General features: G+C 44.5%; 1 protein-coding gene across 3 annotated transcripts; it reads left to right on the forward strand.

Moving 5' to 3' along the window:
• Positions 1-14,649: 14,649 nt before the first annotated feature.
• Positions 14,650-59,675, forward strand: Sfxn1 (sideroflexin 1). 3 transcript variants are annotated; one of them, XM_015995753.3, is made up of 11 exons: positions 14,650-14,805; positions 28,989-29,163; positions 38,162-38,332; positions 40,458-40,556; positions 41,664-41,739; positions 42,285-42,370; positions 43,220-43,347; positions 45,570-45,619; positions 56,376-56,425; positions 56,893-56,940; positions 57,615-59,675. In XM_015995753.3, exons 2-11 carry the CDS (start codon positions 29,000-29,002, stop codon positions 57,709-57,711), a joined length of 969 nt encoding a protein of 322 aa, XP_015851239.1. In that variant the 5' UTR covers positions 14,650-14,805; positions 28,989-28,999; the 3' UTR covers positions 57,712-59,675. The 3 variants fall into 3 exon arrangements, with proteins under 3 accessions (XP_015851239.1, XP_076429463.1, XP_076429462.1); XM_076573347.1 differs by lacking the exon at positions 14,650-14,805 and adding an exon at positions 21,758-21,863; XM_076573348.1 differs by lacking the exons at positions 56,376-56,425; positions 56,893-56,940; positions 57,615-59,675 and adding an exon at positions 48,564-50,529.
• The last annotated feature ends 1,592 nt before the right edge of the window (positions 59,676-61,267 follow it).

Raw genomic sequence — 61,267 nt, forward strand, 5'->3', positions numbered from 1 at the left:
AGCCCTAGCCCTGCCTGTGGTAATGATACATAAGTTCTCCATCTCCCATCCAAATCCCTTAGTTTTGAGAGCTGAAGAATCTTGTTTAGCCTAACCTGGCTTTGGGGGGGGGGGGTTAGGAGCATAGTCATTAATAAGAGATGCCACCATTGCAAATGTCAGCATGTAGTCTACAAATATCTTGGAGTGTCTGTTACTGACCAGCTGCTAGTCCATGTGCTAAGACCACAGCCACATGAAAGCAAACATCTCTACAACCATGGAGTTTGCACTTCAGTGTTAAATGATAGCTACCTTTTGCACACACAGTACAGTGTGGTTCATTTTTCCTTCTTGTTTAAAAAAGCAAAGAATGAGCTTAGTTTAAAAAAAAAGAAAGAAAGAGAAGGAAGACCTAAGCCAAAGTAAAATAAATGTTAATTCACAAAAATTATTTACACTGTGTTCAGAAACTATTTCAGTCACCACAGAGAGCTTTGTGTAACCACTTATGGACAATATGGTGTCTAACAGGAGTCTTTGCAAACATATTGCTGAGCAGGACTGTTCAGGCTGGAAATGACTGCTCTGTGGAGAAACTAAAGCTACAAGACTTTCCACTGGGCCCAAAAGATACATGACAGTCCCCAGAGGGACCCTTCAGTTCAGGAAGCAATTCCTGCACCAAGGCCTTTCCCACGGTTCCTTGGGAAGTTGTGGAACCTCAGGAGGCGGAGTTCTGTTGCAGGAAGTAGGTCATTGGGGTGGGCCTTGAGGTCTTGAAAACCACTTCTGCATCAGGTCTGCTCACTGCTTCCTGGTCCCTGAGAAACAAGCAAGCAGCTGTGTCGTGTTCTCACTGACATGCAGTAGCAGACGGCAGTCCTTCCCTCCGGGATGAACTATGTCCCCTCACACCATTGGCCAAAATAAACCTCTTATTCATCAAGGTGCTTCTCCCTGGGAATCTGATTACCATGACGAGAAAGTAATCTATGCATAGACTCGCAGTGGAAGGGCAGGCCTGGGCCTGAAGACTGAGTTCATTAACAACTGCTGTGAGAAACCAGGACTCTTCTTTCTGGCTTCCTGTATCTATACCTGCACATGCTATTTACCACACAAGACCATAAGGAGCAGATGAAATCTCTGGAACACCAAGGAAGTAGGGACGGATCTGGAAATATCACTTTCCTCACCCTGTCCTAGCAAAGGTTGCCTTTCAGTTGCGCATTTGTTGGGTTTGGGCGGCTGCCCACTCTTTGCTGAATACATTCTCTTGGTATAATAAAGCAGCCTGCTTACCCTTGCTTTGGGGTAGACTCGTGACCTGAGTTAGGGTAACCAGGTGCTTCCTCCATGAGAAGAACAGGAAAGACAGAAAAGTTTGATTGAACGAGAAGTCATGTGTCCCATCAATGTCATCTTGACCAGACTGCTTCTGCTCTGAGACTCTGCATGTGACTTTTGCTTACAGACACTCTGCACACTGTCCATTTCCAAGTCACCCTCTCCACCTGGTGTGACCATCCATTGAAGTCCCTTGTGCTTAGCATAGCCATGGTGAATTTCTGTGGCTCGTACCCAGAAAGTGCTCTCAGATCAGAAGGAGGAGGAGGAAGGGCATATGCCATGCTTTACTTTTATTTAAATGAACTTTGGCCATTGTTTTCATTTGCCTAGGCAGCAAAGAGAAAAATTGAGTACAATGAGTCCCAGGATTCTCCCGACAGATCAGCCTAAGTAATTTACATCTTCCCACTCTCATTTATAAACTTCCATTCTTGACAACAAACATATGCAATAGATTAAACAATCAAGCAGTGTATCGACTACCTGTGTTTGGCCCCTGTACACAGCTATTGTTGTGGAAAGAAAGTTCTCATTAATGGAGGTCTGTGGTGGCTGGTGGTGATGAGTCCACCACAATGTGAGTGTGCTTCGTATTGCAGAAGCAACGCTTCAAGAGGTTAACATGGTAAATTTTGTGTTATTTTACCACAATAAGAAAAAAAAGGGATATCAGAACTGAACCAGCAACCGTGGTCTCTGGAGTGACTCCCTATAAGGTGTTGTTGCTGCAGCCCCCAGGGCGTTCCTGCTAGTCTGTAAGGCCTGGTGGACCCGAACGCCTTCTGGCCTGTGGACTCCTCATCACCTGCACAAGGAAGCCCTCTTGTGGCCTGAGTCATCTGGTGTAGGCTCATTTTTGCCAAAGAACATCAACTAGAAAACTGGCTGCTACAAGATGTGGCAGAAGCTACCAAGCAAAGAGCATCCTTAATTTACTCTTTACAACAATAACAGCTGCCATGTGCTGCACACCCCTTCCAGGTTCTGTTCACACCAATGTCTGGCACCTCATTCCACGTCACTCACCCTGTCTGTTCAGCTCCTCCACACTTAAGATTTCTTGGGTTTCACACTTACCATTTTGTCTGGGTTTCTCTTTCCCTGGGTGACATGTATACACCACAGCCCAGGGACAAGTCAAAACCACCAACCTGCAAGGTCCTGGGTTTTGGCCATGACATAATATTCCACAAGAATCCTGTATGGGTGGGAAGACTGGGAGACAAAAGGGGAATGTGTCTGTCTGCACAAAGTCACAGAATGAAGTCACTGGTTAAGTCCTGTCTAGTCCTTTAAGACTCTGTGGGCCAGTCTCCACGATGTTAGTCCATCTTCCATTGCTACAATGAATATCTAAGATCAGGTTTTTTCAAACAGAACAGAGATCTAATTATCTCACTGTCCCGGAGATTCAGGACATGGGGTGCTTGTCTACTTGGCTCTAGGGAGGGGACTTCTGGCTCTGTCATAATGGGACAGGTCTGAAGGTGGGAGTGTGTGCAAAAAAAAAAAAAAGGTCATGTGATGAGACAGAAAGTGAGTCGAGGCCCAGGCTTGCTCATTTTCACGGCTCATTTTTTTCAGGAACTAACTGGACCTCCCTAAGAGCCATATTAATCCTTCCCTGGGGTGATGCCCTAGGACCTGCTGACCTCCCACGAGGCTTCATCTCCTAGAGGTTCTACTGTCTTAGCATGGCACACTGGAGGTTTAAACCTTTGGGGACACAAGAAAGCCATCTCTACAGCAATCCTTAACTATAGCAGAGTAACTATTCTCTCAAGCACTAGAGAGTCAAAGCTAACTCCTCAAAACACACAGATTCAGACAAGAAGTCAACATTACTTTTTTAATTAGAATTTTTTGACTACTTGCAAGTGTGAAAAATAAATTCATAAACTGAAACAAAACAGTCTTCATATCAGCACATATTATTCTTAAAGCCAGATTGAGCATATAATTAATGTATAAGATTCAATGGTGGGGCAAGAGGTCATTAAGTTAACTTACAAATTATAGAATTAATTAGTTGTATGAAACTATATCAAAGCAAAGCCAATTCCCAAAAGATGAAGGTTTCTGAATCAAAGCCAGTGTAAAAATGTTTTTTTTATCCCAGTGTGATAAATGTCATTATTACTGCTCATATTTGTTAAAATGGAGCACATAAAAAAAAAAAAAAAAAAAAAACTAAAATTGCAGCAGTGGGAAGAAGATACCGTTCCGTTAGTGCCCTCTATGGACCAACTCTGATTTGAGTTTCATATTGGCCTATTTCAAACATGAAGACACCACTTTTCATCAACCTGCCTGAGATCACTAATAAGAGGCAAGAATGATTAAAGAAACTGTTTCTCTATAATCCTTCATTAATCTACACACACACACACACACACACACACACACACACACACACACACACACACTGTCTCCAGGTAAATCTGGATATTTATAACTTGTGACTGTAATTGCTATGAATTTTTTTTTCCTGAGACAAGGTTTCTCTGTGCAGCCCTGGCTGTCCTGGAACTCACTCTGTAGACCAAGCTGACCTCAGAGTCACAGAGATCAGCCCGCTTCTGCCTCCCGAGTGCTGGAATTAAAGGCCTGCACCACCACACTCGGTACAATGAATTCCTTAAAAGGAAATACGAGAAAACACAGACTACAAACACCTTTTGATTAGAAAGAAGATTCAAAGCTTCCCACACCTGTAACAGAATCTGTAGCCAAAGCAGCAAACAGGCTCAAAATCACACTTTAAAGCTCTGGCTTATGCAGGACAACATTGATGTTGCCGCCTCTGCCACAGGCATGGTGGAATTACAGCAGATGCTGAACATACTCACTCCAAGCCTCTCCTGGCTTCCTCCTCTGTTCTTTAGGGGATAGAGTTTCAAAGCACATTTCCCAGATTCCTTTGCAGTAGAGCTACAGCTGAGTGACTAGTTCTAGCTTGTCTTATCCATCACTAACTGGCATATGACCCTGAGCAGTACAATGTGAAGTTATTAGCAGAGGCAGGCTCGCCTGGTCACCTGCGTAGCTGCCACACCAGCTGTGTGGTACTCGGTGATAAACTGCTGCACTGTGTCCATTAGGGTCAGCCTTGATACCACTGCCTGTTTCTCTCAACTGTGCATACGTGATTCTTAATCATTATGCAGGTGTGCAAAATACTTAGATCCTTTAGCAAACTCCGTGGTATCGAGCCTGAGAGAAGAGTCTGCTGTTGCAATGAAAACTGCAGGATGGCATTGCTGGAGCACACTGAACAAAACTAATGGATCCGTGCGTCCAAAATAAATGGCAGATGACTAGGACCCTTCCGTATGGCCCTTCACATTCTAGCCTCTGCAGCATGGTAACACAAGGTGGGGCTTCCAGCAGTCACAATGCAGGTCCCTGTCCACACCTCTTCTCCCAATTCATCCTTTGACCCTCAGTTAATCTGTCCCCTATTCCCAGAATCCTCCCCAGTACATACCCAGGATGGACTAGTTCCTTCCTCTAGGCCTGTCTTCTGCTGAGATCACTTGCTTCTAGCCTTTTGATCTCTTCCTCCTTCAGTCTGAATATCTTGATTTGGGGACTGTGTCTAACTCACCCCAATGTTACCAACACCCTAAACTCAGTCTCACCTAAGATAAACATCTGAGAACATCATGATTGGCGTGGGACACTAGGAAACTGGAAGTCTGGGGTTTGAGGTACAGGCCAGGCTGCATTCCAGCTACAAGCAAACCTATTTTCATCTTTTTTTTTTTTTTTTTTTTTTTTTTTTTGGTTTTTCGAAACAGGGTTTCTCTGTGTAGCTTTGCGCCTTTCCTGGAACTCGCTTTGGAGACTGGGCTGGCCTCGAACTCACAGAAATCCACCTGCCTCTGCCTCCCGAGTGCTGGGATTAAAGGCGTGTGCCACCATCACCCGGCTTCATCATTTTTTTTTATTACTCTTTCAAAATAAGGTTTATCAGGATGCATATTTTATACAGCAAAGCTCTATGCGCATGGCATGAATTACTGCCCAGAGTCACAAGCCTGGTGTGTGACAACTTTGGGCTATCTCGCCATAATAATAACTTAGTTGCCAACATTCAAAACATTAGAAAACTTTGCATTGTAAATCCTGATTTATGGATTCTGTAGGAGCAAATCAGAAAAGATGACCACACAAATCCCTTATTCCCTTGGTAACACCGTGTACACCCAGTCCTCGGGTGGTGGGAGTGCCATCTTCACTTGGCCCAGAACCATGTCCTCTGTGGACTGTGCACACCCAGTCCTCGGGTGGTGGGAGTGCCATCTTCACTTGGCCCAGAACCATGTCCTCTGTGGCTCTTATTATCATGACCCTGCTCAGCCTCTGAGCCTTGACCTCCCATCTGTGATATTGATTAACTTTGTGTGTGTTAGTTAGTATGGGATCTAGCTGTGCTGCTAAGGACACTTAACACAGTGAGGCAGACCTGTTTACTTTCACTACATGTAGACTAACCTTCTAAGAAAGTTAAATTGTTTTAATATAATGCATATAAAAATTCCTTATAAACAACATTTTTGCTTATTATTGATCTAACTTCATTTAAATCTTTCTTACAAGATTTACCTTTTTTGCCAAGTTCTTTTATTTTTTTAGATTTATTTATTTATTTATTATTTTATGTATATGAGTACTCTATCTGAAAGTATGACTTAATGCCAGAAGAGAGCATTAGATCCCATTATAGATGGTTGTGAGCCACCATGTGGTTGCTGGGAATTGAACTCTGGAAGAGCAGCCAGTGCTCTTAACAGCTGAGCTATCTTTCCAGTGCATAAGATTTACTCGTATGAGATATATATAGATATAAATATAGAGATAGATAGATAGATAGATAGATAGATAGATAGATAGATAGATGATATAGATAGCTATCAGATAAATTATGGGTATAATTTATAAACATAAACATCATATATTTCTTTAAAAAAGCATCTCAAAACCATAAAAATCAAGTAACATTTCTATTGAGTTTTATCATGTTGCGTCTGTCAGATTCTTGATTATATAGAGCATATTGTAGTATTATTAAGTCTGATAACCAATGGACATAGAGACTCTAAATCTAATAATTTTGTTAGATTTTTATGAAAAATACTGTTTCTATCTCAATAATTTCATAGTATATATGCATAACTGTGGTGGTATTGTGTTCCCCAAAATATTGTGCACCCTAATAAACTTATGTGGGGTCAGAGACAGATACAAAGACTAGAAAGTGGTGGTACTCACACCTTTAATCCTAGCATTCCAGAGGCAGAAATCCCTCTGGATCTCTGTGAGTTCAAGGTCACATTGGAAACAGCCAGGCATGGTTACACACGCCTTTAATCCCAAGAAGTGAGCCTTTAATCCCAGGGAGTTTTGGCAAAAACAGAAAGATATATAAGGCGTGAAGACCAGAAACTAGAAGCTTTTAGCTGGTTAAAGTTTCAGGCTTTCGAGCAGCAGCAGTTCAGCTGAGACCCATTCTGGATGAGGACTCAGAGGCTTCCAGTCTGAGGAAACAGGATCAGCTGAGGAACTGTCAAGGTGAGGTATCTGTGGTTCGTTCTGCTTCTCTGACCTTCCAGCATTCACTCCAATAACTGGCCTCAGGTTTGATTTTATTAATAAGACTCTTTAAGATTCCTGCTACATATAACAATTTATATCTTAAAATATCTAACCTCATAACAACATTTATAACAAAATGCATAATCTATTAGCACTGGATTAACACAAGTGACAACTTTATCATTCCTAGAGCAAAAATAGCCCATCCTACCATCGACAAAATGCACAAATATTTCCTGTGGAGAAAAGCCCAGAAGCAGTGTAAAGCCACTTCTACAAATAGACCAGTTCTTCAGCTTTTTTACCTTGGTGAGGGTCATGTTATAATTAGAGGAAATTGCTCATCACAGTACATGCCCAGCTCATGGTGGGCATCCAGTTACTGCCAGTCTCCTATCTGTAAGGCTCTGCTGAATTGCGGGACCTAGAACCTTTAGGCGTCTCCATCACTTGAGGGAAAACAACCAATCAATGACGCAAACACAGAATCAGATGGAATTCTCTACAGCTCTTCACATGAGGACAGGCTCCTTCCCCCCAAGGTCACCTGTACAGTTCCTGTCGCCTCTCCCTTTTTACCTGCTGACATTTGCTACCTTCTAATATGCAGATAGCCCTGCCTGCCAACTCATTGAAAAAACAATACACTCAGACATAGGTTTTTGGAAATGGTAATGAAGTGGAAAACAAAACACACCCAACCTCCTGCTACCTCAACAAGTTCAAGGCTGGATGTGAACATATTTATTATATGATTGTTTTAGGGCAAATCAGTCATCCTGTCTTTCTTCAAACTGACCAGTCATCATCAAACAGGGTTCGCTCTCTCTCTCTCTCTCTCTCTCTCTCTCTCTCCCTGTCCCCTGCCCCCCCACCTCTCTCCCTCTCTCCTTCCCTTCATCCATCATGTGGCACCTCATTTATTTCCGTGTCTATAATCTGTCTTCACTTCCAAGCCTAAGAGCTGCTTGAAGACACAGGGGCTTAAACCTGCTCTATCCAAGGCAGATTCTCCAGCACTCAGAAGAAACATCTTGGGAAATGGTGAAAAATAATGTTGAACTCTAACTGTAAGAAAAGAAAGAAGAGCATAAAACATAGGTGTGTGCCTAACATCCAATTTCACAAGCATATGTTTAATCCAACGGATGTCCTGTTTGACAATAGGGATATAAAACTGAAAAAAGAAACTAAACCTCTTGTTTTAAGGAGATTTTACAGATTTCAACTATAGTTTACCAGTAGAGCACTTGCCTACCATGTTCTGTTAATCTCAGTACTTTAAAGTCTTTAACACAAAAACTTTGACTAATCCTTACTCCCTCGAGCTGGGTGCCCTGCTGATCTTCAAGGTCCATGACTTTGGTAATCTTCACACTAGGCCCTGAAGTCAGATACACACTTTAACTCACCCCTGGGCTATAAACACCAAGGCATGGAGAGGCTCTGGCACCAATGTGTCTGGATCTCATTGATATCAAAGCAGAGGTGGACTCAGGGCCAAGATGGTCTGTCTGCAAGGCACTTTAGTTACTTAGTCACTAAATAATTAAAAAAAAAAAAAAAAAAAAAAAACACCCTGACAAAAGCACCTTAAAGGAGAAAGGGTTTATTCTGGATTAATGTTCCAGAGGGAGACAGTCCATCACGGCAAGGAAGGCATGGTAGCAAAAGCCTGACTGGTCACATTGTATCCACACTCAGGAAATAGAATAGGAAATAAAACCATGAGGCTGGTCCCCAGTAACTCACTTCCTCCAGCAAGGCGCTACCTCCTTAAATTTGCATAACCTTCCAAAACAGTGCCACCTTCTGGAGACCAAGCATTCAAACGTGAACCTATCTAAAGGAGAGATTGCACATTCCAGCCACAACAGGCACCATTCAGACTGTCTAGAGGTGATATTCAGACAGAGTGAACAGAAGTTTGAAGGGTAAAAAAGGAAATATTGGAAGGAAGTGTAATAATAATAATAATAATAAGAAGAAGAAGAAGAAGAAGAAGATTACCATTCTCAGAGCTAGGGATAAGGCTTAGCTATTAAGAATGTGTACTGTTCTTGAAGAGGACCTGAATTTGGTTCCCAGTACCTATGCTGAGCAGCTCACAACTGTGTGGTGGTATTGTGTTCCTCAACATATTGTGAACACTAATAAACTTATCTGGGGTCAGAAAACAGAACAGCCACTAGATATAGAGGCCAGAAATTGGTGGCATACAAACCTTTAATCCTAGCATTCTGAAGGCATAGATCCATCTGGATCTCTGTGAGTTCAAAGCCACACTGGAAACAGCCAGGGAGGGTGCCACATGCCTTTAATCCCAGGAAGTGATGGCAGAAAGGTATATAAGGCATGAGGACCAGGAACTAGCTGGTTAAGCTTTTAGGCTTTTAGCAGTAGTTCAGCTGAGATTCATTCCAGATGAGGACTCAGAGGCTTCTGTTAGGATCCTGCCCTCACTCTGGCACATGCACAGCTCGGGGTCTTGAAGCTTACTCTTACGTCATCATCGGAGGCTGGCAACTACATACCCGCCTTAAAAAGTCGGACGCGGATCCCCCCCCCTCTTTTTCTGTTCCTTCTCTGCTCCCAGCTCTCTGCTCTGCTGCTGCCATCTTTCTTTCTCTCCAGGCCTGGCTCTCCTCCCTTCTATCCCCTACTTCTTTCTAATAAAGCTTTGGTAGCCGTGGTGTGGCCCATGACTTTTCCGCCAGTAACCAGCGCCACCACCAGCGCCGTTTATCATAACCATCAGCTTCCAGTTTGAGGAAACAGGAAAGGCTGAGAGCTGTCAAGGTGAAGTTAGCTGTGGCCTGCTGTTCTATGTCTCTGATCTTTCAGTGTTCACCCCAATACCTGGCTCTGGGTTTGTTTTTATTAATAAGACCTTCTAACAATTCCTGTTACACAACTGCCTTTGATTCCAGCTCCAGGAAATCTGACACTTTCTTCTGACCTCTGTAAGCACTTGCATTCACATGGTGCACATAAATTTGTGCAGGCACACACACATGCATGTAAATTTTAAACTAATTAACTAATTTTTTAAGTACAGCCCTTACCTTATAGGAAATAAAAGGTAGTTCATTTTTGAGCTGAATACAAGTGACCACGGTCCAGAACCACAGACTCGATTTGCCCCAAATAACATGTTGCAATGTGGAAACTGTATCAAGATTTTCTGACAATTATAGAACAAAAGCCACAAATCACAGCATTTTTCAAACACATTGATGGAAACATCAGTTAGATGTTCACAGCAGTAGGGAAGTCTCTGCCATAGTCCTCAGCTACCATCTGAGCATTTTTAATCTTTGCATTCTGAAATGTTTTACTTGCTATGGCAAAGGAGTGGCTATTTATTGATGGGACTAAAGTTAATTGGGGTATCGCTTCTCGGCCTTTTGGCTAAGATCAAGTGTAAAGTTAATTGGGGTCTGTTCCTGCAACATGCCAACTCTGTGCAATTATAAACTTCTAACCAGCCAGCTGGCTTTGTGTGGAATCTTTAACACAGATATGGCTTCAGTTTACAGAAAGATGCTAAACTTTTTTCTGGAATTTCAGTTTATAGAAAGATACTAAAATTCTAACAGAGATTCTGGGACGTCCTACTGAAAGTGCACATGTGCTTTTCCCATACTTATCAAGTGCAAGTGTGCTGACTGGTTTTGTCAGCTTGATACACGCAACAGTCAACAGAGAGAAGGAAGCCTCAACTGAGAAAATGCCTCCATAAAACTGGGCTTTAGGAAAGCTTGTAGGGCATTTTAATTAGTGACTGATATGGGAGGGTCCCACCTATTGTGGGACCGCTCCAGTCACTGTGGGTGGGGTCATTCCTGGGCTAGTGGTTCTGTGTTCTACAAGAAAATAGGTTGAGCAAGTCATGAGGAGCAAGCCGGTAAGCAGCACTCCTCATGGCCTCTGTATCAGCTTCTGCTTCCAGGTCCCTGCCCTGCTTGAATTCCTGTCATGCTTGCCTTCAATGATGAACAGTGATACAGAAGTATAAGCCAAATTAACCCTTTCCTCGCCAAGTTGTTTTTGGTCATGGTGTTTCATCACGGCAATAGTAACCCTAACTAGAACATCAAAGTTATATGATGATATATTTCTTTTATTATCAAAAGTATCTTGGGCTATGTAATCAGAATTGAAAGTGTTCGTGAAAGGTTTCATTCATGAAAGGCACGGAGCTGATTCTCGGTGAGTGACCACGCCCTAAAACCTTGACACTGCACTCCATCCGGCAGCGTCTTTGCTCACATCACTAAACTTCATAATGCTCAGGAATGTGCTCCCACTTTTGCTGACTTCATCATTGTTTGTTCAAGCTGTGCCCTGAATGGCTTAAAGTCCATTCAAATGCAAAGTTTTCACAGTGCTCAGCAGGGCTGGAGAGCAAAACTCCCCACGCATTCTGCATTCTGTTTCAGCACCAAGCAGAGGCAGCTTAGTCAGTCCCTCAAAAGCTGTTTCAGGAGAAAACAAAACAAACAACAAAACCCACCTATTTAAAACAATGCTGAAAACACACGGGCACACCCACTTTCTCTTTTAATGCCTCCTCTCATTTCTTCCTCCTTTGCCCACCTATGTTTTCTACTTTTTCAAACTCAGTTCTATTCACCTCAGATTTTGCCAAGAATCCCCAGCCAACCAGGGCTGGAAATACAACTCAGAAGACATACATGGGGTGGGAGAGGGACAGATTTCTTGTCCCTGTAACTAGAAGCCCTGTAACAAGAAATCTGTCCTTGTCCCTGTAACCAGAAGCCAAGGGATAGACCTAGCTTCAGGATTGGCTAGGCCCAAGGTTTGACACGCCCTCCGAGCTCTCTCATCTTTCAGCTTGCTCACTTCTAACTGGCAAAAGCGGGTAGCTTGTCTCCCTTGATTCAAATGCTCTTAGCTTAGCACCCTCAGTCTATGCTCATGTGTGGCAGAGGGACTGGAGAAGATTGATGTCTCTGTCCCAGTGTTTAATACAAATTCAGGCCAGGAGTCTGTTTGACCCAATGTGAGTCATGTACCTGCAACTGAGGCAGATCTGAAAGGAGAAAGCCCCAGAAGTGATCATCTGACCAGATCAAATAGAAGGAGGGAGAGGGTCTATTCCCAGAAGAATCGGGGTCCTGAAAAGGCAAAGACCTATATGACAGGATTTGGGGGACCCCCAGTTCTTCACCTGCACACTGTTGCTTGGCAGGGATGTGATCTTTTGCTCCTGAACAGGTAAATGATCATTTTGTTGCTTACTTGGACCCACAGACTGCAGCAGAATTCGAGTGTGCAGGCCTAAACCTTGGCCTCTGCTGTCTTCCCTTCCATCTGGGCCTTTGCTATGCAAATGTGCCCAGGACTGCACATGCAAGAAAAGAAACTCAAACAGAGCAAAGTCAGTCAGTTGCTCTAGCTAAGGCCTCAGATGCAGAGATGAGCAAAGTCACTGGTCATCTAGAGGTCTATGAGTAAGCTAGCAGAAAGTAGCTTGAAGAAGCAGAAAAGCACAGCTAACCACAGACTTAGGAATAGAACACTCTGTTACTGTTGTACAGCCTGGAGTTTGGGAGTTATGGTATGTGGTTACTGTAGCAACAGAAAACTGATGGAGTTGTATCCACTATGCCTTCTGCTCTGCAGCCAGCCTGGTGGCCCCTATCTGGCTTACACAGCACTTAGTTACAGATACTGTTGCAAAGATGTCAGGTTAGAAATTCTACTGTTGCAAGTGTTACACTGGATTAATACCATTTATCTTAAATACTTACTCACAATCTCTTTTAGCCCACTAGCTCTTTGTAAGGTTCTTTTGTGCTTTGTTGGATGTCTTAGTTAGGGTTATTATTGCTATGATGAAACATGTTGACCAAAGCAACTTGGGGAGGAGAGTGTTTATTTGGCTTACACTTCCATATTACTATTCATCATCAAAGGAAGTCAGGACAGGAACTCAAACAAGGCAGGAACCTGGAGGCAGGAGCTGATGCAGAGGAGGAGTGCAGCTTATTGGCTTACTCCTCACGGCAAGCTCATCTTGCTTTCTTAGAGAACACAGGACCACCAGGCCAGGGTGATACCACCCACAATGGGTGGGGGTGGGGCCCTCCCACATCAATCCCTAATTAAGAACGTGTCCCACAGGCTTGTCTACAGCCTGATCTTATAGAGTATTTTCTCAATTCCTTCCTCTTTGATGCCTGTAGCTTGTGTCAACATAAAACTGGTCAGGACACTGGGTCCTCCTTTTCCTTCTGAATCCTTTTTTAGGCCATCTTCCAATCAGATTAAGAATAGACAGGACCTCTGAGAATAATGAACACCATTCAAAAATGTCTGTAAAATATTGCTCAGAGTTTTATTTTCCATGTTTGGTTTATGAATTTACCTGCAATTGAGTTAGTTTCATGTTGTCCAAGGCAGGAATTTCATTGATCACAGTATGTTGAGTAAATACCTAACCTTGCCCTCCTGCCTTGTGATACAGTATATTCAGGAACCACATCTTATGGTGGGGGCTTAGTGGGCAGAATTCACATAAGCCAGTCCTAAGTAGGAAGGGACATGTTTATGAGTATAGTACAATGGGCCAATGCATTAACAGACAAACTGTCTTCTTGACTTAGACCAGGTTTTCACGTGGGAACTGTCTTGGTTTCTTTTTCCGTTGCTGTGATTAACATTCTGACAAAAGCAACCCAGGGGAGAAAGGATTTATTTTAGGACACAGTTCAAAAGCACAGTCCATCATGCTGGGGAAGTCAAGGTGATAAGGGCTTGAAGCAATGGGTCAGTAGGCTTCAAAGCAGCAGCTCTTTCATACTCACAGGTAGCTAATTTGATCGGTGGACTTGATCACATCATCCCCCTCCCTGGTGCGCTTGGTCACATCATCCCTCTTCACACTCAGAAGGAACACTGCTTTTCAGTGTTATTAGGGGCTTCTTGGACCAGCGCACCCTAGAAGCTCCTGATAGGAGTGTGATCCCTTTCCCATCTCTCCACGGTGACCTTCTTTCCACTGGGTCTGGCATGTCTGTTTGGCTGAATGGAGGAGCTCCTTGTTGATCCTGGTACGAACACTTCCCCCCTTCTTTACCATTGCTCTGAGCCAAACTTTGTAACTATAGGACAATCTACTTCTTCAAAGTGTTTTGGCTCTTTCAGGCTCTTTATTTTCTCATATACATTTTACAGTCACCTTGCTGGGTGAGGGGGGGGGGGCGGTTTCTACGAATGTAATTCGTCATTTGCCAGATTGTGCTGGCCTTCAAAGTGCGTCCAGGATTCAGTCCATTCCTCCACCTAATCCAAGCTGGTCTGCCACCAACATTTCCTCCTGGCTAAGCTCAGCAGCCTCCGGAAAAAGGCCTCTGGTCTGCACTTCCCCTATGGTCGGGTCTCAGTCCAGCAGCCAATGACTCTTTTGAAGATTTAAATGAGGTGGTGGCACTTGTATCATCTAAGTTTCCTTATAGTTGTGCCAAACGTGACATTTTAAGAAACACTAGCCCAAATGAATGAAGGAGCGGGTTTCTGGATGATGAAAGCTCGTCTCTTAAGGGAAACAAAACTGAACTACAGTGGTATTGACCTGGGCTGCCCACCGCGGCGAGGATGAACTTGGGCGTTCCTAGTGGGGCCAGAAGCAGAAGCGCGGGCACGAGGGGCGTGCACAGAGCGCGGAGCTCAGCAGCAGGAGCAGCGAGTGACGCCGAGGCAGAGGCAGGAGCCTCTGGGCGGGGCCGCGCGTCGTGAGCGCGCCTCAGGGCCGCGCTCCTGGGGGCGGCGCGCGGGACCGTGGCGCTTCCGGCAGCGGGAGGCGGCGCCGAGCGGGACCGAGCGGTTCGGGTAGCGGCCGGGGAGGCGGTGAGTGGCGGGGGGCTGCGGGGCGCGCGGGCTGGCTCGATCTCGGGTTCTGCGGGGGATGCAGCGGGGTGTGCTGCGCGCGCTGGGGAATACCTGGGGCGGGTGCCTACTCCCGGGGACCTCGTGGGTCCTCAGCTCCCGCCCGTGGCTAGGGAAGACCCCGCGTGGAGCTGGTCTCGCTTCCCCTCAATGGGAGGGCACATTACGCATCCTGCCACGCGTCCCTAGCCACCGCGTGACGAAACTTGCTGGGTGCAGGCGGCCAAGATGGCTGCCGGGGGACGGTCTCCACGAGGATGGGCGTGCGCGCAATTGCCAGGTGACCTGGTGGCTCCTAGAAGCTGGGACCCGGAGGTCGGCGAGGAGAGACCACCTGGTGGCCACCCTCCAATTCATAGTCTCTTCAGGGGACCGAAGTGCCCCAGGTAGATCCGTGGGACCTGCTTGCACCCTCAGCTCCCACATCGTGTTACAGAGCATCACAGGTCCAACAGCCCCAGAATGACAATGACCACACTAAGGTCTGTGCCTGATGGATTAGATCTCTGACTTTTGTGTTCGTCCAATGCTTCCAAGTCTTTGGTATTCTCTCCATAATCCAGATTTGAAAATTGAGGCTCAGAAGTTGAGTAACTTGTCTAAAGTGTCACAGCTGGCCAGGGAGGAAGCAAGGCAATCCGAGTGTATATATACATTGTTTCCACCAGTATGCTCTCAGTGAAGATTTGTTGAGCGATCTCATGGAAAAACCTAGCTCCGCTGGACTTCAGAGTTTGGGCACTTACCCAGGACTCCTTACAGTTTTCTCACACTCCTGATCCCTCCTCTGCTGCACCTACTGTGAATACTTCTAAGGAGTGGGTCTCAACCTGTGGGTCGCACATGAAACTGCATATCAGCTATTTACATTATGATTCGTAACAGTAGCAAAATTAGTTATGAAGTAGCAACAAAATAATTTTATGGTGGGGAGGGGGGTCACCGTAACATGAGGAACTGTATTAAAGGGTCACATCAGTAGGAAGGTTGAAAACTTCTGCCTAGATTTTTCTCCCTGTCCATTTTCCAGGCAGAGGTGGGAGGAGGGGGCAGGCACACAGGTAAACAAGGGGATTTTGTGACTCTTAAACTGTTGGACTCCGGCTTGCTGGGTGGATAGGAAGTCCCGGGACCTCAGGCACCCCTTTCTCCCCTTCAGGACTACAGTTGCCCCATTCGCAGAAATGACGGTGTTTGGGAAGAGTTTGTCAGTTCCCACCCAGCTCTGATAAGGAATTGCTTCATCTGTGTATTCAAGGGTTAGGTGTGGGGTGCAGCCAAAGGTCTGCAAAATGCACAGAGTAGATTTAGTTTTCTGTAAAAGTTTGGTGAAAACTCCCAGAATATGCAACAAAAGCTATTTGCTAAGAGGGAACATCCCCTTGCCCCTCCTAATTTCCTGCAAAGAAAGCTGTGAAGACAGGCAGGCCATAATGACTGTGTGTGTGTGTGTGTGTGTGTGTGTGTGTGTGTGTGTGTGTGTGTGTGTGTGTGTGTGTGTGTGTACATGTGTGTGTACTGCATGTGTATAAGTGCTCTCAGATGCCAGAAGAGAGCATTAGATCCCCTGGAATTGGAGTTGCCCACCTTTGCAAGCTGCCAGATGTGGATGATAGGAACCAAACCCAGGTCCTCTGAAAGAGTAGCAAGTGTTCTTGATGGCTTGGCCATCTCTTCAGCCCCCTCCTTGATACTGTTGCTTTCTGATGCCTGAGAATGAAACAAAGTATCTATCACTGCAGAAATGGTAGCGTTAGCAAGGTGCCTTTGGCTGTGGGTAAGGCCAATATATGGTTTGGAGTTCAAGGTAAGAAGTCTATACTAGTCTCTTTTGTTCCTTTTTTTCTTTTTTCTTTTTTAGCTATTCATTAGAAAGTAAAAATTTATTCTTAAGAATCTTATCAATGTGTGAAGTTTATATATCACTTATTGAGTGTGTATGGGTGTGTGCCCAGATACTTCATCTGTACAAAGTTCAAGCTTATTATTAGTTGATACTATTAATTTGTAACATCATTTCGTAGACTTTGGTATATATAGTCTGTAAGTTGACTCTTCCCCCATAGGGCTGAGGACCAAATCAAGGGCCTTGTGCTTGTTGAGCACTGAGTCAATTCACTCCCAACCCCAAACTGATTCTTTTTGAGTGGGAAATCATTTGACTGAATATGTCCAAAATATTCTGTTAATGGTTGGGTAGTGTTTTATCATTTTTGCAGGGTGCGACCATCTCAGGTAGAAATCAGTAGATTTTTTTTTTTTTTTTAATTAGATATGGTTTCACCCTCTTCTGGGTGACTCCTTAAACAGCTCAGGCTCAGAGTTGATCTTGAGGCCTGGAACATGGACAAGGCTGTCTTGTCACCAGAGTGCTAGAAGACAGAGCTGCATGGGGGGTCGGGCAGAGTGTCAGGGCCCACATCTGCATTCAGCACCATCCTTGGAAGCGAGGGGTTTCCAGCACAAACCCATTACAACTGGACATGCTCTTATTTAAAAATTATTATTATTTGTGTGTGTGTGTGTGGCTGCATGAGATTATATGCAAATTGCAGGCAGTTATGAGCCACCTGATGTGAGTGGGTGTTGAGAATTGAACCTTAGGTCCTCTGGAAGAACAATGAGTGCTCTTAACCATTGAGGCATCTCACCATGCTCTTCAAACTAGTAAATCTTTTCACAAAATATAACTTTCTTATCTGTGGTTTAATCTCTAGAATGACCATGACCATAAGAAAGGACCACTGGGGGCAGGTGACTGGCTAAAAGACAACAGAAATTAGTAAGTAGTTGGCATTGACTTAGCGTGATTGAGTGTCCATTGCAGACACATTACCTCTTAAATCCAAAACTGTGGTAAGGACGGAACTGCCCAGGCTGTCACCTTGAACGTGGGAAGATACCTCAGGAGGCCGTGAGGATTTAGCAGTCCGATGCTGCATGGAAAGCCCAGTGTCTGAACCTGAGGAACCCCCAGAGCGTGGACCACATGGTTCTATTAGACTATTTCACACCTGCCCAGCCCCAAAGAAGCCAAGTGAACAGTAAACCCCGCCTCCATCTCCAGTGCTGGGAACAGAGCCAGAGCAAGTGCTCAGCGGCTGAGCTGTGTCCCCAGCCCTAGACCTTTGCTTAACTTCTCCAAAGAACAGCAGTTTTAACCAACAGCCTGCTTTCCAGTTTAATAATGTGATTACCATTGTTAATCTTTAGCCAGGGGTAAAGGTTTGTCCCCGATTCTCCCAGGAAGTTCATTCCCTATTCATTTTCTATGACATTTCAGAGAACTCTTTTTTAAAACATGTTTTGGCGTGTATCTAAAAGTTTGAAATTTGGTTTCTTTTGATGCAAGTTTCTTTTGCTTAGACACTTGTGAGAATCTTTGGGGAGCTAGAGCAGCCATGCTCCATTCTCCCCCAGCCTCCACCAGGGAGGACAGCAGTTGGGCTCCCCAGCATGGCTCGCTCAGTGATCCCTCCCTACCTTTGGTGCTTTCCATCTGTGAAGTCAGTAGAGCCCTCTACTTGGTGGATCCTACCAACCCTGTGAACGAGACTGGCTGTCCAGTTTCTCCATCAGAAAAATTAGATTTAGGGTGAAAAGTAATTCCCATTTTGTGGGGTTATAGAATTTATACTCCAATGCAGGTCGTGTTCTCTTGGTCCAGTTCCCATTCTGTAAGTTGTCAGGGTTGATTCGATTCTCAAGGTAGATCACAAACTGTCCTCCCTAGGCAGGAAACAGGCTGGAAAAGCAGGCCAGTAACAACAGGTACGAGATAGAGTATCACTGAAATATTTAGACTGCTCTAGCTCAGGCCTAAAGGTCTTCCTTAACTCTTGGTCATTTGGTTTTTATTTATTTATTTATTACCCAACCATGTTTCCCAACTTGCCTGGTCTTAAGATATTCCCAGTGTACCTCTGAGAAACTAGGTTTACCTCAGCTCTGCCCTGTCACATTCTCTGAGATGATGCAGTCCCTGGTCACAGGTCGCTAAGGGAGCAGAGATCCTGGCAGCAGGTAAGTTAGGTTCACATTTGGATTGCTGAGTTAGTGATCTGCTTTCCTGTGCCTGTACAGGAGGTAATGGCTCCAAGGCTTAGATGGGGGCGGGGGGTTGCTTTAGAGTACAGCTTTAGAGTAAGTGACTATTAGCAAATATTAGTACTTACTGGCAGGCAGAAACCCACACTTATAACAATTTTGAAAGTGTTGAATAGCATGTATGAGTTCTCCAAGTAGTTGGCAGAGCTGAGATTTGAACTCAGATTTCTTATGCCCACAAGCAGAAGTTTCTGTCTTCAGCCTTGCAGCAGTTCTCATACGCCCTCCACCCTCCTCCTCCATATCCAGGACTCGGGTTACACAACAGCTGGCAGAGACTGGGCTGTGTGGCACAGAGCAGAGTTTCGAGTCAAGTAAGTGGCCCACTGGTTGACAGTGCCCTGACTTAATAAACTTCCGGCGGCGGAGGCATGGGGGTGATGCATGAAGGGAGTGCTCCAGGGAAGTGCTCCAGGGAAGTGCTCCAGGGCCCAGGTATCAAGGGCTGCTCCTCGCCCTTGCCCAGGGCTATGCTGCCAGTGTGGTGCCAGGCAGGATGCTTAATTGCTTATGAAGACTGGGACATGTCCTGTAAACATAGGAATCTGGTCCCCCTGTTACCCAGTGAAGCTAAGAACAGGAGAGACAGTGAGAGAGGCAAATGAGCTTTACTGGCAGCAAGCTGGTGAGTTGGAAGGTGGAGGATTTACACACAGAGTCCTTCCTGCCAGAGCTGCAGATACAAAAATTACTTGGCATTTCTAAGGGGTCTAATTCTAGAGTCAGGTGAGTGCCCAAATGATCACTAATTCTTGCAGTGACCAGCTCTCTTAAAGTGGTGTCTGTAATTGTCCACTAGTCCTCAGGGAGCCAAGATGCTTTGTGGGACGCAGAGGGAGAGGGTCCCATAACATCTACAGAAAGGTTATGGTCAGGTTGGATGAGGAATGTTGTTCTTCGATATTTTCTCATTGTCAAACAAGAATAACTTTATTGGTTAATTATAATTCTTTGGCTACAGTAGCCAGACAGAAATGATGAAAAACAGGTTTCTGAGTGCCAGGAGCAAGTTAACTCATTGTTTCAGTTTCCTCTGGCTGATGCTGGGAGTGAGCTGACCCAGCCATCGACCTCTCTGGACAATGTACAGGATATAGAGTCTTCTTTGTGCTTCTCATTCTGGTGTGCGTGAGACCTAGCTGCTGGGAATTTTAAAGCAGGTTGAACCCATTGACATGAGGAATGTTTTTTGAGCAGTGTGTGTGGATTCAACACCAGTCAACACAATCTCAGTCTCAGACAGGGTTTGCTGGGCTAGTGGTCCGACAGCTCCTCTCCAGCAGGCTTGGATGAGGCCTGGGTTAGGAACTTGCTGTGTGAAGGGTCTCTGCATGAACATTTGAAGAGATTAATGTGGGATATGTTCCATTATAATGTGTTTGCTTTTCAACTTGATGTTGTGCATTTTAAGATCTTTGGAAAGGAGCCTAAGCCAGTGAAAAGCCTTAGTGGGCATTGGCTGCATTTGTTAATTGTGTTTGTTAATGAATGTCTACAAAGACTAGAGAAATGTGTTCTGATGAGGCTCCATGAACCTTGGCTAAGGATTAAACATTAGCACAAAGAGAGTTCCTGTCCCCTTTGAAAGCTGTTTCAAGGTCTGGCACAGGGACTCAACAGGTACCTAGTGTTTAGCCTGAGTTAGACCCCAGGATCTCCACCTTCAGGAGAACCAATTCCTGCAAGTTGTCCTCTGACCTATGTACCATGACTCCCATGTGCATGTGTGTGCGTGTGCATTTACACACACACACACACACACACACACACATATTCATGCAAAATGGATAAAACAAGACAAAATAACAACTAAAAACGTTGCCTCTATGGTTAAGAGCACTTATTGTGGGTGTCCCCCTGCACACACTAGAGCATCTGAGTATCTGAGTGAGGCAAGAAGGAAGTCCGGTTCAGTACGACTCAGTGACTCAGTAGCTGGTGTTGGTTCAAATTTTGAGAGCCTGACACCTGGTAGTTTATTTTAGGCATATTTAAGCAGAGTACAACCTTGGAAGACAGTTTTCTGGTGATAAGTAACTCAGTTCCATGTGCACAATAAAGCTTAAGACATGACTACATCTAAATTCTTTGTAAAGTACCATTCCATTAAGATGAGTGCTACAGATTGACTATATTTGACATCTTAAGGGTCTGGGGAAGGATTTGGGGTGGTCTTGGTCGTACAGATAGTGCAGAGGTTACCAGGCTATACGCCCCCTCCACTGTCAGCCTTCTGGGCCGAAAACCGGTTATGTCTCTTCCTTTGAAAGACAACAGTGTATGTTTAACATTGCTGCTTCCCTTCTGCTTATCTGTGAGCACAGAACCTCTGTGCCTCCTACAGCTTACTGCTCTTGCAGAAGACTCGGGTTCAATTTCCCAGCACCCACATGGCAGCTCACAACTATCTGTAATTCCAGTTCCAAAAGCAGCATAATGCTATAATTATTAATGGTCCTAGTAGCTGACATCCTAAATTGTCCATGAGACTGTCTGAGAGTGAATGACTAGTAAAAGCTAATGGTTTTTCATGAGCAAATGGCTTGAAATCACTTTGTTTCTTAGTAAACTACAGAAAAAAGTTTTAAATCTCACTTTTTGTCTCTTATAAAAACAGGCGTTTTTAAAAGCCAAGGTGCTAAATCTAAGGATTAAAATCACTCATAGAAAAGATCCTTGAGTAAAAATTAATACCTTGGTTAACCAGTAGAGGCAAGCATCAGTGGAATAGACTCAAGTCAAAATTAACCCCCAATTGACCAAAACTCCAGAAGTTACAGTTCAGCCTTTGAAATGCGCAGTGAGAACTCTCGCCCGATGTCTGGCTTCTGCTGCAGGCTGCTTGGTTGCATCACTGGTTCTCTATCCCAGGATTTCTTCAGACCGTGAACCATGGGAGATCTGCCAGTGTGGTATGTGAACCCTAGCACTTTGTGTTCATGTCTTCAGTCCTCGGATCAGTCAATAATGCTGTGGACGCCTCCTCTGCCTGCTGTGTTGAGTACCACAGGCCTGGAGTGTGGTCCTCTCCCTGATCTTCCTGTATCCTTGCTAGTTGTCTAGAGGGATTCATTTTAGCAGTCTGGAGAACTGTCAGAGCCTCAGGTAGAGGTGGCAAAGAAAATGTACTCCCGTGTGGTGTCTCTGTCTCTCTGGGCACCTTTTACTTGCCTCCAATGTATCAAAGCTGAGATGTTCTTGAACATTCTCTGGTATTGTATACAATCTGTTCTTTTGAGGTATAGAATTTTTCACTATCTGCCTCTGTCCACAGTTTGGAAAGTATGTACCCCTCCAACATCTTGACCTATCTGTAGTTACATGGGCCATCCATGTTCTCCCCAGTATCAGCATGAGGCTAAGCAACAACTTCGCCACTACAGGCAGGCAGCGGCCTCTCCCAGTTGACTCATCTCTTGGAGACTCAGTACCACTGATCGTCAGGAACCTTTTATTTCCTGGCTCAAGTATAATTCTCTAAAAAGTGGTTTGCACTTGGCCCAGTCTCAACCTTCAGCACAAGTCTATGACCACAGCCTTTGGACGGCTGCTCTCTACATGTTAACCAAATGTTCAAGAATCCAAGGCCATCCTGTTACCTCATCCACCCCACCCCATATCCTGCTCCCCACAACAACCTCACTTCTTCTCCAAAAATGTGGCTGTGGTATTCCCAGTCAGGCTGACCAATCAGTATCAAGCATGCAAGGTGGATACCTCTGCAGCTCACCTTGGCATGTCCCTCAGGCCACTAACTCAGCATGTGCCACCATCCAGCTGGCAGTTATTCATGCTGCTGTGGTTTGACCCAATGGGCAGGAGGAAGAAGGTATGGCCACAATTGTTGTTCAAATCTTAGATGGTCTTATAATAACAATTAAAAAAAAAAAAAAAAAAAAAAAAAAAAAAAAACCCAGAGCCAGATACCAGGGTGAAAGCTGAAAGATCAGAGAAGCAGAACAGCCAGCCACTAGTTCTTACCTCTATAAAATCCTCAGCCTAGAGAGAGTGAGTTCCTGTTTCCTCACACCTTATATACCTTTCTCTGCCCTGCCATATTACTTCCTGGGATTAAAGGCGTGTGTGCTTCCCAAGCAAAGGCATGAGATCTCAAGTGCTGGGGATTAAAGGTGTGTGCCACCACTGCCTGACCTCTTTGTCTAATCTAGTGGTTGGCTCTGACCTCTGATCCTCAGGCAAGTTTATTAGGGTACACAATATATCACCACATTTCCCCTTTTTTGTCTAAAATAATAAAATAAGGTTATAACTAATATAAGAAAAACTATATACAATAAGTATATACGATATATACAGTCAAGAATTACATTAACAATGTCCAGTCCATTAACATTTGACAGATTCAGAGAAAATACTCTATCATTTATCTTATTTTGGTGAGTCCAAAATGTTGTACCTAATTCATTTTCTATCCTAATTTATATTACCAACTGAAAATTATCTTTTGATGTCTTTTAAACTTATACACTTTACACATCTTTAGTGAGTTTCTTTCCTGAATTTGTTAACAAGGAAAACTGTAACTATCTAATCTTCACACAATCCCACACAGCAGCCCCCTTCCTTGGCCCACTCTTGACCCTGAGTGAAGCTAGCCCAGGCATCGTCTCAGCTGCTTCCTCCTCCCCTCCTCCACCTGACACACACATTGCTCCTGGGTACCAAGTTCAAGAGCAGCTCCAGTTCCTGCCTGTGGCTGACCCAGGCGATCTTGGGAGTCAGGGTGGGAGTGGGATAGGAGGAGAGGCAAGAAGTCTAGTTATAAAAACCAACCAATCCCTGGAGAAAATGAAAGTGGAGAAAGTGTAAGCTATGCTTGGAGGTGGAAATTCATACTTAGAGAGGGGTTTGAATAGTTGATCATAGTAAATAATTAAATTTTATGTGCCTTGATATCAGCCTTGTCTGTCAGGATGCTGATGTGGCATTGCTGATTAGTCTGGTGGCCTTTCTTTTTCTGGGAGTGGGAAGAACGGGTTACTGCTTTGTGCCAGTAGAGAGCTCCTTGGACTCATAGTGAGGGAATGGAGCCCTGTCTGTTCCCTTTGCCACACTAGCAAACCACACATTTAGTACAACTTTCATTATTCTCTTAGTGTGCTGGAGGTCAGAAGCCTGACTGAGGCAGCCTTCCACCCGGAGGCACTGGGAAGAGTCCCTCTGCCTTTCCAGCCTCCCACAACTCCAAATGGTGTTGTGTTCATGTATCGACTCCTACTGTAACTCTGGACCTCCTCAGATAATCCTAGTCAGCTCTTCTCCTCCCGATTGGGGCTGAAACCCTCGGCAAAGCCCCAGAACCATGGTTATAACATTTTGTCAGGTCCTGGAGACCAGCTGTCCAGATCTTAGGAGGCCATTCTTCTGCCCACGAGGACAAGGCCAACCATGGGCTTTGTGGTTTCTGAGGTTTGGCAGTTTAACCTGGAGTATGAAAGTCACTGTGCAGGCAAAGCTGCCCTGCTTCCTCTGTTCCTCTGTGGGTTGGGAGTGGCCTCTTAGAATCTCTTCTTATTGGTAAGATGTTCGTACTTCATGGAAAGGGCCCAGCTGTTATGGGAAATGGCTTACTCCAGCACTGGCCTCAGGGGACAGCACACGCTCTTAAGCATTCACAGTTATCCCTGTGTTTAATAGAAACAAACAAAAAAACTTTGTCTCTTAGAGGGGACACTTGGTGCGGCCTCTGCAGTCTTGTGGCTCCATTGGACTGTACTCTGTGAGGTTATGATGCTGGACTTCTAGTGCAGTGGACAAGTTCTTATTTAAAGGGGAAAGGGGACCTCGAAGACACCAGTCTAATGCTCTATAGACATTAACTGATTTTGTCCTTTCAAAAAGCTAAAGAGACTGGTGAGAAAAAGTGATGTTGCTGGCTGGTGTCCTGGGGTCCCCTCTCCCCTTCAGCCATTTCACTGGTCAGAGTATTTCCTTTCCTGGAGTCTCATTTTCCCTGTCTGTGTGGTGAACTCATTTGTAAGATCCTGTGTGGTTCTTTGGCAATACTCCTACAAAGTAGCCATTCTGTTAAGTGGTTTGTGTTGGTGACAATTTAGTCAAAATGTTGCTCGTTCTTAACACATTGGAGGGCATAGTTTGTTGATAAGAGCCGCACTTCTGTGAAAGCTACATTTAAATTTTTGTGTATTTGTATTAAGCATAAAGGAGAAAGAATGCTCCAGAGAACAATTAGGTATCCTGTGTCCCCTGGGGAACATCACAGTCCACTCCAGCCTGGGGGATCCCACAGTGAGGGCAGGTAGGAAGCATCATCTGTACAGTCCGGTGTAGAGCATGGGCGGTGCCTGCCCTTCAAGCTGGAGGTTGGTGCCCAGAGTCCCTGAGGAGTCACATGTCCAGCCAGCCTTGGCCAGACCTCCAGTGTGAGCCTCCCTGGAAGGCCTGTGTGTCTTTGAAAGCTCTCCACATGATGTACCCTGTGGTTTAGAGCCTCTGTCTTTGCCGCTGCCTTTGTGGGATAAACTGAGCAGGGAGCCTTTGATGTGACGCGCCATCCTTGCTTTTGAGGGTCTCTGGACTTGGTGAGCCGCCCCTTCCCTCTTCAGCTTCTCATCTCTTACAGTAGTTATCGACTTTTTATTATGATTGTTTTGTTGTTGTTATTATTATTATTATTTGCCTAAGCAGTAGAGGTCCCTTAATAACCATCATCCCCAAACACAGACACTGAAGGCAGGTCAGATGGCCTTGTGATGCAGACAGGCTTCTGGGCCCAGGACCCATGTTCCTGACTCCCCTCCATTACAAAGCTTGCTGAGATGCCTTGGCTGATCTCTGCAGGCAAGCCTGGAAGCTTCCCTACATAAAACTGGAGTCTTTACTGTTTGTGGGTTATATAAACAATCCATGTTTCCACACACTGACACAGCCTTTGATGCCCATGTTAGCAATCCATGATCAACTACGGTCCAAAAATATTGAATAGAATATTTCAAAAGCAATAAAATAATTTGAGAGAGAACCCATTCACACAGCTTTTATTATCATGCATATTGCTCCATTGTCAGGTAGTGTTAACTTTTTGTTGTGCCTAATTTAATAATTAACTTTATTCTAAGTATATACATATAGAAAAAACATTATATATAGGGGTCTACACTATCTGTGGTTTCAGATATCCACTGTGGGGACTTCACCCCCTCAGATAAGGGGAGTGACTGTGTACTATATGTGTATGTCCCTGGATTTAACATGCACAATAGTATATTTGTTCTAATTTACACTTTGGGCCTGTCAGGCAAAGGCCAGCAGGGACAGAGCTGCTGTCCAATGGCGATGTACTTCCTGGCTCACTGTGGTAAGGTCACTACCAGGGGAGTCGTGTGGGGTCTAGCCAGGCAGGAAAATGACAGCTACCATAGCATTATGGAGACCAGTGGAGTTTAATGCTGCAGCATTATGATGGGCACAAACCATGACTGGGGAAAGAAGTTTGCACTGGGAAGTGGACTCAAATCCCTGTTTCCTTGGAAACCACAATGTTGAGAGGGACTCAGGATGCTGAGTCCAGAATGTCCCTAATATGAAGCCCTGTGCCTGGCCTGGGAACTCAGTGACTGTCAGCTAGGAAGTGGGGTCACCCAGACACTGTTGACACTTCGTAGCTAAGAGGAAAGAGGTTTCCTGTTGGCTCTGCACCTCCTTGTTTTGGGGTCTGCTGTCCCAGCCCATTTTATCAATAGCTAGATTTTATCCTCTCTCTTCCACCACCCACCCGCTTCAGACTTGGGTGCCTGACTGACATGTTCAGTTTTGATCCAGTGGTCAGGGATATGTTATTTGGGGGTTTTGATAGACGACAAATTACAGGGTGGCCTAGCATTTGCATCTGATGTTGTAAATGGTCCTAAGAATTTGTGTAACAAATAGTACAGAAAGCTACCATTAGAACTGATGTTAGAAATGGAAGAAAAAGAAACAGGCGTGTGAAAATTAATATTATGAAGCCTCTGTAATAACCGGATCCTTTGACCCCCCAACACCAGAGATTTCATCCAAGAAAATCAACAGATAGAGGGAAGAGAGCTCCAGACAAAGGCATGGTGTTATGTGTAATGTTGAGAAATAAACCAGAACAGCTCCAAAGGGTTACTATGGGTCCACAGTGAAGATCTGATGCTGCTAGAGGGTCTTCATGAAGCAAATGTAAATGAACATCCAGGAACAGGGTGGAAAGATTGTAAGAGACAAGATTGTAAGTGGATAGGGGTGGGAGTGGACCTGCTGAACGTGCCAATCAGCTGCTAAAGGAGGAATCAGTTTCCTTCAGGGTGAACCATCTGATAGGTTGCCCATGCCCAAGTGGTTAGCACTACACTCATGTACATACGGGTAACACTAATTGGACTCAGTATGTTTGTATATAACATATTATATATACATATAATTGTAGAATAGGTCATAAACTTGAGAGGGGGATGAAGAGGAGGACATGGGAGAGACTGAGGAGGAATGGATATATTCATGTATGAAATTCTAAAATAAAATTTAAAAGCTAGCCTATCAAATTATTTTTATACTTGAAAAGCTTTTCAGAAAATGGATTTCTGAAGACAGTAATAATTATTACAGAGAGACTGGGTTGTGGAAATTTTATTTCTTTGTTATTTGCATAATAAGCTTGTGGTTTTCAGCATACCATAAGCAAGTAGTAAAACATTACAGTGCCGTTCTGAAGTAAGCAATATGACTCAGAAATGAGTGAACAAATTCTAGAAAAAGTAATGATCGTGAACCAGAAGGGAAGGTGCCGTTTTTGCTCTGTGAGACTGTAAGGTGTGTTGCTTGTCTCCACGTTTCCGGTAAATTGAAGATGTTTTTTTAATCAGGCTGAAAGAATCTGCCTTCTTTTTCAGTTTTATAATCACTAACATTAGTTATCATTGTTTTTAGTTTTATGATATTCTGCATTGTCAGTTACTCTCAGTAGCAATGACATTTGTTAGACCAGAACACAGTAATGTTGGCATTCACTGCTTCACTCAAAGGCACGTGCTAATGGAGGCCGACACTGACATCAGGTGGCTTCCTCAGTCACTCTCCATCATATTTTTTGAGACAGTGTCCCTTACTGAACCTGGGCCTAACAGGTTTGGCTAGACTGACTGGCAGTGAGCTCTAGGGATCTGAACTTGGGCCCTCGTGTGTGGCAGGCAGTTTAGTGACTGAGCCAGCCCTCCAGCCCTTGTGACTTTAAAACTTTGTGTTTCTTTCTATCTTTCTTGTTTTTTTTTTTTTTTTTTTTTTTTTTTTTTTTTTTTTTTTTTTTTTTGAGACAGGGTTTCTCTGTGTAGCTTTGCGCCTTTTTCCTAGAACTCACTTGGTAGCCCAGGCTGGCCTCGAACTCACAGAGATCCGCCTGGCTCTGCCTCCCGAGTGCTGGGATTAAAAGCGTGCGCCACCACCGCCCGGCATGTTTCTTTCTATCTTATCTAGAATAACTTCGGCTTTTCCTGCAGAAAGGGGGTAATGAAATACTATGTACTTAAGATTAGAGAGATGTAGCAAGTTCTTAAAATTTGGTTGAGCTGCATTGAGGTTTATGAACAGCTTGCTTTGGTTTAAAGGGGGTTCCAGCTTGCAGCTTGGGGGCTGCATGCACCCCACAATAGCTATGAATGTGACTGAACACATAGTCAAAACTTACTTCAATATTATGAAGCATTTTTGTGTGGCTTTTAAAAATTAATTATTGTATGTGTGCTGTGTGTGTGTGTGTGTGTGTGTGTGTGTGTGTGTGTGTGTGTGTGTGTGTGTGTGTGCTGTGTGGGGGGCTGGTAAGCACAGCGATGTCACACCTGTGAAAGTCAGGACAGCGTGGTGGAGTCGATTCTCCTACCTTTGATGTCGGTCCCAGGGGTGGAGCGCAGGTAACCGTGCTAGTGTGTCAAAGCTTTACCCATGGAGCCATCTTTACACACAGGTTAAGTGTGACTACCAGACACCTTGCTTGTAGTAACAGTGTCACCTCGCTTGCCCACTCCTTCCCTTTTCAGGATCTGGGACGATGTCTGGGGAAGTGCCACCCAACATTAACATCAAGGAGCCTCGATGGGACCAGAGCACTTTTGTCGGCCGAGCCAATCACTTCTTCACTGTCACGGACCCCAGGAACATCCTCCTAACAAACGAACAACTAGAGAATGCAAGAAAGGTGGTGCATGACTACAGGTGAGGTTGATGCTGTTTCTGGCCTACCGGGTAGTAGATCGCCACGTTAATTGTTTTTAAAGTGCTTCCTGATTGGACGGTATTGTAAACTACTACATACCAAAATAAATGAATAAATAAAAAGATCATGTAGATCCCCAGAGCTGACCCTGACCACAGAATAGCCAGTGTTCATTGTGTCTTGATGACCTGTCTGTGAGCTCTCCTTCCCCAGCATCCTAGACCTTTTCTTTGACATAATTGTCCCAAGCATCTTTCTGTCATTGGATAGAAACAGCATCGTTCAAGAAACAGGCCCCTCTTTCTACATAGTCCTGGTTGTACTAGAATTCACAGTGTAGACCAGGCTGGACTTGAACTCACAAAAATCTACCTGCTTATGCCTCCCAAATACTGGGATTGAAGGCATGCGCCATCATGCCAGTGGAGACCCTGGTGTTGTTGTTGTTGTTGTTTTAATACACTCAAGAAGGCTGGTGAGATGGCTCACAGTTAAGAGCACTTGCTGCTCTTGCAGAAGATCCAGGTTTGATTTCCAGCTCCCTTGGGGCTTACAACAGCCTGTAACTCCAGTTCCAGCAGAACCAATGCTCTCTTTTGGCCTATGTGAGCACCAGGCACCCACATGGTATACATACATACATGCAGGCAAAATAATCACACATATGAAATAAACCTTTAAAAAATTAAAAAAAAAAAAAAAACAAAAACAATAAGGGGCTGGAGAGATGGCTCAGTTATTAAGAGCATGTACTGCTTGCTCTTCCAGAGGACCCAAGTTCGATTCCCAGAAACCACCAGCAGGTGTCTGTAACTAGCTCCAGGCCAGAACCTCTGCACATACTCACACATTATTAAAAATAATAAAAAATATTTTTAATAAAAAAAAAAAGAAACAGGCCCCTGATAACTACGGGTAGGGCCATTGCTGCTGAGACACACCCCCAGTGAGGGAGACTTTCTAGGTGAGTACTCAGATGGAAAGGATTCTGATGAAGTTCAGGCATGTACATGTGAGGTGCACTCCATCAATTGAGAGGGTCACACATAAGATAAGAGGATGCCACCTATGCAGGGACAATTGGTCTTCCACATTCACCAATTCTCTGGCCTTGCTTTTAACCAGTTCTGGTAGAAACCACTAGAAAAATATCTTCTGCCAGCATTGGACATGAACAGACTTCTTTTTCTTATTATTACTCCATCAACAGTGCAGTCTAACTGTACAGGGCATTTCTCATTCATGATGTGTAGCAGGTAATCTAGAGATGGTATCAACACATGAGAAAGAATCCAGACATGGTACTACCTGCCTAAGTCTCAGCTACTCATGAGGCTGAGGCAGGGGACTCACTCAGCCAGTGCTTGACAAGCCTGAGCAACATTGTGAGACCCCCATCTCAAAAAATAAAAAAGGAATGTATGGGATTAAATACAAATAAACAAATATCAGGCATCCTATAGAAAATACTCTAATTTCAGAATCTGTGTGCTTGGAGACAGCTAATTCAGCAGTAGATGTATTCTATTTTAAATAAATAAATAAGTAAAAATAAATAAATAACTGGATAAGAAATGCTGTAGGGGCTGGAGAGCAGCTTACAGTTAAGAGCTGCTTACTCTTACAGAGGACCCAGGTTCAGCTCTCAGTACCCACGTGGTGGCTCACAACAGCCTGTAACTCCAGTTTCAGGGGACCTGATGCCTTCTTCTGACCTCCATGGGTCCAGGCATGCATATGGTGCACTTACACACATGCACTTATACACATGAAATTTTTTGAAAAAATAAATACTTGAGGCTTTGTACACTTCAAAGAGTCTCAGTCGCATAATAACTTTACTACTTTTTTATAACCCTTTTAATGTAAAATCCCTGTGATCTGGGGGACATACAGACCATGGACAGTAATTTGCTGATTTCTGCTCTAGGGAAAAGCCAATCAGATACAGGGAATTCCACCGTCAGGTGCTCTACCCCTAAACAAAGCAGGAATAACACGCCTCAGGTGTTTACTGCTGGCTGGGAGGTTAGGAGGGACCAGTGCCAGTCTACAAAGGAAGACTTCACTTAAGCGTGTTTTCAGGACTTCAGGAAAATCAGTGTTCTTTGTGAATTTGGAACAAAAGACAGAGGGCAGGTTGACCACTTGAAGATGACATAATGAAGAGACGAAGAAACTTAAAATGCTGTAGAGAACTTAAAATCTTCACTGGAAGCAATGTTTGGGAACTAACAACAGACAGAGCAGAGAATAAACCATATGGGCTCCTCAAGGACCATAATGAGAGGTCAGCAAACTCTAAAAGGGCCAAAAGGTATTGAGAAGGTCTCTGTGGGCTGTTCTAAAACTGTAACAACTGCTCTTAGCGTGCAGGTCAGGCTCTGGACTGCCCTTGCCATTCCCGAAAGAGTAAGGGGGGGAAAGATTATGTCTCCGTTACTTTAGCAGTTTCCTTGGTGGTGTTCTGACCGAAACACCTGATGTGAATAACTTAAGGGAGGAGCCATTCTATCCACCGTTGCCATGGTTATTGCAGAGAAGGAGGGAGGTCAGCACCCTCGGCTTTTTCCTGCTGTATTCCATCTGAGTCCCCAGCCCAAGGACGGTGGCACCCACAGTCAGGATGTACACACATGCATGCACACACAGACACGTACACACAGTTAATCTCCTCTGGAAGTGCCTTCAAAGACATACCACGAGGTGTGTTTTTCTCATGTCCTGGGGGATTCTAAATCCGGTCACATCAACAGTGACTATATAAGGGGGCTATGGACTAGAGGGTGAAGAAATAATTAGTTGCTACTTGCTTCAGGAAAACTCAAGAGAACACCAATCTATGTAACAGAGAAAGACTTTCTGCACTCAGAACCTGTCCACAAGCTAAAGAGACATGCCCTTTCCAGAGGAGAGAGCCGTACGTGGCCATTTTTTAAACCTTTTATGTTGTCTATAAACAAACTTTTTTATGTATATGGGCATTTTGTTTGCGTGTGTGTGTGTGTGTGTGTGTGTGTGTGTGTGTGTGTGTGTGTGTGCCACTTGGGTGCCTGGTGCCTGGAGAGACCAGAAGAGGGAACTGTATTCCTGAGACTGGAATTACAGATGGTTATGAACTACCACGTGGTGCTGGGAATCGAACTAGGGTCCTCTGGAAGAGCAGCCAGTGCTCTTAACCACTGAGCCATCTCTCCAGCCCTAAACAAACTTTTTTTCCCCTTAAAGTAACATTTTTTTCTTGGTGTGTATTCATAGTACTGGGCTTCAGAAAGACATTTTCATGTAAAAGTTGGAACATTTTCCTATAAACTCCTGCCTGGGTGTTTCTCACCCCTCCCCCTCCCCCTCCTGTTAGTCCCTTTTGCCCCCTGAATTGGCCTCCATGAACACAATAAGAAAGTTATCTGTCATCTGCACACCCACTGGTGGACGAGTCAGCATGTAGTGCCCAGCAGAGGGCTGCAGCCAGGCAGTTTATTCCAGACTACCATCATTAGCAAAGAATCAGGTCCACACTCCTTGAGAACTCTCCTTGAGTAGGCAAGAGATGAAATTTAAAAACTAAAATAAAAAAGAAGCAGAAATTCTGTATAGAAATCAGACAAGGGACAATTTAGGGTAAGTGGATCAGAACAATCCAGTGTTGACTGTAGGTCTCGTGAATGCCAGACAGCATTCATCAGCCAGCCGGAGCTGCACCAGAAAGGGGCTGTTAGAAGCGACAGGAACTTGATCCGAAATGTGGTCCTAACGTGGCGCTGAAAGCCCCGACAAGCCACACCAGAATTTCTAAATCCCTTCTCTTTATTCCCAAAGAAGAACCAGGTAGAGTTACACAGTAAAAGCAATGATACCGCAGTAGGAACTTCATGAATTGTATGTGTTTAATTAAACAATTAAGTCCAACAGCAGATGGGCCGAGCAATGTTTATGAAGATAGCAGACGTTCATGTGCTGAGAAGGCTTAACCCTGACAGCAGTCCATGTGCTTAGTACTCTAACCCTGACAGCAGTCCATGTGCTTAGTACTCTAACCCTGACAGCAGTCCATGTGCTTAGTACTCTAACCCTGACATCAACCTGTGTTTAGTACTCTAACCCTGACAGCAGTCTGCTGCAAGTCATGACAGGGAACTCATCTCAAGCCATCTCAAGTGAGGCAGGGAAGAGTTACTCTTTCTTGGGGAAGTTAGTTTTTATAGGCAAAACTCATAAAATTTCTTAGAGGGGAGGGGGTTAGTACGGGTCCATCCTTGATTGGTCCAGTTTTTCCCGGGCCTGGACTTTATCTTATTCTAGCTTATCTGTTTGCCCTGTCAGGAGTTTTACAACTCCTCTCTGGGGTCTGGTCATGTTATCTCCGGAGAGGGGCATCTCGTGGTTAATTGATTACCATCAGACATCCTGACTCTGTTCTTTTGTTCCTGGGGCTGGCACCATCATTTTTGGGGACTTGAAACTGGCCTGGGTCTATCTATATTGAGATGTCTTTGTCTAAGGCCCCCTTTTTGAGACAATAGAGTGAGGGTCTTTTTTTTTTTTTTTTTTTTTTTTGAGACAGGGTTTCTCTTGTGTAGCTTTGCGCCTTTCCTGGAACTCACTTGGTAGCCCAGGCTGGCCTCGAACTCATAGAGATCCGCCTGCCTCTGCCTCCCAAGTGCTGGGATTAAAGGCGTGTGCCACCAACGCCCAGCGAGTGAGGGTCTTGCTGTGCCTAGATTGCATCCCCAAAGCCACCACTGGAGACTTTAGGTACAGAATGCAAAAGTAAGGTGTATTCTAAGTTTACAAGCCTCCAGGGAGGCTCTTCCAAATCTCTCACTCACAGCAGGGAGGTTGGAAGGAGTGCTCCCCTTTCTTTGTGAGGTTAGTTCTTAAAGGCACAGACCATATAATTTATTTTAACCCGCCTCCCTTTTTTTAGTCTTTTGGTCCTGACTCTGTGTTTTCCAAAGTCCCTGTAGCAGATACAGCCACCTGGGGAAAGGGGTCTAAGTTCTTATCTACACTTAGGAATCCTGGTTTAAGCTTCTCTTTGTCTGTAAGGGATAGAGTGGGGGGTTTTACTGAGGTATCACAGTAACCTCTATTAATGACTCAGGGAACACATATAGGAAAGCATGCAGCCCAAGGCATCAAGGGTAAGAATAAGTCTTCACTGTTCAAAAACACTTTGAAACTAAGTAGAGATATTAAAAAGATGAAGCAATTGTATCTTGCAGCTGACAATATCCTAATCACCTTGAAATAACAAATAAAGGTGATGAGAGGGTCTGCTTTTAATCCACATATAGCATCAGCATGCACAGTGACGGAAGTTCACACTGTATCAGAACACTTAAAGATGCAGAATGTGGGCGGGGCAATGGCTCAGAGGTGAAGAGTGTATACTGCCCTTACAGAAAACTGAGGTTCAGTACCCAGCACCCACCTCGGGCAGCTCACAAACACCTGTTAGCTACGGATGTAGGGGACCCAACACCTGTGGCCTCTGCAGGTACCTGCACACATGTGCACATCCCCACACACAGACACTGCTACATAATTTAAATTTTTGAAGTGTGTATGTCTGTGAAGTAAGGATAACAGAATTTTCCCAAGTTCCTGCCCTGAGAAAATTCCTCCTAGAGTCCTGGGAAAGACGCTACGTATGGTGTGGAGTATCTGAGGGAATCTACATACACTGCGCTCTTTTGTCTGCTGACTTTATTCCTCTATGACAAAATTCTATCTATACAGCTTCAGCCCCGTCCTCACACTCAGCTCCTCTCTGTGCCCACTTTTCCTGTCCTCATAGTTTTAGTAAAGCGCCTATGCTTTTGACTTCATCTTCGTCCTCTGTTCCTTTGTCCTCCATCTATCCTTCCTGGCCCCTTACCCCTGGCCCTGATAAACTCGACAAGAGATCTGCTTTACTCTCTACAGAATCTCTGTCTTCCTCTCCTCTTTCTGGCCACAGGGTTCTGTGTCTCCTCTGGAATTCTGCTCCAGGCCTTACTGCACCTGGTTATGCAAAAAGTCCTGTTTCCTCAGTCAATTGCTCTGGAATGCCAGTAGGCCTGAAGGCAAGGGATGGTCTGAGCTTCATTTGCACAAGAAACAAGGCTATGCATCTGCCATCTGCTTGTCTCCTAGGCTCAGTGGGGGAGTTAGTACCGAGTAGAACAGTGTTCCAGAAGCTTAGCTGTTTGCCATAATGGTCTGGAAATATTTGGGCATGCAAGAATTTCATAGCAGAAGACAGCTGAAATATTAAAAACTGGATAACACCAAATATTCCATAATAAATGGCTTGCCTCTAGAAAAATACCTTGAAATTTCTAGGTATAGCTTTAATATCCAGCTGAGTCTCTATAATATACTCTTGCAGCCCGCAAGAGTGAAGGGGGGAGAACTGGGAACAGCCTTACTTAGAAGTGTGTGACAGTTAAAATAACCAAAGTCACTAGAGACGCAGTCAGACTAGGAAGCCTTACACTGTCGCAGCAATGCATCTCTCCTATTAACAGTTTCCATCAGCACAGCTGTGATCGCCTATGAGACCTAGAAAAATAACTTAAGGTTTTCCTGGAAGACGAATGACTGTAACTAAGGCATAAGGAGGGTAATAGAAGGAACAACACTTATCCCACCAACAGTTAGGATGGGCTGTTGTTAAAGTGGTGAGTGTGGTCCTCACTCTGCAGGTAAGCAGAGACCCAGCAGAGGCCTAAGATCAAGCCCTGTGCTCCTCACACCCCAGCTGATAGAAACCAGCCAGCAGGAAGTAAAGTGAGCAAATGTCACATTCTCTTACTGGACTGGCTGGTTTTGTGTGTCAACTTGACACGAGCTAGAGTCATCAGAGAGGAAGGAGCCTCAGTTGAAGAAATGCCTCCATGAGATCCAGCTGTAAGGCATTTTCTCAATTAGTGATCAATGGGGGAGGGCCCAGCCCATGGTGCCTAATGCCATCCCTGGGCTGTGGTCCTGGGTTCTATAAGAAAGCAGGCTAAGCAAGTCAGCCATGAAGAACAAGCCAATAAGCAGCACCCCTCCATGGCCTCTGCATCAGCTGCTGCCTCCAGGATCCTGCCCTGTTTGAGTTCCTGTCCTGACTCCCCTCAGTGATGAACAGCAGTGCTGAAGTGTAAGCCAAATAAGCCCTTTCCTCCCCAACTTGCTTTTTAGTCATGGTGTTTCATCTCAGCAATAGAAACCCTAACTAGACACATACTTAGGATAAATTCCTGCTGTTTTTTAAGACAAACCCAGACTCAAGAGCAAAAGGCATAGTTTTTGCTGTCACAACCTGCATCTTGGTTTCTGGAACCCTGACTAAGGGAAGGGAGGAAAGGAAGAAAGGACAGACACACATACAGGAAAGCTGGGGCCGGGTGGTGATGTGGGCTGTATGGAGGGCGCCTAGCAGGCAACCCAGAACCTCAGGTGTTTATTAGGTATCGCACAGAGGAGGGCCTAGCTGTTCCAGGTAGGAGTCTGTGTTGATGAGCACTCTGAGGCTCTAAACATCCTGGAGGAGGAAGCTGCAGTTGCTAGTCTGTACACACACTGATCACTCATACTTGGTCCCATCCTTTGCCATCCCTCTTGAGCCTGGCCCATATGGGGATCCGGCTTTGCCAATTTCTCATGAATTCAAAGCCTTGGTCTTTGTCATATGCGTGCTCTCAGGGCTTCCTCCACACCCTACAAACTCAGACTCAAATGCAGAGGATAAAAGTCATTAAAATGTTTAATATTTTACATAGCTGTCACTTTAGCAAATTTACTCACTTATTCCTAAATCTTGGATGTGGGGAAAAGTTCTAATTATGAAGGCTTATTCCCATATTTACAAATGGAAAAAGTAGAATTGAAATTCCAATTAAAGCTCACATTGTGAAATAATCTGTAGCATTTAAAAGGTGATGTGCCCCCTTCGCAGTTTGGAGGCTGGAAGTCTGAGTGACAGGTGGCACAGTAGGGTCACACTCCCTCTGAAGGCTTTCGGGGAGGATCCTTGCCTCATCCTGGGTGCTGGTGGCTCTAGGAATTGTCAGCATCCCTTGGCTTGTAGGTACAGCATTGTACTCTCTGCCTTCTCTGTTTGTGCATAGACACTGTCCCTTGGGTTTAGTGACCATTCATCCAGTAGGCCTTCACTTTGGCTAATTACATCTATAAAGCCACACCCTGTTCTCTATATGGATGTGTGTTTGGGAACTACTATTTAATTCAACCCAATGTAGATGGTTTAGAAGAATGTTATATTCAAGCAAAGAAATATTTACACAATATTGTTGAATAAAAGCCATAGTTAGTGAGCATCTGGTCTGGTGTCATATCTTAAACACCTTGGAAGACTGAGAAAGTATTCACCCAAGCGTTGCCAGTGGCAACAGTAGCCAGGCCCGGGCTAACTTCATTGCTCCGCTAAATTTGTATATTTTCTATGTCTCTAACAGTGAGTATTTCTTTCATGAGAACATCTGTCAAACTGTGCAGCAAGCCCTTTATTTGCACCAAAGGGTCCCAAACTTAAGTTTGCCAACGGCAGGTTTAAAATGAAGTAATAGCCTTGAATGCCATAACTTTGATCTGATTGGTTAAAAATAGTTCAGTTTGCCATGTTCAGACTACAGTTTTAATATGTCACTTAAAACAATGAATATCTTCAAGCTGAATACTCCTTAATATGCATATTACTTTCTGTTATTTTCCAAATTACAGATAATGGAGATGCGTGGGTCTGAGAAGTTCACTGTAACAGTATTTTTGTTCTTAGGCTGCCAGGAGGACCAGTAATAGAGTGCATGCTGTATGTGTGAGGCTCTGGGTTCAACTCCCAGCACTGAAAACACATAAATAATTAAAAATAATAATAATAACCACCACCACCGCTCTAACAGACCTGCCAGGTCCCATAGGTGCAGTAAGATTTTGCCAACCATGAAGCTCAAGGTAAGGTATCTGAATGGAGGAGTTGCTGAGACTTTTGATGTCATTTTCTAGGCAAGGAATCGTTCCTGCTGGCCTCACGGAAAATGAGTTGTGGAGAGCAAAGTACGTGTATGATTCAGCTTTCCATCCAGACACGGGTGAAAAGATGATTCTGATAGGAAGAATGTCAGCTCAGGTTCCAATGAACATGACCATCACGGGCTGCATGATGACATTTTACAGGTAGGTTACAGATGCGTGAGAGGTGTTTGTTAATTTGCTATTGGAATAATTTGAGGAATATTTTAATATAAATTTTACTGAAATAAATGTCACAGTGATTATGTTAACAAGAATGATGAATTCATTCTATGTGTGTCAAAACATGTTGTACCCCATAAGTATATTCAGTAAAAAAAAATAAAATAAAATAAAATAAATGTATGGTTGGCAAGATGACTCAGTGAATAAAGGCACTTTCCACCAAACCTGAACACACAGTTCAATTCCTGGGAAGCACTTAGTGCATACAGAGAGCCCACTTATTGCAGGTCATCCTCTGACCTCCATGTGCATGCACATGTATACAAAATAAATAAAAATTTCAATTAAAAATTAACTAGAACTTAGACCAGCTGAAAAGGAGATGGAGGTGGGTGTAGTGACTCACCTGTACCCACAGCTCTTGGGAGGCCAAGAGGATTGTGAGTGTGAGGCCAGCCTGGCTATACAGCTAACACCTGTCTCAGTCTAACAATAACAACCACAAAAGTAATTAATAAAATGAGGTGGTATTAGCCGGGCGGTGGTGGCGCACGCCTTTAATCCCAGCACTCGGGAGGCAGAGCCAGGCGGATCTCTGTGAGTTCGAGGCCAGCCTGGTCTCCAAAGAGAGTTCCAGGAAAGGCGCAAAGCTACACAGAGAAACCCTGTCTCAAAAAAACCAAAAAAAAAAAAAAAAAAAAAAAAAAAATGAGGTGGTATTGCTTTAACATAAGAAAGATATCATTTCATCTTTAATTCCACCCTGAGTAGATGCTGCCACTCTATTAAGCAGCACCTGGCATGATTTGCGAAAATAAATACCTGTTTTAGCTGGGCATGTGGGCTCATGCCTGGAATGCTAGCATGCGGGAGACTAAGGCACTGGAGGCCATGAGTTTAAGGTCATTCTGAGCAGACAAAATAAAACAATCAAGTAAAATAATAATAAATAAGTAAATCAACCACAATCCGTTGTATTTAAAGGTGTGTTTTGCCTCTAACAATGCTAAGTCAAGGGACATAGAGGTGGCCCAGCAGTTGAGAGCACTCACTGGCTGCTCTTGCAGAGGACCCCAGTTCAGTTCCCAGCACCACATGGCAGCTCACGACTGTCTGTAATTCCAGTTCCAGGGCATCTGACACCTTCTGGCAGGCACTGTACACACATGTATATAGGCAAAGCACTCATACACACAAGATAAGAATAAATAAAGCTTTTTTTTTAGGACACTAAATAAAATCTTTGTTTAAAAAGAAGTTGACATTTTTCTCTAAGTCTTGGGCCCTAAAGAAAATGAGATAGAAAAAAAAAAGTCTAGAAATAAACTCTTCTATTCTTTCTCTCTGTAGACACAGGTGTGTTTGGGTAGGCGTGTTAGAGTAGATATAGACACGGCATCAGAAGGGCCAAGCCCGCTTCACTTGCAAATAGTTATTTTGGGTTTGGGGGTTTTGTTTTGCTTTGTTTTGTTTTGTTTGCCCAAGAAAAGGGCTCTTCTCTGTCTACTCTGTGCTAGGCTTTTTTATAAGTTTATTTCTTTATGATAGAAGCTGTCCTGGCTAGTTTCTTGCCAACTTGACACAAGCTAGAGTCATTTGGGAAGGGAGACTTTCAATTGAGAAAAATTCTGTCATAAAACTGGCCTATAGGCAAGACTGCCAGACATTTTCTTGATTAATGATCAATATGGAAGGGACCAGCTCACTGCGGGTGGTACTTCTCCTGAACTGATGGCCCTGGGTTCTCTAAGAAAGCAGACTGAGCAAGCCATGGAGAGCAAGCCAGTAAGCAGCACCCCTCCATGGTCTCTGCCCTGACTTCCTTCGATGATGGACTGTGATGTGGAAATGAAACCAAATAAACTCTTTCCTCTCCAAGTTGATTTTAGTCATGATGTTTATCACAGCAATAGAAACCCAGAGACAGAAGCCCTGTGAACTTGGTGATAAGGAAACTGGGTGTCAAAGTAGACAGTCTGTGGCTGCAGACTTCCTCCCTGCCTAGTACCCGTCCTTGCTGGTAGTTGATGTTGAACATTTTCTTTCTGTATGAAGGGCGGCTCACTGGTGCTGGAGGGTATGTGATGGCTTACTCTTGTTTTAGGACCACACCGGCTGTGCTTTTCTGGCAGTGGATAAACCAGTCCTTCAATGCTGTTGTCAATTACACCAATAGAAGCGGAGATGCTCCCCTCACCGTAAAGTAAGGCTGTGGGGTGACCCGTCCTCCATGAGCCTGTGCTCCCTAGGTAGCAATGCATTTGAACACCTAGCTCGCTCTGTGCGGTGTCTCCCCTCCTCCCTCTGCCGGGATAACTTTCTGCTTTTGTCTTCCTTCTCTGATGTCATCTGCTCTTGGTGGGACGGTGCTCTCTCTCTTACATCCTGAGCTCGGGGCCTTGCAGAATGCCTACCAGGCAGCCCTCAGGCCTGACCTCTGTTAAATAACTCCCCCTGGGGCTGCATGAGTCAAGCCACCAACCAGTCTCAAAGCAGAAGGGGCTTTGCAGTAGTGCGGCCTTTATAGACACTTTACTTTAAAAGCACCTCATTGCTGGAGTCCAAAGAAAGCAATGAACTTATGAATTTGTCTCCTGTATTAGAATATATGTGTGTATATAAATATGTGTATAAATATACATACATATATATATACATACACACATGTATATATATATATGTATGTATATATATTTGCCAAGCTGAGAGTAATTAAAACTATAGCTATAATTTGCACAACAATTGAAACAGTCCTGTTTCTGTTGGGAAATTGCCTTTGACATCCAGTATTCTGCTATCATCAAATGGAGCACAGGATGCTGAATCCTGCCACCCAGTGGCGTTTCTCACCATTAGAACAGTTCTGGCTCCACTGCACTTTAGAGATAAACTTGGACTGTTTTTGTACAGTGAACTAACCTTCTAAGATGGCCCTGCTGCACTTTGCTTTCGGCGTGTACGTTAATGTTTTGAATGATAGTTTTGATAGAATGATAGTCTGTACAAATGTGTCCCAAACACTTATCCCAGAGCCTTTGCTCATCCGCAGCTTTCCACACACCCACAGCTCCTCTCCTTCCTCATCTACATGGGTGCTTCATCTGCATGCCTGCTTGTTTGGGTTGTAGCCCACTGTTAGGGATGTGTTGCATTCTGGATTCCCACACTGGTGGAGTCACCCCCAAATGTTACTCTGCAGACTCTCCGCTGCTGATCATACACTCCTGCCTCCTCAGTTTCTTCAGATCCTGTGTTCATGATCCCTGACCTACACCCATCATTCACATGATGTCTTTATTTTTTTTTTCAGTGAGCTGGGTACGGCTTATGTTTCTGCTACAACTGGTGCTGTGGCGACAGCCCTAGGACTTAACGCCTTAACCAAGGTACTTGAGTTGTGTTTCCATGGCAGAGCATCTTAACTTGTTCTCGCCTGTCACTCTGAGGGCCTCTGTTATTCTCAAAAGAATTGCAGCCGCTTGGCTTGCCTGTAGCCATCTTCAGCTGCATAGTTTAATTGTATCTTCTAGTGGATTGGGGAAGGTTGTAACTAGTAGCATCAGCCAAGACTGGTCTGTTCCTGGCTCTATGAATTAAGTTCTAAATGCTTCTCTCTAAAAAACCCTCCTAAGACTGGGGTGGGGGAATGGGGGGAGCTTGAAGAGGTAGAAGAGCTGGCTCTGAAATCGAAGTTCTGGGACTTGGTGACGTGCTTCCAGCCACACAAACTAGCTATCAAAGTGTCTTAGATGGGGGCATTGTCTCAGTATGTCTCTGCCAGAGATACAGAAATACCTCTAAGCAACAGGTTTGAAGCCCCTTGGCCTGGCTCTATACAGCCAGGACTGCGGAGTTTTTAGGAAGACGTAAGAATTTCCATCCAGCCATCCAGGAAAAGCAAGATGACACTCGTGGAATTATCTTCCTACAGCGCGTCTCACCACTGATAGGACGTTTTGTTCCCTTCGCTGCCGTAGCCGCTGCTAACTGCATTAACATCCCGCTGATGAGGCAAAGGTAAGAGCACACAGGCACCAGGCAGGGACTTGGGCCCCGTGGGGGAGTTTCTCGTAGTGTAGATGAAATCATATGAAATCTGAGATTTGCTTCAAAATAGAGTGGGGTGGTAAGGGCAAGCCCACTGGGTTCCTGTTCGTTGAAGTGGGCTGAAAAAGGCCTAGAGCCTTAGAATGCATAGTCTTCCTATTTCAAAGGTCTACACCCTCTACACAGAAAAAAGTTCTGTAAGATTGAGACCAGAGATGGAGAAAGCCAAGAGTTTCTTGGCTTTCCCTTGGAATTTTCATATGGAGCTTAAGGTAATTTTAATCTTTATCTTTGAAAATGTGTTTTTAGAACTGACAGAAATTGAAGGAGAAGAAAGAATAAGCATTTTGGACAGATCACAAAAGATCAGGGCAGTGGCAGGAGTTGGCTCCTAGCATTAGAAACTGTATGTAGCTAATGAATATCCAACAGGGTTAGGTTGCAATGACTGGCAATACGTGAGATGCTCAGTAACGCTATGTACTGTATCTATTTCTGATTTAGAAGGTTGTTCAGATCTGTACCTGAGCACAGAAATTAACGTCACCTTTGAGCTAGCATATCCACCCCTCAAATCATATTATTATTGGAAAGGTACATCCTTCTGAAAAAGGAGTACTCCTGTTATTTTCCCTTCATGTCTATCACAGGAGGCTTGAACCTGTTCATGATATTCAAAAATAGACTTCTCAGTGCCAAGAATGACACTTGAGTGGGGAACTGGATGAAGGAGGTACTTAATCTTCCTCACCAGAGCCCTCCTTCAGGGCGCTGCCTCGAGGCATCTGTGAACCCCTCTGCGTATGTTCTGCCCTTCAGGGAACTCAAAGTCGGCATTCCTGTCACTGATGAAAATGGCACCCGATTGGGAGAATCGACCAATGCTGCAAAACAAGCCATCACGCAGGTGGTGGTCTCCAGGATCCTCATGGCAGCCCCCGGCATGGGTGAGTGAGCTTGGAGGTCCTGCGTGTAGTTCATGCCAAGCCTTTACCAGTAAACAAAACAGCAAACAGCACTGCCCTTTGTGAAAACTACCTTCTGATGGTGGAGCCTGCGCCTGAGCAAGTAAACAATGGGTGGTACAAATGGGACATCCTTTACCACAGTGCTTGGGGCTTTCAGGAGTGCCCCAGGTTGAGGATTTGTTTGAATTTTAGAACATTTACATATAAATAAAATGAGGTACCTCTCAGGGGGCCCCAAAGGTAAATTTGAAATTTGTTCATGATAGATATACATCTTGTACATGTGGCCTAAAAATAATTTTATGCAATATTGCTAATGACTTCATAATGCAACAAACGTTGCATATTGTAGGTATGCATTGTAGCTGATGTATGAGAGTTGAGAAAGGTGACTGATTATGGAACATTTCAGAGCTGAGGGGTTTTTTATGATTTATTGATTTTTATTTTATGTGCATTGGTGTTTTGCCTGCATTTATGTCTGTATGAGGGTGTCAAATCACTTTGAGCTGGATTACAGATAGTTGTGAGCTGCGATGTGGGTGCTGGGAATTGAACATGGGTCCTCTGGAAGAGCAGCCAGTTCTCTTAACTGCTGAGCCATCTCTCCAGCCCCCAGAGCTGAGGTTTTTTTGATTAGGGATTCTTAACCTGTATGTAAAATGGTGACAAGAGCCAAGGGAAGGAACGCTAGGGATGGAGGAAGCAAGTGGCCAGGCAAGGGACTGGGTAGGGATAAGGATGGGGGCGACTTCTTAGCAAGGTAGAGTGGGCATCAACAGAGGGGCAGGAGCTTGCCTTTTGTGTGGGAGGCATTCTGCAAAGGAGGAGAGAAAGAAAGGATTTGAAGGGGCCTCAAAGACTAGCGCCAGCTACTTGGGCATTCCAAGCTCTAACTTTTATTCTGAGGAATAGAGCACCACGCAGTTTTAAACATGGTAATTATGTGATATGGGTGCTATGTGAGACTAGATTAAAGGGGTGCAGCAGTGGTGAGTGGAGATAGTTCGGGGTGCCCCTGCACCACGGGCAGCAAGCCAGAGTGATGTAGTGGAGATGATGAGAGTGGATGGAAGTGGGTGTGGACTGTATAAATCTTAAGATGATGCTTTTGAAGTCCATGGAGATAAGTACTTTCTCCTGAAGTTCTCCCTGGAACATGGGACAGTGACAATGCTGAGGACAGCTATTAGAAAATGTGCATCTGGCAGCTACTCTGTTATTTACATAGTGTGAGGTCAGCATGAGCAGAGAAAACATCTGTGTCATATTAAGACCCTATGAGAATCTCCTGTCTACCTATCGGGCTGCTTGGGGGTCTAGAGAAGGTTCTTAGACACTCAGACATCAAAGGACCTTCGAGTGACAGCTTTCTTTGTAGGGAAAACAAAGAAAGAAACCCAGGAATTAATGTTCTTGAATTTCTTCACCTAAACTCCATGTAAACAACACTTGGCGATTACAAGGTGCTCTCAAATGAAGCATGTCTGTCAGCTGCTGTTGGCTATTGTCACATGATGCTGGCTATTGTCACATGATGCTCCGAGCTGACTAGCTTGAATGAGCAACAAAAGTTGAAGAAAAGTACATAAAGGAAAACTGAGGAACATTCTGCAGTGTGTATGCAGCTCAGCATCCAGAGTCAACCAGCCACCAAAAGGAAGATATGTGTATTGAACACGTTCAGGCTTTCTTCTTGTTATTCTTGTAACTCTTTGCACATCATGTATGTTGTCTGTAAGCCACAATTCACCTAGAGATGACCAGCAGCTCTAAGGCTGAGCATCCATGCATTTTGTAACCACAGGAGTCCTGGATCTAGTCCCCTGTAGATACTGAGAGACAGCATTGATCATGTTGTGTTTCAGCTAACTGGAGGAGATCAGCATTATCTGATACTCTAGTGGGCTGCCAGTGTGGTCTGTGAAGGTATCTAGGGACCAGCAGGCTTGTCATTCCAAAGAGAAGGCTGTTGAGACCCCAACACATCTCCTGAGCCCGGATTTCCAGATGGCCTGAAAACAGTATTGCACCCCAGTTTCCACTCAGCTCCAGTTCTGCACTGGCTTTGGTTTGAGTCTTTCACTCTGCCAATGTAAAAATAGCCTAAAAGCGACACGGCTTTCTATCAGCCTGTTACGGGAAACGCAGCTGAAGGCAGGCGTTAAGTGAAGATTTAAATGGCCCTGTCTTTATTACAGCCATCCCTCCATTTATCATGAACACGTTGGAAAAGAAAGCCTTTCTGAAGGTAAGACCCATTCCATTGTCATTTTGTAAGTCCTTTTCTTTCTTTTTCTTTCTTTTATGAGACAGCATTTCTCTACGTAGTCCTCACTGTCCGGGAACTCACTCTGTAGACCAGGCTGGCCTTAAACTCACTGAGATTCCCCCGCCTCTGCCTCCCAAGTGCTGGGAGTAAAGGTGTGTAGCACCACACCCAGCTGTGAGTCCTTTTCAGACTTCACACTGAACAGAATAGTTAGTGAATGACAATCTGAAGGCCAGTTTCCCTCGGACACTTACGTAAATATGAAGATATGATGCTTCTGAAAGCATCTCCTTTCCACTCTCGGATGTTTGAGAAGGTATGAAGACTTCTGCTGTGGGGAGGCAGTGAGTGGACTCTCCACCTGGTCATGTGTGGCATGCCTAGCTAGGTCAGAGTGAGAAGATGGTAGTGACTTTGGGACATAGGAAATTATCTGCAATATCGGGAGTGGAACCATCTGGAATAATAACTTCTTGGAGCGTTGAATTTAGTATTTCTCTTTGGTAGTCATATCTAAAAGTTTATTGATCTATCATAAGAAAGTATGCATTGCTATGTGCCATCTCTGTGCCCTACAGATTGTGTTTTGTTGGTTCTAGGATTAGCCCAGTTGGGATACAGTGGGATAAGATGGCTCTTTCATATCATGCTGAGTGTAGAGACATGCTTAAGAGCAGAGCCCTGGCCCTCCCCGGAGGAGCAGGTGTACTGTGAACATGGCAGCTCCCTTGGGGTGGACCATTTGAGTCTTAGAAGCAGAACTGTAAAAGCAAAGGAGTATCGTACATAAAACTGGAGAGAAGGGATGCTGTCCCAGACCAGATGCTTCTAGGATGAGATCATGATGTATACGCATAGGTCCATGTGCTCCATATGGGCCCCAGGAGGAGAAGGAAAACCAAATGCTGAACGGACACTTCATAAACACTGTAAGCTAAGAAAGTATGCTGCAAATAAACAGCACAAGCACCTCCCTGGACCATGGTAAGGGACAGGAATGCCCAGCCATTCTCCTGGAAATTCTAGGGACATAGAGAATTAAAAACCCCAAGCTATGTATCTGAAACATCTAACATGGCAATGTGCATTAGTGTCAGAGTCACTGTGTGGTGACAAAATGTCTCTTTGCTCTTGGAGCATTGTCAGAGGATTCAGAGACCTCCCGCTTCTCCAGAAAGCTGCACACCAGAGGCTTCTAAGAGCCTCAGCCACAAGTCAACAAAAGGCAGAAACAGTAGCTGATATTTAAGCAGTAAATCTGTCAACATGGCAGTGGGTTACCTAGGGTCACCCACAGTCCAAAAATGTTAAGTGGAAAATCCCACAGACCAGCAATGCATATGTTTTAAATTGTGAGCCTTTCTGAGCTGTCCTCTGCCTGTCTAGAATGTGAATCAGCCTTTTGTCCAGGGTCCACACTGTTCACATTAGCGGCGTGTGAGTCACTCAGCAGCCATCTTACTTACCACGTCAGCTGTCACGATCTCTTAGTACTCATTTCTAAGTGACCCTTATTTTATGTAATAATGGCCCCAAAGGGCAGGTGGCGATGCTGGCAGTTTCATTATACTATAATCATTCTTATAACTATTAATTGTGTTATCAGTGATTGTCCATTCCTCAGTGTCTCTGGTTTATGTTAAACTGGGTCATGGGAAGGTGTGTATAAGCAGAAGCATAGTACATGCCAGGCTTCTACTATCTAGGGTTCCAGGCAGCCACTTGGGGACTTGGATAAGAGGAGGCTGCCATCTAGAACAAAATGAAATTGTGTCCTCTCTTGACATTGCAATTAATTATTATTTTGAAGATACATGAGAAGATTTTACTGAAGTCTTTTTCTAGTACAAAGTTTAGGAAATGTTATCTTTGAGAGTTTATATATAACTGACACAAAACTTCTATCTATAAACTATCAAATGACCACATCATATGCAGTTTGCCAGTCAGAAATCTCTGTGGTTTTCAGATAATCTGAAGACAAGCCCTCTTCTGGCAGTCTCCGCCTGACGTACAGGAACAGAGTCAGACTCTGAGGGAGAAAACCTACAACATGAATTGAGCACAGGGACTAAGTCTTAGAACAGTGGGATAGTGGGGAGCCTTCCAACACCAGGTCAGCATCCCGAGCTGCTGTCTGCCAGATCATCTTTATTATCTGCGCTGAGGGTATAGATGGACCCATCAGCCTTTTCACTTTTCACTATCTTAAGGCCCTGGCATAAATAAATTTGAAAATAACAGAGAATGGAAGAGCATATTAAATAAGGCAAATATTCCCTCCTGCCAAAGGCAAGTGATATCAACCTTTAAAAGCAAGACCAGGGCTAGAGATATGGCTTGCTGGTTAAGAGCGCACTCTGTTCTTGCTGAGGACTCACATCCCTTTCCCAAGCACCCACATCCTGTACCTCCAGCCCCAGGACACGCAATGCCCTCTTCTGACATCCTAGGGCATCTATACTCAAGTACATATACCCATACACAGACACATACACAAACACTCACACACATAATTAAAAATAATAAAAAAATTTTAGGTGAGGCTAGATTTCTTCTCTTGAATATTATCATCTTCTGTGTTCGTTTTTCTGGCATAAAAGTAACAGCTTTTGCAAAAAAAAAAAAAAATAGTACTTGTTAGTCCTTTGACCCACAGATTGTGGTCATCAAGATTTTGTAGGTCACTATGGAAACCGTCTGCAGCCCACCTTCAGTAGCAGCATCACGCCATGCAAGCTTTCCTGGTTACCCCCCCACCCCCCCACCCCCCGGCCAGTTAGTGGTAAACTGCTGATGTTCCGGTTATGTGGGAGTACCCACAGTCCAAACATACTAAGTAGAATATTCCACAAACAGGCAGTACATACTGCACAGTGCAACTTGATGGTGGCGTAGAGGCTGAGAATGTTGTCCCTTTTAGGAAGGACATTATTTGGAAGAGACTGGCTCCAGCCTGTGGACACAGTACACACTCTGGCTGCTGGTATGCATCCTTGATCCTGGCTTAGAATTACATCAGCTCTGTAAGAAAGCTTGCATCCCACTGATGGAGGACAAATGGCCATGGGGGGAACCTGAGACATGAAGTTGGTTCTTTAGTATTCTAATTCTCCAGCCTTTGAACTCCTGGGGTCTCAGTGTTAGAATGGTTACCATGGTAACTCTAATCTTACCATGGCAGATATTGGACAGAAGGTCTAGTTAGTCATAGTGCACATTTTTTTTATGGCTGTGATAGATGGAAATTCCTGTGTGTATATCCTAGCATTTTCTTACATGAAAAAGACTAGAGGAGACAAGCATTCTGATCACCATGGCCACATTGTCCTAAAAAAGACATATATGTCCTGAGTTTATCCCACCTCATCTTTTTTAAATTTTGAAAGTGTATTATTGTTGTGTATATGTATATATGGGGGGCACACATGTGCCACAGCACACATGTGGAGGTCAGAGGACAGCTTTTTGGGGTTGCTTCTCTTTCCATCCTTATGTCGATACCTGGAGTTGAACTCAGGTTGCCAGGCCTACCCAGACAGCAAACATCTTCACACACTGACCCCCCCTATCTTAATTTCTAGTTGGCAGCATGGTTGCTTCCAGTTTAGAAGTGTGCCACCTCACTTTCTCTTCACTCAGAAGCCCTCCATCACAACCCCCAAAGAGGCCACTGGCTTTGGAATCCTGGTGGCAAGGTGGGAAGATGTGGCCAGAATAGTTCAGGATCATTCCAAGATCCTCCCTAGCCTCGGGGAGTCTGGTTGTAGCCCCATTCCTTCCAGTTTCAAGGAACATATTGCTTTGAAACAGTCAAGGCTAAGTGTTCTTGAAGGATCCCTGTACACTTACCACTCCCAAGTTCAAGGGTCAAGTTCCACTTACATATTCTCTTTCCATGTGGGGCTTGTTTGATAGTGTGGCCATTATTCAAACATACACTGGGGAAGAATGTATCGATGTTCTTGTTTGGAGCTTGAAGTATTTTCTTATCATTTTTGGAAGTGCAGATTTTTCTGTGGTAATCAAACTCCCCTCCTAACATGAGACCAATTGAACATTCTCGGCTTTTTAAACAACAACACTTGGAGAACATTCAGCATGACTCATCCTCCCCCGCATCTTATCTTTTTCCAAATGGAGGGCTGGGAAAACACAGCAGCTATGGGCAGGTGACTCATGGAAATCTCTACAGCTAACCAAAAGTTCACTGCCTAAAATACAGTGTGTCCTTGAACATTTGTCTTGAAAAACAGGCCTCATACTCTTCAAGTTCCCTGGCACTTTCGTTGGGAATAAAACTGATAGATTTAGGTCCTGAGGTCATTCTTTGGACTTTTAATTCTGTATCTTTATGTTTCTCGAATAGACTGCAGTGTTTACTCAGTAGCTGTTTGGGGTTGTTTGTCAATGAATATGAACGTGACATTCTTTACTTATTCATAGACAGTCTTTACTCTTGGGACCTTTGCTGGATGCCTGTGGTAAGCAGTGTTCAGTACTAGAGTCATAGAAACAGGGCATGAGCCTTGCTCTCTCTCAGAATCAGTGGCCATATCACAAGGTGATTTCAGCTTGGGGCGACGGAGAATGCAGAGGAGCTGAAGTTGGCATAGACTCCCAGAGGACCAGCCAGTAGCACGTGTTCTGTAGAAGCTTATCGAGAACAGAGTGTGGCTTGTTGGGGATCTGTGGGTGGTTGGGTTGTAGATAGGGAATTGATTCTACCCTCTATACAAATTAACTCCCCGTGGTTGGTGAAATCTAAATCTAAAAACTCAAGTATAAAAAGAAAATATCATTGAACACAGAGTTTAGACAAAGATTTCTTGGATACATCACCAAAAACAATGAAAAATTTGACTACTTCAAAACATTTTTAAATTCTCTCTCAAAAACTATACAGAGAATGAAAGACAAGAAATGGACTAGGTAAAACAAGTCGCAAAGCAAAAGAATTTATGAAGAACTTAAAACCCCCTACAAGAAAATGACAATGCAAAAATGAGCAAAAGAGTCCAGCAGATGCACTAAATATATACAAATAGAACATAGAAAATGCTTGGGATCGCTTAGTCATTGGAGAAATTAAAGTGAAAACCACATGAGCTGCTGTCAAAGCCCTGTTGGACTGGCTACAGTTAACAATTGACAGTAACAAGTGTTGATGAGTCTGTGTAGGAACTGGAACTCTCATGACCTGCTGGTGGACATGTAAAATGGTACAGCCACTTTGGAAAACATGTGAGCCATTTATACAAACATATGCTGCAGTGCAATCCAGCCATTTCTAAATATTTCCCTAAAAGAAACAAAAGCAAATATCCATAAAAGATGGAAGTTAATCACAGCTTTGTTTACATTAGCCTCAAAGTGGATACAGCCCCAAAGTCAACAGGAAAGTGTATCAACCCATTCAGTGGAATACTTACCTTGTCAATGAAAAACAATGATTTACTGATGCAGCAACAGCATGAATTCCCAAAGTAACAACACAAAAAAGTAGATACTGTATATAAAACCCTAGATCCAGACCTGGTGATGCACGCCTGTAACGACAGCAGTTGGGCAGTAGACATAGGGAGGTCAGGAGTTCAAGGTCATTCTTGGCTCTATAGTAAATTTGCTTAGGCCAGCCTAGGCTACATGAGACTTACAAAAAAAAGTAAACTCAAACCCTAGGAAACATAAACTGATGCATAGTGAGGTCAGAGTTACAACTTTGGTAGGGAACAGAGACCAGGAAAGGAGCAGAATCCCAAAAGGGCTCAAAGAACATGGAAAGCACTTAAGATGAATGATGGGCTCATTGTTTTTATTGTGATGACAGCCTCATAACTGCATATAGGTCACAAATTACATTGTACACATTAAGATGTATAGTTCATTGTATGCCAATAAATTTAATGGAAAAGGAGCCATTAGAAAAGAATTGAGACTCATATTAACATTGAGATACATATCCATGTCACTATGTATCCCAAGCCATATCACTCTGAAGATGTATGTCTTCTAAACTTAGTATGTTATTTTTAATTCATCTGAAGATTTTTGTGGAGTATGCCTCCTTTTTACACAGTCTGTTAAGCAAGACATGCCCCTACCCTGAGGGGTTTGTGTATATGTAGTAAAAGATGGGACATCCTCAGATCACTCATTTCTTGGCCTCAGACCAAATTCTCCCTGGGGAATAGGCAGGATGGGGCAGTGGAGACAGTCAGGAATGGAGCTGAGGATGGGTGGGGTTTCGCAAGCAAGTCAGAATTACCCAGAGTCCTTGTCATTATGAAGAACCCTCAACCAAAGCTAGCCTGAGGTGACACACAAGTGCACTCTTGGATATGTCTGGCTCTATTTACTTAGGCAGACAAGAGTCCACTAGAGATGAGGGGGCTGTTCTTACAGGCTCAAGTTCATATACCCATATGGGCTCACTCAACAGTTAGCCTATTGTCCCATTCCTAAGGCTGTGTGCCAGCCTGGGTGTCTCATGTCCAGGAGGATCTTGGGTGAAAATTTATTGTCTCCTGCCAAGAGACCTGCCCTCAAGCAGGTAGGTACTTGAGAGGAGGCATGGAGTCAGCACAACAGCATATGCACACAGGAGACTCTTTTGAGGGCCAACACTTAATTCTTCATTTTATTTTTTCTATCTGCTGTTACTACTCTGTTCTTTCTCTGTTCTGTTCTCCTTCTATCTCATACCTGTTCTCCATCCTCCCTGATGTCCTCCTCCCCCATCTTCCCTGATGTCCTCCTCCTCCATCCTCCCTTATGTCCTCCTCCATCCTCCCTGATGTCCTCCTCCTCCATCCTCCCTGATGTCCTCCTCCCCCATCTTCCCTGATGTCCTCCTCCATCCTCCCTGATGTCCTCCTCCTCCATCCTCCCTGATGTCCTCCTCCTCCATCTTCCCTAATGTCCTCCTCCTCCATCTTCCCTGATGTCCTCCTCCTCCATCCTCCCTGATGTCCTCCTCCTACATATTCCCTGATGTCCTCCTCCTCCATCCTCCCTGATGTCCTCCTCCTCCATCTTCCCTGATGTCCTCTTCCTCCATCTTCCCTCATGTCCTCCTCCTTCATCTTCCCTGATGTCCTCCTCCTCCATCCTCCCTGATGTCCTCCTCCTCCATCCTCCCTGATGTCCTCCTCCTCCATCTTCCCTGATGTCCTCCTCCTCCATCTTCCCTGATGTCCTCCTCCTCCATCCTCCCTGATGTCCTCCTCCTCCATCCTCCCTGATGTCCTCCTCCATCCTCCCTGATGTCCTCCTCCTCCATCCTCCCTGATGTCCTCCTCCTCCATCTTCCCTGATGTCCTCCTCCTCCATCTTCCCTGATGTCCTCCTCCTCCATCCTCCCTGATGTCCTCTTCCTCCATCCTCCCTGATGTCTTCCTCCTCCATCTTCCCTGATGTCTTCCTCCATCCTCCCTGATGTCTTCCTCCATCCTCCCTGATGTCCTCCTCCTCCATCTTCCCTGATGTCCTCCTCCTCCATCCTCCCTGATGTCCTCCTCCTCCATCCTCCCTTATGTCCTCCTCCATCCTCCCTGATGTCCTCCTCCATCCTCCCTGATGTTCTCCTCCATCCTCCCTGATGTCCTCCTCCCCCATCTTCCCTGATGTCCTCCTCCTCCATCCTCCCTGATGTCCTCCTCTTCCATCCTCCCTGATGTCCTCCTCCATCTTCCCTGATGTCCTCCCCCATCTTCCCTGATGTCCTCCTCTTCCATCCTCCCTGATGTCCTCCTCTTCCATCCTCCATGATGTCCTCCTCCATCCTCCCTGATGTCCTCCTCCTCCATCTTCCCTGATGTCCTCCTCCATCCTCCCTGATGTCCTCCTCCATCTTCCCTGATGTCCTCCTCCTCCATCCTCCCTGATGTCCTCCTCCTCCATCCTCCCTGATGTCCTCCTCCATCTTCCCTGATGTCCTCCTCCTCCATCCTCCCTGATGTCCTCCTCCTCCATCCTCCCTGATGTCCTCCTCCCCCATCCTCCCTGATGTCCTCCTACATATTCCCTGATGTCCTCCTCCCCCATCCTCCCTGATGTCCTCCTACATATTCCCTGATGTCCTCCTCCTCCATCCTCCCTGATGTCCTCCTCCATCTTCCCTGATGTCCTCCTCCTCCATCCTCCCTGATGTCCTCCTCCATCTTCCCTGATGTCCTCCTCCTCCATCTTCCCTGATGTCCTCCTCCCCCATCCTCCCTGATGTCCTCCTACATATTCCCTGATGTCCTCCTCCTCCATCCTCCCTGATGTCTTCCTCCATCCTCCCTGATGTCCTCCTCCTCCATCTTCCCTGATGTCTTCCTCCATCTTCCCTGATGTCCTCCTCCCCCATCCTCCCTGATGTCCTCCTCCTCCATCCTCCCTGATGTCCTCCTCCTCCATCTTCCCTGATGTCTTCCTCCATCCTCCCTGATGTCCTCCTCCCCCATCCTCCCTGATGTTCTCCTACATATTCCCTGATGTCCTCCTCCTCCATCCTCCCTGATGTTCTCCTCCCCCATCCTCCCTGATGTTCTCCTACATATTCCCTGATGTCCTCCTCCTCCATCTTCCCTGATGTCCTCCTCCTCCATCCTCCCTGATGTCCTCCTCCTCCATCCTCCCTGATGTCCTCCTCCCCCATCCTCCCTGATGTCCTCCTACATATTCCCTGATGTTTTCCTTTATGTCTTTACTGCTTTTTCTCTTATCCCTTATACCTCCTAAGACAAAATTTCTATGCAAGAAAAAATTACTTCACAGCCACAAGTTACATATTTTCCAAAAACAAAATCTTTTCACAGGAAGAAATCACATTATGATCACAAGTTACATGTACTGACAGGCAGTATTTGCAGTTTCAATGTAGCAGATTCCTATCCTATTTAAAAAAAAGCAAAACAAAAAAACTTTAAACAAGTGGTCAGCTAACCATCCATTTTCTTTACACACAGTAGGGTCATTTGATTTCCTTTCACAATTTTGTTTTTTCAAGGTGCATACTGGGGCCTATGATTAATTCTGTAATTATATGACCAAGGAAATCAGGCCTAACCTTGGGTATAGGATCATCAGCCTGTTTTTCCACAGACAGAATTGATGGGTCTATAATTTATGAAGCTTCCTTGTTCTTATTTCCGTAGTCTGGAATTCTCACATCTAACCAAGGGGAAGGTGACTTTTAGCCTTTTTTTTTTTTTTCTCTCTTATTGAAGCAATTGGCAGAATAACATAAACCAATTCCATAATCATCTTTACTGTCTTAACCACCTGAATCTTTTAGGCTAACTCAGAAAATTCAATGAAATCATAGATCTACTCATCATTACTCTTATAACAGTCGTCTTCATTGTGATCTGCAAATGCATTGCCTGGTGAGGAGTGGGGTTTTCCTGATAAGCAATCACTGTACTAGATGCAGTGGGGTCCTTTCCTATAATAATCACACCATGCCAAATTCAGCAGGAGCGCGGCCGTAGCAGAAGCAAGGGGCATGCTGGAGACTTCCCAGGGCGTCACCTCTCCAGGATGCACCCAGCGTAGCCTTGCTATACACTGGGCTGTATTCCGTAAGCTCCATTGCTGACAGCAGCTCCTTTGACATGGCCACCAGCAATCGCCCTGTGAAAGTCCCTCATTAAACAGGCTGGCCAGTTATTTGTGTAGAGGTAGGAGGACCATATGTGTTGAAATCATATAGCCCAGTGAGCTGAATTTACAATGTATGCTAGTGAGTACCCAGACAGCCTGGCCCAAGGATGCATTTTTCAAAACATGTCCTGTGGTCAAGTGGCACATGGCAATAGATTCCTCTTTCGTTCTTTTAGGTTAACCACCCCCCAACATAGCCTGTGTGGGTTGGTTTCATTTTGATGATGTTTCCCCTTCCTCTTTATTCCCTCTTTTCCTCCCTCCCTGTTGACTCTCCCAGTAATCCCTTTCAGCAAAGGAGTCTCCTTGGGCACCAGGGTATGCCTTCTATGCACGTTGTCTTGCAACAACTTGTGTGACTCAGAACTGAGGTGGCTGATTACATCCCAACCAACTCACAATTTGGTTGCAGAAATTTCTGTGGTCTTACTGAGATAACCCCATGTCTCATTGCGCTTTATGTTGTGTATTTTCCTTTTTTACAAACTAAATATCTAACAATGTTTATTTTCTCAAAGACCAACCTACTCGTTCATGACTAGCAAAGAAATTTTATTCTGGAAATAGTTTTAACCTACTCACAGCAACTAAATCCATGAAAGAGCATGTGCAAATCAGTGGAGGGTGGTGTCTACTAGGCTCCTCCCACTCTGTCACTGTCCTTGGTTCCTGGCTTGTCTTCATCCTCAACCTTAGAGAGACTGCTCATTTTGCATCCTAATAAAACTTGGTCTCTGCCTGCTTTTTCCACACAGTTGATCAGTGTTGGTGAGGCAGAGATTTAGTGCAAGTTCATGTCTCGTCAAACTTGCATGTCAAACTCTTCTACCTCCCTAGCAGCAGATAAACCATAATTAAATGCTAGCTAGCTAATCCCAGACCTCATGTACACGGCGGATAACACTTGGGGGAGCAGTGGCTGCTGCTTGGTCATTCATAGCTCAGGGCCATGAAGTCAGGACTAACCAGTGTGGCAGTGTTGCCCAGGATCTCACTAATCCCATTGCATGGGGTCTTATGCCATGGGGATGCTCTTTGAAGAACCACATGGGAAGTATTCACACTGGTATATTTCTCAATACAGAGGTTCCCGTGGATGAGTGCACCAATTCAAGTCACGTTGGTTGGCTTTTGGTAAGTGTAAGTGAACCTTTAAAAAAATGTAGCTGCTATTATTATTGTGTGCATATATTCAATAGGTGTGTATCATATGTTATCACAGTAGTCAACACAGAAATCACACTTATATAAGTAATTTTTGATGCCTGTGGAAGGTTGGGTGATACAAGAGAAGTTTTGAAAATGATACCAACCCAGAATGCCTGGGCTATGTGGCCCCAGTGATTAAAAAGATGGAAACTGTCACCACAGGCACCTCCAAATTTAGGGCTCTCTGGGTGTTCTCCTGTAAACTCCAGGTACCCACCCCTTTGTTCTTGGTGCCCTTGTTTATCAATTTGGCGATTAAACAGTACATGTTTGTAAGGCAATCCTGTGCTCTAAAGGAAGGAAAGAGTTGCCATTAAAATACATGGAGAGGGAAGGAAGCCAAGAAGTGACACTTTAACCTACTGACCTGTCGTTCTGTTTCGTTTTTTAAGTTTGGTGTTCGCGACCCCGCTGTGCTGTGCTCTATTTCCTCAGAAGAGGTAGGTGGTGGGGGTTTTTTTCTTTTTTTTCCAGAATTATTGTGAATTTCGATCCTAAAAATGAGCTGGAGACACAAATTCAGTTATTTGATTTCAGTAGTAAAAACTCAGGACTCTAAAGGGTCGGGGAATCCTCTTTAAAGGAAGGGACTAAGCAGGCAAGCTCAGATCTGTGGGACCTCAGGACTCGCTCTACCCAGTTCTTTCCTGCTCCCTACTGTTACATATGGGAGTGTTTTAGCCTTTGTGAGAGTCAGGTTGCCTCGTGTACATTTTGCTTGTAGAACCTTTAACGTGGCTCCCTGCATTGGTGCCACAGACCAGCACATCTGTGGTGTTCGTCCACTAGAATGGATTCCCTGACCACAGCTCTGCCCTTAGCTTGGGTAGCTGCTTACGTGCCAGGCTGCGGTCACATGGGTCCAGGCATGTCACTGCCACGTGCTCTTACCAGCAATGAGACGGTTTCAGCCTGAAATAACAGATGAACAGGCTTAGCAATTGGCCTTGTACAGTTCTTGGTTGTGGTGATTGTTTCTCCGGAGGGACCAGAATGATCATTTTGTAGCCCGTGTCCATGCACCAGCCCTGGGTCTCTGAACCTGTGTCCTCTCCCTAAGTTCAGGTTCCTAGCTTTGCCCTTGTGATAACCTGTTCCCTCTGCGTTGTCCCAGTTCCATGCCTGTGACAAGCCTGGAGGATGAGTTGCAAGCCAGCATCCAAAGGAGTCATCCTGAATTACAGCGCGTGTACTTTAACAAGGGCCTGTGAAGCCAGGACCAAGCCCTGGAGGCTCCTCCTGCCATCTGTGAACCTCCCGAAACCACAGCAGTGAGGAAATCCCATGTGATGGGGGCATTCCCAGTTACAAAAGCCTCTAAAAGATCTGCATTAGAGTCAAGCTGCCCCTTGACACAGCACCCAGTGCCAGTCAGGAGCATGACATTTGAATCATGTTGTAATTTACAAACATACCCTTCTGGTAGACTTTTAATGATGCCGTTTTTTCAAAGCCCTCACCTCGAGCTTTCAAAAGCACTGGTAGGCATAGCATAGGTGCTCCAATTACCGGCTCAGTAAACATTGGTTGTCAATGGTTGGAAAGGTCACCCATTTCATTCCTCCTTTCGTTCCACAGAGGCCTCAGCCATGAACTGGGAAAACACAAAAGGTCTAAGACTAAATATACAAGTGTAAAAACTAAGGAAACTTTGTCTCCAGTTTGGCAGTGGACCAGTCCAAAATAGATGGTAACAAAAATTGAGGTTCAGAGGTAAACACTCCGTCCACATTCCCGAAGTCAGCCACAGAGCAGGCTGTGAACTCGTCCCTGCGATTATCCTGTGTTCACAGTACTGACTTCTCTTGGTTAACTTTTCAGTTTGTCTGGTATTCTTATAAAATTATTAATCTGACCTCAAAGGTACTTTCTAATCATGAATTTTCATCAAATAATTAACTGAAATGCACAATGCCAGGTTTAGGATATATTCAGTACCAGTGCAGTCTGGTTTGTTGGGTTTTTTTGATGTGAAACTACAGTTCCTAGTCCCTATGTGCCTTTTCCCCCCTTTATTTCCTTCCTTTTTTTGTTTTTGTTTTTTTTGTTTTGTTTTGTTTTGTTTTGCTTTCATGAAGATACAAAGATAATAAATGAACAAGTCAGCAACAGTGAATGTTGTGTTACATTCCACCCTGTTTGTTTGAAGACCATGAAATTACGTAGCATGTCTGCATCTCCATAGTGATTTTACATGTTACATGTTCAGTGTAGCTGAGGTCATGTTGGAAGTATGTAGATGTTCCCTGTCATAGACAAGCTCCTTGTTACACTGAGTGTAAATCATTGTAATTCAGAGATTTGTAAGTGAGTAAAAAATATTAGAAACTATCTAGTTTCTATAGATCTTTTTCCTGATAATGTGCCCAGATTGAATTTCCTCATAAAGAAAAAACGGTGTGCCTTGTGTCTGTGTTTCTCTGTTCTCTAAAAGGATGTATGGATCTGAAGCTCCCATCCCCCTCCCCCCCATGCTGCTGGAATCTTCTGTAGTGTTGAATGCCCAGCCACTTGAAATGCAATGGCTTCTTGTGACATTCTGGCCTTGGATGAGCCTCGTTGCCATCATTGCTTCTGTTTAAATGGTGGTGAGAGCCTGGAGTTCTAGGCAGGGCTCAAAAGATGCTTAGAGGACATTTCCGTGAGAAGCTGCAGGCCTTGGGGTCCACCTCACCCCGCTGGTCGCTGAGCTGTTACCCCAGTGCGTGTGGAGCTCTGAGAACGTGAAAACGCAGATGGGAGACTGACATACTCCAGGTGTCAGCCCAGGTGTGGTGAGCAATGAGTAGTGGGTGTGGAGCTGGCTCTTTGAAAATTGTTTCTAGAAATTTGGGCCTCTTAGTGCTTTTGTATAGGAATACTCACTGTGTGGTTTAATCATGATTTATTTAAAAAAAAAGAAGAAGAAGAAGAAGAAGAAAGACAGAAGAACAAATGAATGAAATTGGCAATCTTTGCTGATCTTTTAAAAACACTTCTTTTCTGAAGACAAAGCCACATGAAGCGCAATAAGGTTGTAAGGTGACTAGTTAATATTTCTCTAATGTGAGCTAGAGTTGCGTGTGTGACTGACTAGCAGCTATCAGTATTAGTGAGGTGTCTTGCCAACGTAAGAGCCAATGTGTTATTTCAGTTCAACTGATGAAATGTCAAATAAATGCAGAATGAAAATAAACTTTGTCTTTGTTCGTATGTGAAACATGCAGTTTGGGTGTTACAATCTGTGCCGCCTTTCATCTGAGCCTCACCAGTAACTGCTAATGCCATGTTCTGTGTTCTTGCTGATCTTTTAACTACAGTGTATTTCTGCCTGGGGTTGCTGGTCTTCCACCCTCTTGAACCTCACAGGGCAGTACCCCTGTCTTCACAGCTGACATGCTCAGAGACCCCCAAAGGAGACCTGAAACAGGTCCTTTTGAAGAACAGTGGTAAAATTTCATTGATGAGTTAGGCACAAGTTTTATGGTGATAACTAGCAATAAAGCTAGATGAACTATAACAATACTAAGTTGTTTAAAACTCATGGAGTGTTTATTTTTGAAATTTTCCATGTAATCTTTTGGACTATGGTGGATAACATATGGTGGTAAAAACAAGAAAAACAAAAGTATAAAGAGACTGCTATACACAGAGGCACACGCCCCCACACCCCCTCCCACACACACACACCCCTCCCTGACTAGTTTAATTCCGAAGTGTTGATTGTGAACTTGGAGGGGAAGTGAGTTTCTGCTTCAAACCTCGGTGCCGAGTGCCACTTGGGATGCCCAGGGCAGTTTGCTCACTGGTCAGATTCTAGCACAGAACTGTTGTTTTTAACAAGAGAAACATCCAGATTTGAGATTAAGAAGCGATTCATCAATGAACAATACAGAGCTGAGTACTTAAATATTTTTCTTTTAAATTTGTTGTGGTGGTTTGAATAAGAATGATCCCCATAGGCTCCTATATTTGAGTGCTGAGTCATCAGGGAGTGGCACTACTTGAGAAGGCTTGGGAGGTGTGGCCTTGCTGGAGGAAATGTGTCACTGGGGATGGACTTTGAGGTTTCAAATGCTCGAGTCAGGCCCAGTGTCTCTTTTCTTCCTCCTGCCCACTGGTCCAGATGTAGAGCTCTCAGCTCCTTCTCCAGCACCATGCCTGTGTGCCACCATGCTCCCTGCCATGATGATAATGGACTAAACCTCTGAAACTGTAAGCAAGCCCCAATTAAATGTTTCCTTTTGTAAGAGTTGCTGTAGTCATGGTGTCTCTTCACAGCAATAGAACATTGACTAAGACATTCATTTACTGTATGGATACATGTACATATGTGTCTCTTGCTATGGTGTCTGTGTGGACAACTTGTGGAAGAAATTACTTCTCACCTTCCACCGTGAGCCCTGAAGGTCAAACTTGGGTCATCAGCACTAACTACAAGCATCATTACCTACTGAGCCATCTCGACAGTCCCAGAGCTGAGTGCTTCTTTGGTCGTATTTCTGCATTGATTTTGCTCCTGTAGCTTTATTCTCACTTCATTTATTATACTCAAGAACATGGGTCTAAGAGTCAGAAAAGCTGGGCCCAGCATTTATGGTTCCCATTTATAAAATGTATGCTTTTTGATTAGTGGCATTCTTTGTGTGTGTTATCTTCCAGTCACTATAAAGAAACACCTGAGGCTAATCGGCCAGTAAAAAGAAAAGGGTTGCTTGGCTCGTAGATTTAATAGTTCTGGTCTGTGGTTAGATGGACTCACTGTTCTTAGGCCTCTGCTGGAGGTGT

Source organism: Peromyscus maniculatus, chromosome 5 (assembly GCF_049852395.1).
Source record: "Peromyscus maniculatus bairdii isolate BWxNUB_F1_BW_parent chromosome 5, HU_Pman_BW_mat_3.1, whole genome shotgun sequence".
Taxonomy (NCBI): Eukaryota; Metazoa; Chordata; class Mammalia; order Rodentia; family Cricetidae; genus Peromyscus; species Peromyscus maniculatus.

Excerpts from the sequence above, each read along its gene's own strand:
- Sfxn1 (XM_015995753.3), top strand. The coding sequence starts at position 29,000 with ATGTCTGGGGAAGTGCCACCCAACATTAACATCAAGGAGCCTCGATGG. Across the intron at positions 56,426-56,892 it reads GTCACGTTGGTTGGCTTTTG|TTTGGTGTTCGCGACCCCGC; the intron begins GTAAGTGTAAGT and ends TCGTTTTTTAAG. Across the intron at positions 56,941-57,614 it reads GCTCTATTTCCTCAGAAGAG|TTCCATGCCTGTGACAAGCC; the intron begins GTAGGTGGTGGG and ends GCGTTGTCCCAG.